This window comes from Haemorhous mexicanus, chromosome 1, assembly GCF_027477595.1.
Source record: "Haemorhous mexicanus isolate bHaeMex1 chromosome 1, bHaeMex1.pri, whole genome shotgun sequence".
Classification (NCBI taxonomy): domain Eukaryota; kingdom Metazoa; phylum Chordata; class Aves; order Passeriformes; family Fringillidae; genus Haemorhous; species Haemorhous mexicanus.
In genome coordinates, this window is record NC_082341.1 from 156,575,020 (window position 1) to 156,644,700 (window position 69,681).

The 69,681-nt window shown below is 49.6% G+C and overlaps 2 protein-coding genes across 3 annotated transcripts; one reads left to right on the top strand and one right to left on the bottom strand.

Annotated features, from left to right (window-relative positions):
• Positions 1 to 3,876: 3,876 nt before the first annotated feature.
• Positions 3,877 to 16,681, bottom strand: TOP1MT (DNA topoisomerase I mitochondrial). The gene is made up of 14 exons (XM_059858929.1): positions 15,768 to 16,681; positions 13,758 to 13,873; positions 12,398 to 12,519; positions 11,761 to 11,883; positions 11,244 to 11,431; positions 10,337 to 10,481; positions 9,449 to 9,592; positions 8,770 to 8,955; positions 8,249 to 8,317; positions 6,995 to 7,109; positions 6,391 to 6,518; positions 5,618 to 5,712; positions 4,996 to 5,145; positions 3,877 to 4,794 (listed from the first exon to the last, which is right to left on the bottom strand). The coding sequence occupies exons 1-14, from the start codon at positions 16,400 to 16,402 to the stop codon at positions 4,692 to 4,694; spliced, it is 2,319 nt and encodes a 772-aa protein (XP_059714912.1). The 5' UTR covers positions 16,403 to 16,681; the 3' UTR covers positions 3,877 to 4,691.
• Positions 16,682 to 25,652: 8,971 nt separating this feature from the next.
• RHPN1 (rhophilin Rho GTPase binding protein 1) lies at positions 25,653 to 50,175 on the top strand. 2 transcript variants are annotated; one of them, XM_059867971.1, is made up of 15 exons: positions 25,653 to 26,454; positions 33,905 to 34,023; positions 38,073 to 38,201; positions 40,357 to 40,432; positions 40,706 to 40,783; positions 41,597 to 41,721; positions 42,111 to 42,277; positions 42,780 to 42,967; positions 43,076 to 43,232; positions 45,241 to 45,360; positions 47,133 to 47,327; positions 47,567 to 47,643; positions 48,374 to 48,520; positions 49,404 to 49,562; positions 49,655 to 50,175. In XM_059867971.1, exons 1-15 carry the CDS (start codon positions 26,365 to 26,367, stop codon positions 49,850 to 49,852), a joined length of 2,025 nt encoding a protein of 674 aa, XP_059723954.1. In that variant the 5' UTR covers positions 25,653 to 26,364; the 3' UTR covers positions 49,853 to 50,175. The 2 variants fall into 2 exon arrangements, with proteins under 2 accessions (XP_059723954.1, XP_059723964.1); XM_059867981.1 differs by having other exon boundaries at positions 25,654 to 26,454; positions 33,908 to 34,023.
• Positions 50,176 to 69,681: the final 19,506 nt, after the last annotated feature.

The following is a 69,681-nucleotide window of genomic DNA, read 5'->3' on the forward strand; positions in this document are numbered from 1 at the left end:
TTTGAGTATCAGAGGTGTCCACTGGCCAAAAATAGGGATCAGAAGAGCCAGGCTGGATGTTATCCACTCATTCCTAGTGGGAGACCCAGGATGTGCAGCCATCCTGAGCACACAGCCAGTGTCAGCTCTTTCAACGGGTAAAAACCTGAGATCCTGGAGTTTCATCCTTCCTTGGAAGCCTTTCCTCTGCCCTTCGTTACCCAGTCCTTCCGTTTATCCCAGGGATCCGATTTCTCCCAGGCTGCTTTCCTTGCATCCACTTTCCTTGGCATCAGTGCTTCCAAACACGTGGCCTAGGATAATGGCTCTGCAATTTTATTTTCCATCCATCTGAGCCTGGCTGAGTGTGAAGGGACAGAAATCCAGGGAGTTCTTTCAGCACATGTTTTATTTATGCCAAACCACAGCCACACTCTCGTCTCCCACTAAAAAAGGTTGGAAAAGGAAACGTCTCCATTCACTGAGCTCAGAGACAGCGTCTGAATCACAGCAGCCACAGCCTCAAATGTCCTTCCCTTTCCTCTCAAACTGACAAAACATTCCCTTCAAAGTTTCTCTTCTCTATTTCCCTCTTTTTTTCCTCCTCATTTTTGCAACACCAGACCTCACGGGGAGAAGGGCAGGGAGGAAAAACCCTCTGGAAATCCTTCACCTTTTTCTTCCTCAAAACCCCACTGGGGTTTCCCACCTTTTATGAGTCTGGCAGGCTGTAGGTGGGTGGTTTTCCCTTCATCCCATCACTCCAGGGACTGGATGCAAGGGAGAAGCAGCAGCAGAGCAGCAACTGCTCCATCACCTCCCCTTCCCTCTCAGCACCAATTAAGATAAATCAGCCGAAATCCCACCTCTCCTCAAGTCTGAAGGCCCCATCATTAGGCAGATGAGAGAGCAGCCAAGCAGAGCTGATGAGCTCCCTTCCCCAAAGTGTCTGAGTCACCATTCCTGGAGGGATGTAAAAGACGTGGAAATGTGGCACCTGGGGACATTGTCTTGTGGTGAACACAGCAATTAACGGCTGCACTTGATGAACTTAAAGGGCTTTTCCAACCTAAACAATCCCATGATTTAGATCATCTGATGGGCCAGGGGAGGGGGGGAGCTCGGCCAACCTGAAGCTATGGAATGTGGCTCTGGAAAACAGGAGGCTGATGAGGCTTTTTCATCCCTGAGGACCAATAATCAGTTGGACACGGAGCAAGATTCTGACTCATCCCTCTGACAGAGACGTGGGAAGGTTCGTGATGTGCACAGCTCTGGCCAATGGATTTATGATCCCGAATCTCCAGGATGCTGATGCAGAAGCAATGAGCAGGGATGGATCCCACTGGAGCTTCCAGCTGCTCAAACAGCTTCTGTGGGAAGAGGAATTGCTTGTAGACCCATCCTCAGATTGGGGGCACCAGAGCTGAAGCACTGAATCCAATTTTGGGATCATCGGCACAAGGACGTGGAGCAAATCCAGAGGAGGCCACAGAGATGTTCCAAGGGCTGGAGCCCCTCTGCTCTGGAGCCAGAATGGGAGAGCTGGGAATGTCCAGCCTGGAGAAGAGGAGGCTCCAGGGAGACCTCAGAGCCCCTTCCAGTGCCTGAGGGGGCTCCAGGAGAGCTGGAGAGGGACTTTGGACAAGGGATGGAGTGACAGGACACAGGGAATGGCTTCCCACTGCCAGAGGGCAGGGATAGATGGGATATTGGGAAGGAATTCTTCCCTGTGAGGGTGGTGAGGCCCTGGCACAGGTTTCCCGGAGAAGCTATGGCTGCCCCATCCCTGGCAGTGTCCAAGGCCAGACTGGATGGGATTTGGAGCAATGTGGGATAGTGGAAGGTGTCCCTGCCCATGGCAGAGAATTGAATTCCATGATCTTAAAGGTCTCTTCCAACCCAAACCCTTTCATGATTCTTTAAATTCCAAGTCCCAGAATTTGGGGCTAAGTGATCCCACGGAACAGGACAGCTGAGGGGGGATGGAGTTGCTGCCTTGAACAGGGACAATTATGGAGCTGATGACCAAGGATAATCTGGCTCTGCACAAAGGACAAGAAGCTGCTTCCAAAATGCATCAAGGGAAACTCCAACCAGACACAGGGAAGGAAAAGCTTTGCCAGGGCAGTGATTCATTTCCAAAACAGTGAGAGATGGTGGAGGAATCTCCCTGCACAGAAACACTGAAACTAAGTTTGAGAAAACACAGAACAACCCAGCCAGAGTTGACTCTCCTTTGAGGAGACCATTGAACTTGAGCCCTCCAGATTTCTGGGAATAGTCTGGGCAGGGACAGCAGATACCAAAGCAAAACAAGAGGAATTTCTCACCACCTCTTCCCACCCCTAAATTTATCTTTTCCAACAGCTCCTCTATCAACACTGCCCAGAGCCATCAGTGTAGGACATCCCCAAGCTGCAGGAAGGGTACAAACTTCCCAACCCTCATATGGTTTATGGGGACTTTTTTTCATTTGTTCAGGGGTTTTTTGTTGGTTTTTTTGGGGTTTTTTTGGTTGTTGTTTTTTTTTTTTTTTCTTTTTATTTATTAAAGCTCCATTACGTACCTACAACAGCCCTAAGCTCCAGTACCAGACTGAGCTGGTAGATGTTGGGTGGGGTCTCCTCCCACCCACAGTGAAAAAGAAGGCTTTTACAAAAAGCAAATTGGGCAACCAGAAATCACACGGGAAGGTGTCATTTCTGGTTTTGTCACAAACCACAACTTCCCTTTTTTAAATAAAAATAGGAAGTTATCACAACAGAAAAATGCTAAATTTTGACTTTGAGTTTCACCAAATGCTGTCACGACCTTAGATCACCAAACAAACTCAGGTTTTCCTCTGCCTACAACATCACAGAAAGTTGGAGGAGACCTTTAGGATCATCAACTCCAACCACCATGCTCACCACTAAACCATACCCTCAAGTGCCATTTCCAGAGCAGTTCAAGGGATGGAGACTTCAGAAAAACATTGGAAAAACAGGGCTGAAACCACATCTGGAAGGGCCAAAGTGAGGAGGGGTCATCTGAGCACATCAGCATTGCCTGGAACCACCAAATAACTCCAAATTATTGGAGTGGGAGAGGGATCGTCCCCTCTGGGATAGGAGCATGATCCTGCTCCACATGGTTCTGAGCAGTAGGAAAAACTCCTGGGCATGGGAAAGGTCTATGGAATATTGCCAGAAACACTTGCAGGACTCCAGGAAAAACAGGGTGAGGATGGACAGGACCATTTGGGACAGCAACAGCTCAGCCTTTCTGGAATTACTCCTTTATTTTATAGAATTCCAGAATGGTTTGGATTGAAAGGGACATCTATCCAAGGTTGCTCCAAGCCACATCCAACCTGGCTTTGGACACTTCCAGGGATGAAACACCCAGAACCACACATGGAATGAGTTGCAAAAAGCCTCAAGTCACAGATACTCAGAAAAAAAAAAATCACTCCTGGTTTTAATGAGAATGCATTCCAAGACCTCAATTTCCAACCAAAACAGCAACAATTTCAACACAAGAATGAGTGGAAATAAACACATGGGAAGCACCAGGAGCTTTGGAATACAGAGCCCTGGATATCAGCCCTGAGGCGCAAGAAGGTTTTGCTGCCAATGCAAGAGTTTGTTCACACCTGGGATTCACTGGGACGTGGGAATGCTGCCAGGAATGTGCTGATACTGCCTTTTTTGGGGATGTGGAAAGCAGCCCATTAAGCAGCAAACACAACCAGTTTATGTTGTTGATCCCTACCTGCTCCATTCCCAGCTGGAGTGGGAAGGATAATGCCAAAGGCATCATCCCAACACAGGAGCAGCTCCAGGAATATTGGTCCCACTCCCCACCATACACTCCACAGAGCCTGGCCAAGCATTATCCTGTTTCCTAGGAAATTCCCCATTTCCTAAGCCACTGTCTGGACAGTTCAGTTCCTGCTCTGGATACAGGAGCTGAGCCAGAGCCAAGTGAAGAAAATCAGGAAATTAACGTGGCCTCAGGTGAGATGCGTTCTCCCAGACAAAACTTTACCCACATGGGGGTGCTTAAAATGCACTTTGTTCATGGCCAAGGTGAATTTTAACCCCCTGCAATGTGAAACTGCTTTTAAATCCAACATCTTCCCTTCTACCTTCTCCTGACACGACACAAATTCCCTCCCATGTTTTTTCATTTAATATCCCTGCAATTGCACAACTTTCTCCTCTCCTGGAGGTAAAAGAGCACAAAGTCCCTGGAAATGTAAAACCTTGAGATTTTTCCTTTGCCCCCAGGGCATCCCTAACCCAATCCTGGGTTATATATTGCAGTTCCTGTTTTCTTGCTGTCATCACCTCCTGTTTCCCCATCCATCCCACTCAGTCTGGAAAGGGCAGCACAGCTCCACCACACCAAGGAGACAGCATTAGACCTGATTTTGTTGATCAGCACAATTAAGGCTCTTTTTTAATCTCCTTCCAGGACTCCAGAGGAAGGCCAAGTACCTGGCAACTCTGAAGAGGAATTAAGAGTTCCCAAAGTCCAAAATCCCAATCAGCAATACCTGCTTCAACTGGAAATCCAGGTGCTTGCTTTTCCATCCAAAAAAAAAAAGGCACCAAACTCAGATAACCCTCAGCCACCAGCAGCAGCAAATAAAAAAAAAAAAAAAAAAAAGCTTCCCAACAGCACCAAATGAGCAGGATTTGGGATTTAACGTGGAAGGCACCGGCTCAGAATTCAAAGTCCTCGCCAGTCATGTCAATGGCCCAGGCAAACTTCTCCCTCTGGGTCTTGTTGTAGATCCTCTCGATGGGAATCCCGAACTTCTTGCACCTGTGCAGACCACAAGACACCAGTGGGGACCAGTTACCCAGCAGTGTCCTCTCCACTGCATCCCTGGAAGTCTCCAAGGCCAGGTGGGATGGGGCTTGGAGCAACCTGGAACAGTGGGAGGTGTCTCTGCCCATTGAACACCACAGATTTTAAGGTCCTTTCCAACCCAAACCATTCCATGATTTCACACCCAAGACTTACCAAGCCACAGTAATCCTGGGATCCAGGTAATTCAGCTTGGATGTGCCCAGAGCTATTTGCTTGTTCTCCTCCTTGTCCGTGGCCTGGATGTTCATCTTGGCCAACTGCTCCTCCAGCCTCTTTAACAGCTTCTTCTTCTTCTCCACGTAGCTGAGGGCAGAGAAGGAACAACACAGATTGTCCCAAAGCCCAGAAATTCTCTGGAATGGCAGAGTCAAAGGTGCCATTCAGCACTAACCTATTTCTCAAGGGTTTGGATCTGGTGGGATGCTTTCTTAATATTAAAAATTAACACTAAAAAAAAAAAAAAAAAAAAGTAATTTCCACCACCAAAGGTGGGCAAACAAAATCCAGCACCCTGGAATGGGATGCCCAGAGAAGCTGGGGCTGCTCCATCCTTGGAAGCATCCAAGGCCACGTTGGACAGAGCTTGGAGCAACCTGGGAGAGTGGGAAGTGTCCCTGAAGGGAACCATCCCCAAGATCTTAACCATCTTCCAAACTTCCATGGAACTAGAAGGACCCAATCCCAAACATGGGCATTTCTGTTCTGATAGGGTGTTGGGACACATCAGCCCTCTGGATCCCTCTGCCAGAGAGGATTCCAAGGAAAAGCCACTCACACTTCTGCTTTGGCATCTTTTGTGTCCTTAAACTCATCTTCAGCTTTTTTCACTTCTTCCTGGGCTTCCTCCACTTGTTTCTTCTTGGCGTCGATCTGTGAAGGTGAAAAAGTCAGACAACACTTCCAACCTCCCTCAAGGTTTCAGCTTCCTCCCTCTTTTCCTTCACACATCATCCCTCAATTTCTTACCCACCCTACTTCCCAATTTGTCCCTGTAGCATTTTCTGGGCTCTAGCATTTTTTACCATCTTCTAAAATATCATCCCAGCCCAGATGCCACAAACACTTGAAGCTCCTAAATCTGGTCATCTTCTGCACCTGCCTCAGACTGAGAGACTTGTGACAGCACCAGAGCCCTTAGAAAAGTCCCAGCCCTTCAGTGGGGTGTGAGCAAAAACTGAGGACAGTTAAAAGTGGCAATTTAAGGTATTTTCAAGCTGCTCCTCCTGCAAAAAGACAGGAAAACTAATTTCCCTGATCTTGATCCAGCTGGGCCAGAGCTGCCATCACAAAAGACCCCCAAGCTTGGTTTGAAGACAGAGTGATGAAAAATGCCCCAAACTCATAAAAACTCACCCAAATTCTGTGCCAGGTTGCTTCCCCCAGCATTTGAGGTCACCTCATCCCTCTCCACCCTGGGTTGCAATCCACTACTCCCAGGACATTCCCTGATGTTCTTGAACAAGGTGATTCCTCCAGACATCACCCCAGCCCAAAAATAAAATTCAGAGGCCAGATTAGGTCTGGATCTCTCAGCTGGGTCTGTCTCACCTTTTCCTGGAGGACTTGCATGGACCTGGCAAAGGTTTTTGGTATAGACCTCTGATGGTTGCAGAGGATGGCCACAGCCCTGTTGGCTCGGTTGTAGGACAGGAGCTTTCCTGCAACGTTGTCTTCAGCTGGAAAGAAATGACAACATCACTCTGACTCCATTCCAGGAGCTGAGAAAAGCAGGGAATACAGCAGAAGGAAAGGCAAACAAATTGCTGTCACATTCTCTCTCCAGGGAGAGCAATAATGGTTGTGGGGATTGGGGAAGGACAATTGAGCATCACAATCTGGTGCTGTGACTCATCCCTCACGTACCCAAGGAGGCAGAAATAGTGCAACCAACCAGCAACACAAGGAAAAGAGGGAAAAACATTCCCATCCTGGCCATCAGTTAGTCAGAGTATCCCCAAGTTCAACATTTCTCACGTACCAACACCCCCGACTCGCTGCTCCCCCCCACATGTCACTCCCGCCCCACTATGTGGAGCATCACCTGCCCAGGTGGGACATGGGCAGTTTTAGGGATCCCAAGGCAATGGATGGACATTCCTGAGCCCTTTGGTCCCAACCATGCTCTGGTGACACCACAGCCACTGGAACTCACGGTTGGTGAGGGCCTTGAGCTGCTCCTGCAGGGTGATGGAAGCGTTGTAGGTCCTGAAGACTTTGGCCGTCAAACCATCCATGAGGTCCTGGAGGTGTTTGTTCAAGAAGGTTGTCTGGAGGAGGGAAAAACAGGGAAAAGTGCAGGGAAACTCACACTAGGAATTCTACTGGTAGGGCAAGGAGGAATGGCTTCAAAATGACAAAGGATTTGATGGGATACTGGGAAGGAATTCTTCCCTTTGAGGCTGGTGAGGCTCTGAAATGGAATTCCCACAGAAGCTGTGGCTGCTCCATCCCTGGAATTGTTGGATGGAGCTTGGAGCAACCTGGGATAGTGGGAGGTCCCTGCCCACAGGAGAGATTTGGAACTTGACAGTCTTTAGGGTCCCTTCCTACCCAAACCATTCCATGATTCCACGAAGTAACAGAACAAGCAAAAGCTGGGACAAATCTCTTTTTAGACCATCTTCTGTCTAGGCAGCCAAAATCAGGCATTAACAAAAATTTAAATCCTGCAGCTTGTAGAGCTACTTGTGGGGTCAGGTCATCAGCTACCCAAAAACTGGCCTAAAATTCCACCTAAATCCACAAAAAAGTCTCTCTGGAAGTCAAAAATTTCTGCCCACCTATGTCCAAGAGGACCCACGTTGGCAGCTAGGGACGTGGTTTACTGTTGGACCTGGCAGTGCTGGGTTAATGCCTGGATTTGACTATCTTAGAGGTCTTTTCCAAACAATCATTCCTGACCTCACATCCAATATCACATCCCTGTTCTACAGAGAACATGGAGCTGCTTCATCAATCGCATATCCCATCCTGAGGAACATGAGGGAGGAGGTTTTTCCAGGAGGGAAGGCAGCACATCCCTCCAGCAACCTCTCCCACTTCGGTGGAGACCTAATGAGGTGCAAAAGCATCAAAAAGCTGAGGTCTGGTACCTCCAGTAATCCCCCAAAATGTGGGCAGACCTTCCCAGGCTAAAAAAAAAGCCCAAGTGGGTGAGTTGGAGGAGGGAAGGAGCAGGAATCCAGCTCCTCAGCAGGGACACAGGGAAGCAGAGATACTCCATTGGAAAAAAGAGGCTAGAAAACCTCACAAGGTGTTCAAATCGTGACAGCAGCGTCCCCAGAGAGTAGAGAGGTAAAATAAGGTGAAAGGATGACCACCAAAGGTGGCCAAGGGTGTCATGGCTTGGCTTCTCCTCCTTCAGGGCCACCAGAACTGTTTGAAAAGCTCTGAGGTGACAACTCACATTGAGGTGGTCAAAGAGGTCATCGCTGGGGTCCTTGTTCTTCATGAACAGCTGCAGGTTCTTGAACACCTGAAGAGGGGGAAACAACAGCCCTGGTCATGGCCAAGGAATGAATTGTTCCCAGACATCTCCCTCATCTGTCTCCTCCTCCAGAAGGACTCTGATTCACCCTCGTGTTGGCACATCCCACCGACCTTCTCACTCTTCAAGGTGTCACTGGGTGTTCCCCCCCATCTTTCCCATCTCAAACATTCCAGTTTTTCCACAAACACCACTAAAATCTTCTTTCCCATGGGTAAAGGAAAATTATTTAATATAAAAGGAGATGTTTCAAGTCCTGAAGTGCATGAGCCATCTGAGGGTATTCCAGCAAGAGGTGGGACTTCTCCCTCATGAAGTAGAACAACCTTCTCCAGGGTTGAAGTATATCTTGGTAACAGGTTTTGGATGGAAATTTGGGACTGATAAACACTGAGGGATCCCAGACAACCAAGCACTTCCTCTATTCCTGCCCCACTCACCGGCTTCTCCACAGACACTTTGTTGTAGTAACGGATGGAGTCTTTCCCAAGGAAGTCAAATTCCACCACATGCTCCTGCCCATCCAGCTGGGGGTGCAGCTGGATGTGCTCCACACGCAGGGAGCAGCAGCCGACCGTGTCCGCAGTCTCCCCTTCCTCCTTCTCATTCCCAGCTCGCAGGGCCAGCTGGAAAGAAAATAAGGAGTCATCCATCCCATGCCATTCCACCTCAATTCCCCTCTGCCAGGCTGTTCAAGTGGATCAGGACTAGAGGAGACCAGATCATCTCCATCTATAGATTCATGGAATGATTTGGAAGGGACCTTCAGGATCATCAAATTCCAACCCCCTGCCATGGGAAGAGACACCTTCAACTAGGGACAATTTTCATTTTCCACACCTCTGGAACTATTCGAATCCAGGCTGGATGGGGCTTGGAGCCACCTGGTCAAGTGGAAGGTGACCTTGCCCACAACGGGGGGGGGTGGAATGAGATGATCTTGAAGGTCCCATCCAACCAAACCATCCCAGGATTCCATAATCATCCCCCGATTCCTCGTGTGGAGCCAACCCTGAGTGGCAGAACCAGCAAACACCAAAACTACATGGTGGGGTGGATCAGGGAAGTGAATTCCCAACTTCCATGTGGATGGGGGACCTGGGGTGAGGCTGTGGATACCTTATCAATGAAGTAGAGGGCCACTGCTCTTTGCCTCTTCTTTATCTCCTTGGATTTCCAGTCTTTTCTGTACTGAGCCCGGATTGTTTGGACAACATCCTTTAGGCGCCGAGCTACCTCATATTTCTGCCAATCCTTCTCCCCCTGCAATGGGAAACCAGGATATTTTCCATTCTGCACGCCACCTTTATTCCACCCCTACCAGTCCAGCCCTGCTCTAGAAACACCTCCAGCATCTGAATCCTGCTCAAACCCCACTGTTTTCTTGGGAAAAAAACCATGAAGGGAATAAACTGGAAAAGAAACAGCTCATCCAGGGTTTCTGTGCCCTCTGCTGGCCGTGCTGGATCTGGATCCTGGCCAAGTCAGGGTGTTCTTCACCAGCCAGAGCATGGCAAAGACCAAGCAGTCAAACCATGCCCAAAGGTGGCTCCTTGGACTCCAATGTGGACTGACAGAGCACTTGCTCAGTTGTGTCCACCTGGGCAGCATTCCCACTTTCCCTGAGCCCTTGGAAATAACCTTAAATCCCCCTTCTCTTCCCACAGAGTTCAATCCCATCTCTTCCTACCCTCCACTTCCTGGTGTAAATTAACCCAAGCCTGGTCTCTGTGGATCTTCTTAGCCCCCGTGGATCCTTTCAACCCCCGTCTGGCTTCCAACAGCCTTCCCTGAACACACATGAGCAAAGTGACACCAGGATCACTCCAGGATCACTACCAGGAGCAACCCATTCCTTGGAATAAGTTTGATGCTTTGCAATCATCTGTCCTTTCCCTCATTTTGTTTATCCACTTTTAAGAGAAGGGCTAGGGAAAAAAATGTTTTGATACTCCACATCCTGGCTTTCCCAGATTTTTTTCACATGACCAAGGGCATTATTCCAACCTTCAGCTTGGAGCTGGGATTCAGCATGATGTACTTCAAGGTGTTCTGGATGTTCTCTGTCCACGAGGCCAGCCAGGTGACTGTGTTGTCAAAGCGCACCTCCTTCCACTTGTGGCCTTCTGGGGGCTCGGGAATCTTGGAATCCCTGTGGGAAGAGCAGGATTAGAGCCCTCAGACCATGAAGAATGAAGTTTCCAGTGAGCCAAAGATTGAGAAAACATGGAAACCACCTAAAATTACTCCACAACATGGAATCATTAAAGTTGGAAAACCCCTCCAAGACTAAGTCCAACCATGAACCGGCACTGCCAGGAGCACCAAACCATGTCCCCAAGTGCCACATCTACACAGCTTTCACATCCTTGCAGGGCTGGTGACTCCACCATTGCCCTGGGCAGCCCTTCCAGTGCCTGACAACCCTTTCTATGGAGATGCTTTCCCTAATACCCAACCTAAACCTCCTCTGGCACAAATTGAGAACACTTCCTCTTCTACTATAATTTCTTTTTTTTTTTTTTCTGGGAGAAGAAGCCAAGCCCTATGTAGCCCCAGCTTCCTGTCAGGCAATTTTAGAAGGTCCCCCCCTGAGCCTCCTTTTCTCCAGGCTGAGCCCCTCCAGCTCCCTCAGCTGCTCCAGACCCTTCCAAAAATCAGGAGTTTATTGTTTGGATGCTGGGAACAACAGGAAAACTTGCTGGACTAGTGGGAGATGTTTTGAATCAAGGTCTTCAAATGGGTGGCTATGACCACTCCAGCTCACAAAACTCAGAAGGAAAAACACTCTCATGATGTGGAAAACAGGGATTTTAAAAGATGGAAAGACCTCAACTCTGGGCAGAGGAAGTGCCCAGCTCCCCCCAGTCCCAAGGGAAGCCCCAGGAGCTCAGCACTTCCAAGGACAACCCACTTGCTGCAGTTGATGATGACATCTTCTGGCATGATCCTCTTCTTCAGCATCCCCATTTTGGGGTGCTCCCCACGGCCACGGAAGAGCCCTGGAGGTTCAGTTTTGAAGTTGCCAATCTTCTCCCGGTGCCCATCCAGGATGCAGTATCCATATTCCTCCTGGATCTTATCTGCCTCCTCCTTCAGCTTCTGAAACCAGGACACCACCAAAAAAATCAGAATGGTTTGGATTGGAAAGGATCTTTGACATTCCAACCAAGAAGCCTAAGTGCCATCATTCCCTTGGCAAAGTCCACAGTCCTCTGGACAGGGAAGGACTCCAAAACAGGACCCAAGGATGACTGGTACCCTGCAAAGCCATGGAATGTGCAGATCTGCTGATAAAATTCAGGAAGAGGGGGGCCATGGCCACAGAGACAGAGCTGGATTAAAGAAGTCCAAGCTCAGGGCACAGCACCAGGAAAGACAACAACAAAGAGCCAAAATTCCCAAAAGGTGTCGTAGGAATCAGTCCTCACCTGCTTCTCCTCCTTGGGAAGCGCTTTCCTGGCCTCATTTTTGTCCACAAAATATTTGTGGATCTCTCCAAAGTCACATTTGTCCAGGTCCTTGATTATCTCTTGCTCCTCTGAGGTCATTTCCTGGGAAAGAGATGAGAGGGGCTGGGAAAAGCCAGGAGGGAAAACTATTTCCACATGGAGCTGCTGCTTGTGCCTGTCCTTGGAAAAGGGAATAGAGACCCATTTTTTGAAAAAAGACAGCCAGTTCTGGGGTGGAAGAACCTAATATGGAGAAAAGTCCCCAAACACAACTGCAGGGACCGCACCAAATATATTTGGGAGGTGTAAACATTCCCTAGAAAGAGTCTGGGGTTGTTTTGGGATCAGAAGTCATTCCTTTGGTGTCCCAAACTGGTTTTGGAGCTGCTTGCAAGATCCACCACCTGTACTCATCACTAAAACTCAGACAGAGCACAGAAAGCAAATCCCAGCCCAAATCCACAAAAAAACCCCATGGAAATAAATCAGGATTTAGAACGTCACAATTATAAATAATTATAAATAAGGAACAAATACCCCCATTCCCACCATCCCACACCACAGCCTGGGGCTGATGGGTTTGGTGGATATCAAGGAGCCCTCCCAGGGAAGGTACCTTCCTCCAGTCATGGAAGAAGTTGTTCTGGAAGATCTCCTTGGTGGTGTACTCGTGATCCAACATTTTGGCATAAAACGTGGCGATCTCCTCCGTGGCCAGGCTCAGCTTCAAGGGTTTTCCTGGGAAAAGAGAGGCAGGGATTAACTTTCCACTAGATCAGGTTGCTCCAAGCCCTGCCCAACCTGGAACACTTCCAGGGATGGGGCAGCCACAGCTTCTCTGGGCAGAATCTTGGATTATTTCTTAGATTTTCTAAGGATCTTGAATAATTTCTTGGAGGCAAACCCACCATCCCCTCCTGAGCTCTTTGGCTGGAGAAACACAACAAAACCAAGGAATGTCTTGGTTCATCCTAGGAATTACTTGGAAATAACTTTTTTCTTAGGAAAAAGTCCTCTGGAGATGTCCAGGGATTGGCCGATCCCTACTAGAACCACTGTTTTTTGGGATTTTTGGACTGAAGGGAATGGAGCCCTGGAGCAGCCCCATGACAACCCCAAACATCAGGTCATCCATAGGCCTTCCTACTTGGGGTTGTTGCCTGTCCACAAACACTTTTCCATCCAGGAACGGTGACATTTTTTAGGAAAAAAAAGTCAACATCAAAGATCCCAAATTCCAAAGCCACCAGCTCTGATCCACGACACCTCAAAGATCACAGAGAAGGTCCAAACCCTGTCAAGGCTCCTCCTCACGGAGCCAAAATCCCTGAGAGCCCCATGGATGTCCCAGCAGTGCCCTGTGGTGCTGCCAGGCACCTCTTTTTTTTCCCAAAGTGGCCTTTTTCCTACTGCAAAAAAAGTATGGGAAGCCCCAGGGAACTGAGGAACACCAAGGGAATGTGATCCCTTTCCATCTCCACCATCCCTGGGCTGACCCTCAATGTCCTTACTTCCCCCTCCCTTTGGTCCATCAGAAATGAGTTCAGGGATTACTGAGAGCAGGGAATGGCAGGAAACCCAGTGTGAATGTCAGGAAAACACGGAGGCAGCAAAAGCTTGGATCTGTCCTGCCAGTGACACCCTGAGTTGCTCTAAGGTGAGGTCAGGTGACCCTGGGGACATCAGGAGCTTGGAGCAGCCCAACCAGATCCTTGAATGTGTCAGTCCCTGAGGCCATGGATCAGTAAAATCCCATTTTTCCAGCTCGTTGGAAAACATGGATAAGCTGACAAAGCTCAAACCCAAAATGCATCTTAATGAGAAAAAACAGCAATTAGGATTAGCTCCCCAAAAACTCCATAATCCCAACCAAATGTGAGATCCTCCAGCTTGAACCCATGGCTTTTCCAATGGGATATTCATCTTCCCGAAGGAGAGGACACCACCCCAAGCCCCAGGTCCCATCACAGCTGTACCATCGTAATAAAACTGCACATCCTTGGGCAGGGGCTCGTAGGGGGGCACAAAGTACGGCCCTCGGTGCTCCAGCTGCATCCATTTGACTCCATCTTCCTTCTTCTCCTCTTCCCACCTGGAACAGACGCACAGGAGTCCATGAGAATTTCCCAAATCTGGCATCTGGCACCTCCTCCCAATGGAGAATGCTCAGAGTAGTGACAGCTGATAAAAATTCCAGGGGGAAATCCCATTTTCTCTGCTGCTGCCTCAGTTTCACCGTTCTTTAAAACAAGGAAAGCTGGAATGGAATCTGTGGAGGAACTCATGGGGGGAGTGAAGAGATCCTAAAAGCCACCTCAGAAGAGATCCTAAAAGCCACCTCATTCCAACTCTTTTCCATGGGCAGGGACACCTTCCACTAATCCAGGCTGCTTCAAACCCCATCCAATCCGAGGAATACTTCCAGGGATGGCACAGCCAAGGCTTCTCTGGGAAACCTATGACTGATAAATATTTATAACTTTGATTTTAATGCAAATAAGATCGAAAGGAATCTTTCCCCCTGCTGGAGCAAATGGGATTTTAAAGCCACTACAAGTTTTGACTGTGAGGATTTGAAAAACAGCAAAAAAAATTACAGTAAAATTAAATTTTAAAATTAAAAAAAAAATTTTAAAAATGTCAAAAAATCCAACTGGAAATTCAGGAGCAGGACTCTAAAAAGAGGAGTAAAAGCACAGGTTAGGGTCAGAGGAAGAGCACTGGTGACAGCAGGGGACAGGCAGGGATCTCTGTCCCACAGCCAGGCTGGCACTGGTCCCTTAATCCCAGCATCTCCAGGAAAAGAAAAGTCAAGGATTTGTGGGAAAACACAGCAAGATTCCACACAGAGAAAGCAAAATTCCTGTTTCTGGCTCAGCAATGCCCCAAAAGTTATTTGTGATATTTTTTCCTCCCCATGGGAAGCAGAGTGGAATAAATCCACGGTATCCAAAGGTGCATTTTGCCATAAAACCAGGCAATGACATAGTCGAGGAAAATCAACAAACTCCAGGAATTTCGGCAGAGAACATTGGAGAAAGGCAGCATCAGGATCATTTTGTGATCATCTCTCTTCCCAAAATTCTGGGATCCCAAATTCCTGCGGAGCATCCCCCACACTCACCTTGCACAGCCCCCCCGAGCCCATCCAGAGGCCAAGGACAGTGACACATGGGAATTTCCTCATGGGAAATGTAGCTGTGGATAATTTTTTGGGATTGAATTCCTACGCACCCGCCTCCATGCCGGAATTCAGCCATTCCAAACAAGGCTGGAATGATTAGGAAAAAATATATAAAAACTTATTTTTCACATCACCCTGGGTCCTTCAAGGGCCACCTCAAAGCTCCAGGTATCCAGGGATATCCCTGTCGGGGATTACGGCTCCTCCCAAATCAGGGTTTGCCACAGGCTCCCAAAAAGCATCCCAAAAATCCTCCTGCTCTGTCCCAGATCTTGGGGAGATCTGGGAGAGAGTGACACCAAGTGGCTGAAGTCGCAGTTCCAAAAAATAATCCAGCAGCCATATTCCACATCCCTTCCTATAAAATACCTGCCTGGATCATCCCAAATCTGCTGGAGAAGGAAGTGGGGAAGGAATTCAGACCCTCTACAGCTCCCTGATAGAGGTGCTGCTGTCTTGGACTTAACATTATTATTATTATTATTATTATTATTATTATTATTATTATTTCCTTCCAATAATCATGAGCTTCTCTCTTCCCACGATGGGCACCAGGAAAATCATTGGAGGAGAAATAAATATTACAAATAAATTTTAAAATAAAGATAATTAGGATACAAATCCTGCTGTGCATTCCCGACCTTCCCTGATCTCTCACCCATTTCCAAGACTGGCGAGTTAAAGGCTCAAGGGAATATAGGAAAATAGACAAAAAATAGGAATTTTCATTGTTATGCCCCACAAAAAAAATTTAAAATCCCAGTCCCAGGGTTAGACCTGCCAAAGGCATGCCGGAATTTACCATTTCCATTTGTTTTCCGCCTCTTTTTCTTCTTCCTTCTGTTTTTTTGTCTTTTTATTGTTCTTTTCTTCCTCTTTCTTTTCTTCTCCTTCCTTAGATTTCCTTTTCCCAGTTTTCCCTGGGGTTTCCTCCTCTTCACTCTTCTTCTCCATCTCTTTTGTTTCCCCCTCTGGCTTCTTCTTGTTCTTTTTTTCCCTCATTTTCACTGGAATACCTCCCTTCCCTTCATCCTTGTCCTCCTTCACCTCCTGCCACATCCCTGCACTCCTAGCCTCTCCCAATCCTTCCTCCCCTTTCCCATCCACCTCCTCCTCCTTCACAATTCTTCTTCCATTTCCACTTCCCTTTCCCATCCTCTCCTCCTCCTCACCTCCTACTTCTTTCTCTCCCTCCTCATCTTTCTCCATCTCTTGCTCCTCTTCCAGCAATTTTTCCTTCATTTTCCTCTTCCCCACTTTTTCCACCCCCTCCACTTTCTCCCTGCTGTGCTTCTTTGCTTTCCCCTTCTCCCACTTTTTTTTCCCATCCTCCCATCCCTGGCTGCTGTTGCTTCTCTGTTTTTTGGCTCTTCCCTGTCCCCCTTCCCAATTCCTGCCTTTATCCCCCTCCTCCTCCTCCTCAATGCCATCCATCATATCCTCAAATTTATCCTTCCTCCCTCTTTTTCTCTTCAGTCTCGTTTCCTGCTCATTTTCCTCATGTTTCTTCCCTCCTTTTCTCTTCAATCCCTTTTCCTGATTGTTTTTCTCCTGTTTCTTCCCTCTTTTTCTTTCTGGGGCTTGGGAATCCTCTTCCTGCTGTGGGATTGGGGGATCCAGCTCCTTCTCCTCACTCTCCCTCACATCTGTGAGCCCCACATCCCTCTCCAAAGGATCTCCAGAGGGGGATGCAACCCCACCAGCAACACCTTCACTTGGGACCTGTGGGAAGCAGGAATAAAGGGAAGAGATCTTGGGAAAGGAGAGAGGTTATCCCAAATCCTAAGTGAATGGTGGAGATGCAGGATTAGGTCCAGGGGGTGACATTCCCCCCAGTTTTCCTACCCCAATTCCATTCTGGGTCTCCAAGTGCTGCTCTCCCACTGCAGGTCCTGTTGTCTGGGATTTGTCCTGGGACCTACAACGACATCACAGCCAATTCTCACCACCAGCATTCCCCTCTTCCATCCCAAATTAGGGAATTGCTCCCTCATTTCCCTCCAACCATGGCAGCACCACGGATGGAGATATCCCAAGCTGGAATTTAAGGGATGAGGAAGCTCAAAGGAACAGAACCACAAGGCCTCCAGACAAAACAGAGGAGGTCCTAAGGAAATATTCCCAGAGAAACCTCAGGAGAAAATGTTTGGCAGCACCAATAGCACAAAGGAAGGGATCAGGCCAAGCATGGACACACTGGAAAAGGAGTCAGATGGGACAATTCCTGGGACTGTGGGGGGGATTCCAGTGGGGAATGGGCAGGGAAGGAGCCTCATCAATATAACAGGACAAGGAGTGTCTGGATCCATGATCTCCACCATCCATATGGGTGAGGAATCCAGGAGTATTTCCCTGCTCAGCAGAGAGCTCAGGTGAATCTTTGGGAATTCTGTGGGATTTGCAATCCTTATAAAGCACCAACCCGCCCCTATAATTTCTCCCAAGGTTTCTTCGAGCCAGGCAGGGGGTTGTGAGTCTTCAAGGTGTTCATATTCCAGAAAAACCAAGCAAAATAAGAATGAGGAAACAGCAGCACAGCCTAAACCAAGCTTATGTCTCCTAGGCTGAGCCTAAAACTCCAAAGGGTGGATTTAGGTGAGTATTAAGAAAAAATTCCTCATTGAAAGGGTGGTCAAGCACTGGAAGAGGCTGTCCAGGTGGGATCACCATCCCTGGAAGTGTTCCAAAAACCTGTGGATGGGGTGTTTTGGGACATGGTTTAGTGGTGATCTTGGATATTTTTTCCAGCCCTAAGAATTCCATGAGTTTAATTCTGAGGTAATGGTGTCCCTTTCCCACAGGGAAACCTGGGGCTTTCCCTTCTGGGTCATTGCCACCTCCCAAACAAATCCTCTGGTCCATCCTAGCTAAGCCTGGAGCTAAGCTCAAGCCACGGATCAGATCCATTCCCTGCTTTTTTCAGCTCCTGGATCCTCCAGCAGGAACTTAGGAAGCACAGCCAGCTGCCCTGACCCTTCCCAAAAAAAGAGTTGGAAATCCAGTTTCCTCCTCCCAAGCAGGACAATGATTGCTCTTCCTGGACTTCCAAATAGAGAAGAGCCACAATTCCTGCTTTTAGCCAAACTACACCGACATTTCTGCAACAGAAAGAGTGAAATTTGGCCCCTTTCCAATAAATTAATCTAGGCAGATAATTAATTCCCAGGCTGGGGGACATCAAAGCAAGGAAAACTTTTGAGTTGGCTTGGGATGGAAACATGTTCCCCAAAAAAAAACCAAAAAAAAAAATAGGAGCCAGATGCTTTTCTCCTCACTGTTGCACAATCCCACTAAACTCCTTAGGGAAAATCATCCCTCAAAACACCCTCAGCCCCTCCAATCCCGTTGGCAGGGAGCAGATCCATGAGTAGGAAGGCAAAATTCCAGCACCTTTTGGGATCAGCTCCTTCCTCCAAAGGTTTTATTAGAGGCCTCTCACTGGGAATTTTTAAGAGGCAGAGAGGATTAACCAGCTTTAGGAATTCTGCTTCCTATCTGTGCCAGGATCTAGAGGGAAAGAACAGCCTTTTCCCAGGATTTGGGAGGGTGGTTGTTCCCATCAGGACTTCCCCAAATTTATGTAGGAATGTGCACCTGAGCGATCACACCCTGCTGACTGGGGAGGGTGGATGGGGCTGGAACTTCCCTCTCCACCCTCAAATCTCAGGATTGAGCCTCAAATTCCACTTGGGATTGGTTTTGGAAAGCTCTAAAGTCATTGAAAACACCAGGATGTGGAGAAGCTGCTCCAGGAAAGCACCAGCGATCCAGGAGGGAAAACCAGGATTGTGCAGCTCCACAGGGAAGAGAAGAAAAAGGACAAAATTCCAGTTCCCTGGAAGAAAAAAAATCCAAAAAATGACCCAACTCACCTGGAAGAACCTTCCAGCCCCACTGCTGGCCATTGAGGGAAGGTTGCTTTGGTCTCCTCCTGGAAAATATCAAGGATTTGGGAAAGGTTCCTTGGCACGGGTACCCCAAAGCAGCATCACCCCCCAAACCAGCACTTTTCCCTCCCTCAGCTCCCTTGGCCGGAATCCAGGAACACAAAATACCAGGTTTTTCCAAGTTTTGAGGTTTTATGTGGTTAGGAAATCCCTGGTTTCCTTCCAACAGCACAATAAAAGAATTTTATGGATAAATATAGGAAAACTCCCAGCCCTCCTCAACCACCTGCTCATTGGAAGCACTGCTGGGAGAGCAATCCAGGGAACAGAAGGGATGGGAGGGCTCCAAAATAAAGATGGATCAAATTCCAGGTGCTTGGAAGATGAAATCACCCTTGCAGCAGATGGCAAGAGGGAAAGAGAGGTGGGGAGCAAAGCAACGGGGTGGGAAATACAATAAGGATGAGCAGAAAGCAAGGAAAAAGAAAAAAAATACAGAAAATGGGGATAGGAGCTAAAAGAAAACGAGCTCAGAGGGGACACAAACAGATCCTTAAATTCTAACTCCTGGAGGCCACTAAAAATCCTAAAGAAAGGAAAAAAAAAATCAAAATATATGGAAAATGGGGATAGGAGCTCAAAGAAAATAAGCTCAGAATAGACACAAAGAGATCCCTAAAAATCTGACCCATGGACACCAAGAGAAATCCTGGAGAAAAGTAAAAAATTTCAAAATATAGGGAAAATGGGGACCTATAAGAAAATTTTAAAAAGCTAAAAAAGCTCAGAGGGGACATAGGGCCCAAAAATGTGACCCATGGAGGGCACCAGAAATCCTGGTGACAGGAAAAAAACATCAATGTATAAATGAGAACCCAAAAGAAACTGAGCTTGTAGAGGACACAGAGCCCTAAATTCTGTCCCTTGGAGGCCACCAGAAATCCCATCCCACTGGTTTTACACTTGTTTTCCAAGCTGGAACCATCTTCTCCTGCTCCTGACCACACAAGGCATCCCAAAACTCATCCCAGCCTCCTCCAGGGCTTGCCAAGCACTGAGGTTCTCACTCTAAATCCCAACTTCCCCAAGTTTCTCCTCCCAAGGCTTTCAAGGGAAGCCAAAACCACACAGGGATTTCTCCTGAAAGCTGCTGGGCGAACTCATTAAGGGGAAAATAAAACCCTGAGTTAATTACAGGTTGGTTAGGTCCACATAAACTTTCATTCCCTGGGAACATGCCTGCTCCTGGATTCACAATCCTTCAGAAACCTTGTTGGGAAATTCAGGAAGAGCCACGACCTTCCAAAGTCATTCCTGCCTGCAAATGCCTGATGGTTGTACTGGGAATGCCAGGACCACAGGCACCCTTAGGGGGTTTCAAGGCTGCTCCTTGAATTTGATCCATCCAGGAGAGTTTGGGGACATTTGGGATTCTGTTTGTGAGAGGGATGGAAAGAGGGAAAAAGGAAAAGCATCTCTGCTGGGTTTACACACCAAGAGGACAAATTAACACAGGAAAAGCAAAATATAGTGGGCATTTCCTGGGATTTGCGTTCTCCAGCACTAGGAAAGGATCATGGAATGGTCTGGGTTGGAAAGGATCTTAGGGATCACCTAATTTCACCCCCACCTCCCACTATCCCAGGTTGCTCCAAGCCCCATTCAACCTGGCCTTGGACACTTCTGGGGGGGAGGGGGGGGGGGGGGGGGGGGGGGCGGGGCATAAACAAGGAAAGCATTGAAAACCAAATTCCTGAGGAAGGGATTCCCAATCCCAACCTCCTGCTTAGGAAGTGAGAGTAACCCAGTGCTCCCCACTGGTGTCACCAAAATGTGACGTATTCAACCCCAAACCCAGGAAATTTATTACTTAATTTAATTCCAGATGCTCAAAAGTTCCTTCCAGGGGCTTGCACCAAACCACAAGACAGAACCCTCCCAATTCCCTTGGGAACAAACCACGGGAATACTCCCCAGTCCTTTAGGACAGCGACCACCACCACGTACCGAGCTGGGCGCAGTTCCCTCCTCGGCTTGGATCCCATTCCAGAGGCTCGGGCCAAGGCCTTTCCCATCTGCAGCCTCCTGCTTCAGGGAGCTTCTTGGCCACAAAGGGGACAGAGAAGGGACACACACATATTTTAGGATCATGGTTTGGGTTGGAAGGGATCATGCTGTTCCAAGCTGCTTCCATGGGCAGGGACACTATCCGCTATTCCAGGTTTTTCCACGCTCTGTCCAACCTAGCTGTGGACACTTCCAGGGACGAGGCAGGCATGGCTTCTTTGGGAAACACCTGCCAGGGGCTCACCACCCTCCCAGGGAAGAAGTCCTTCCTGATATCCAATCCAAACCTTCCATCCTTTAGCTTAAGTTTATTCCCCTTTTCCCATCACTCCCTGCCCTTTATTTTTCCCTATTAAAAACTCCTTTTGATAACCAAAGCAACACAAGGAAAGCAGAGCTGGACGTGGCATTCCCATGCACAACTCTGGGATAATCCAGGTGGAAAAGTCCATTCCAAGGACTGACCTGCTGATGACGTTCTCCTGCAGTGGCTTTTCCTTGGCTTTTGATTTTTCTTTCTTCTTCCCTTTTACGGTGGAAGGCTTCGCACCAGGACAGAGCAAGATCAAGGAAAAGGAAGTTCATGCCATGGGTTTGAATCCCACAGATTTTTTGGGATAATTACAAGGGTCACCCCAAAGCACAGAGTGGGGTGTGGTACCTTCTCCGTGCATTCCAGCTCCTTCTGCACTGGGAGCACCTTTGGCTTGTCCTGCCTCTTTTCCAACTCATTCTTTCGCTTCCTGGGATAAAGAAGAATTGATCCCACTGAAATCAACCCCTTGGTGGTAACCACAAACCTTGGCATGATGCCATACTTCCTAACCCTTATGCCCAGCAGCACCAAAAATCACTTCCCAAAAGAAATTCTAGAGGAATTTCTCTGCTTGAGCGTGAAATTCCCAGGAAAACCAGTGGGATAACAAAGCTGGAGCGCCCCCAAAATACCCTGCCATGCTCCATGGTACCCACCTGCTGCTGTTCTTCACCTCACTGGCTTTTGACACCCCCATGGCTCTGTCATCCACAATTTCTTGGGAGTGCTAAGGCACAGAATCCAAAAATGGTCACTGGAATGAGACAGAAACAGCAGAGGGTTGGTGCCACCCCAGTTCTGCCCTCCAAGGAAACCCCAACAGCTCAATCCCAAAGTTTGGAGCCCACAGGGTCAAGCTCAGCTTTAATGAGAACCCATATTGAAAAAACTTAAGCTCAGTCCCTGAACTTCTGCTGGGGGTGGCAAAATAAAAGGCAATAAAAGGAAAAAAAGAGGAAATTCCCTAAGACAGTTCAGGAATTCACAGCTTCCACCACCACAATTAATAATAATTAAGCACAGCAGAGAAATAGGGTAAATTGTGATATTGAGTCCCCACCACCACCTCTCCTCTTCTCATGGAGCAGCCAGACTCTCCCAAATCCCTGTTTTCCCTAGAAACTCAAGAGGATGCAAGGAATGCAGGTCATATTCCTGGTCCCCATCCATGAAAAACCTCCACATTGAGAAAAAAAAAACACCAAGATTTCTCAAAGAGGTAAGTAAAAACCAGCCTGAAATATCCTGAAAAAAAATTCTGGGAGTAGAAAACACTTGGGAAAACTCCATATTTTACCAGGCTTTGCTGTGCCAAGAGCACTTGCAGCTGCAGTTGGGATGAAGCTCAGTTGGTGCAGGAGAACGTTCCCAATCCCAGCCAGCCTGGAGAAGACCTCACTCCTCACCCACCTGCTTCCCTAAGGGAAGTCCCCCCTCTCCCAGGAAACTCCTTTAAAGTCTCCCTCAGCCTGATTGGAGGCTCCCAGCCCAAGATGCACCCTGGGAAATGAAGTTTTAGCCCAAAAGCTGAATTTTGGGACAGTCCCTCAACCAGCAACTCCTCAGCAAGGAGACTTGGGAAGCAGGGAAATACTTTGGACCACTCAGGTGGAAAATGGGGGAAAAAATATGGATTTAAAAATAATCAGGAAAAACCTGCTTGGCAAGAGAGGTTTCCTCTTCAATTACATCATCAAATTAATCCCCAAATCCAACTTTTCTCAGCTGCTTCTCATTCCTCAGAGCCCCATGATTGGATGTAGAGGAGTCTGGGCACAAAGCCCAGATCCCACTGGCTCCTACTGCCCAGAACCCTCATCCTGAAACCCATCCCACTCCTATCCAGACCTTTTCATGGGATGAGTCCATTGTTTCCCACCTGCCCCTGATGTCATCAAGAACCTCATCCCAGCTGAGCCTCCCAGTGTCCTCATCCATCCCAAATCAGGTGTGAGCAGCACACCTGGGAGTGGGATGAGGAATTGGGATAATGGGCAAAAGATTTCCCCAAATTAGGGGAGAAAAGAAGGATCCAGGGAGAGCTCAGAGCACCTTCCAGTGCCTAAAGGGGCTCCAGGAGAGCTGGAGAGGGACTTGGGACATGGGATGGAGTGACAGGACACAGGGAATGGCTTTAAACTGGAAAACTGGAATAGGGTGAGATTAGATGGGATATTGGGAAGGAATTCTTGGATGTGAGGCTGGTGAGGTGCTTAAATGGAATTCCCAGAGAAACTGTGGCTGCCCCATGCCTGGAAATGTCCAAGGCCTTGGATCAGCCTGTTCTAGTGGAAGGTCTCCCTGCCCTCTGTACTGGATGACCTTCCAATCCCATTCCAACCCAAACCAATCCCATAATTCCAGGAAAACTCAGGGATTTGGGTCAATAAAGGGCACTGCTCCACACAGAATCCCCAGCCAGGATGAGGAGGGGGGACCCCACATTCCCCTGGGAAGGTCCCGCCCGGTTCGCGGCCGGGAGAGGAAACCCCCGGAGGAAGGGCTGGATCTGGGAAAGCCTCTTTGATCCCTGTTGCGCCATCCCAGGAAAAACACATCCAAGCCACCTTTCTGGCTGGATGAGTAGAGGTTGTCCAGGGATGGGAGCCAGCCCCGGGGAAGGGAGCAGGGAAGGACAACTTCAAGCCGGGGCTTGTTTGCCCTTGTCCGCCTCTTTCCAAGGACAGCTTGGGTTGGAATTTCTCCTGTTTTCCCTGGATTCCATAAGATTTACTCAGCTTTCTCCTAAGTTTTCCATGTCCACAATGGGTTTTGCAGGGATGTGAGCTTCGAAAAACATGTCCTAGCCTGGAGCAGCTCCAGTTTGCTCCTCAATCCCACCCAAGCACAACCTGGGATAAATCCATTAAAATTTAAGCTGAGTTTTTGTGTATTTTTATGGATTTTTCCCTTCGTAGATGCTCTTTGCAATGGGGAATTGAATTGGAATTGGAATGGGAGCTCTGGCTTGGGAAAATTGGAACACAAAGCGGGCTTGGCTCATCCTTAGGGAAAACCAGAGTGGAATGGGATCCCTGCACTGTTTGGTGACAACACAGCAGCTGTTGGGGGATGTATCCATGAAATAGTCCAGATTAACCAGTAATTCTACTTTTCTTCTACAGCTGTTCCTTTTGGATTGGAAAATCCTGGAGGGAGAGAAGCCCTTCACTGGGATCACACAGCCCTTTAAGTCATGATGAGAAAAAAATAACTGGGAAAGGTGTAACGGGCTTAATAAATGCAGTTATAAAATCAATCCGCACCCTATAAAATATTTAATGTATCCTGTGCTAACATTTTCCACCCAATAAGCAGCTGGATCCACATAGAATTCCCTGTGTCCCATTGATATAAATGGGATTTATCACTCACTAATCTCATTGTGGCCCTCATAAAGACTCAGGGACCTTCCTCTGGTCAGTGACAAAGTTTCAGAGCAGGAACACGGGGCAGGATTTGCCTGCAAAAAGGAAAAAGGTGGATTTGATTTTATTTCTTCATCATTTTTTCGTTATATTTCATATTAAACTATGGTTTATACAGGACCAGCTACCAACAGGGCAAGGGCACAGCAGCCCAGATGTTGAGGAGAGGAGGGGGGAAGCCAGGGGGAGGAGGGTGCAGGGGTTGGAGGGGCAGAATGAGGGAGGGATGTGGCCATGGGGGTGGCAGAGGACTGAAGTTGAGCAGTCCAGATGTGGTTGGGATGGGCGCGGGGGCTCCTTGTGGTAGGTGAGGACATCCAGATGTGGCCGGGGTAGGAACATACAAGCACCCAGATGTGAGGCAGCGAGTGGGGACAGGCCCAGACGTGGCTGCAAATGGGGGCGGTCGCCTGGCTGGAGTCGAGGCTGGTCCAGATTGTGGTCGGGATGCGGAAGTTGCCCCTCGTTTTAGCTGGGATCCTCCAGATGTGTCCGACCTGGGATCGGAACCCACCCAGCTGCGGAGCCGTGAGGGGCGGCCCGACTCCAGCCGTGCCTGTGGGCGGGGCCTAGAACCCCGCCTCCCGTGACGTCACCCGCGTTCTAATTCCCACCGTTGCCACGGGCAACGGCCCCTCCACTCCTCCCCCCCACCGCCTCTCCCAATTCCGCGCTTCTATTAGGCAGCTCTTCTGTCCATCAAAGCTGTGCGGCTCTGTCACTGGTTGTCTGGCGGCTAAGACCCGCCCCTTCGCCCTGCTTATGCCCCGCGCTCGGCGGAGCTGCCGCGATCGCTGCGGGGCTGGCGGGGCCTGAGGGGGCACCGGGGGTGAGCGGGGGCACGGCCGGAGGGTCCCGGGGCGGGGCAGGGCTGTGGAGTTGTAGTTCGGCGAGGTTTGGCTCTGGAAGGAGGTTTTGGGGCGGTCCTCTTGGCTGGAGTACCTTTGGGAGGGGGATTTTGGGGTCGTTTACGCTGTGGGGGAGTGGGGGGGCGGTGTTTAACCCCTCGCCCCGTCTGGGGTCGCTGTACAAGGTGGGTTTGAACTCCGTGTGTTTAGGGTAGTTCTGAAAAGGGGTTTTGGGAGGGTTTAAACTTCCCCCTCTATTTAGGATAGCTCTAAAAGGGAGTTTGGGGGGGTTCGCCCCCATTTGAGGTAGCCCTGTAAAGGGATTTTAAAAGGGTTTGGCTCCCTCCCTACTCAGGGTCTCTCTGTTTAAACCTCCCCTATCCCATTTAGAGTAACTCTTACAGGGGGAATTTGTAGGGGTTTAAACACCCCCCTATTTAGGGGAGTTTGGGGGGGGTTAAACTCCCTCTTTCCCTTATCCAGAGCAGCTCTTCCAAGCGGGTTTTGGGGGAGTTTAAACATCCCCCATTTAGGGTCTGGTGGGATTTAACATCCCCCTACCTGGGGTAGCTTTACAAAAGGGGTTTGTGTCCTCTCTTTTCCCCAAGTTATTTCTGCTAGGAGGGAAGCTGTGGGCTCACATCTGGCCAGATGTTGAGTGCAGGGGCCCTTGCAACAGAATAGAGCAGGGCTTAGGAGGGGTTTAAGCCCCCAGTTAGGACAGGCCTGGGATCTGGAGCCCGGTGGGGCTAAAGGAGGGGTCACCGAGCCCCCAGACCCCCCTGTGAGCTCAAGCAGGAGCGCCCCAGCTCCAGCCCCCCATTCCCAGCCTGTGGATGTTGCATCCCTGGAGATGATGCCCCCCGAGGAGGAGAGCCCGGATGGGGACAGGGACGGTGGCCTTGTCCTCCTGCACGGCCCGAAGAGCGGCAGCACACGGAAGGTGAGGATGGCCCCATATCCCTGTCCCATCCATAGGGATGACTGTGCCCGTGGATGGGGGCACAGGGATATCCAACCCTGCCAGGGGTGGAAATGTTGTTGCTGCCCCATAAACAGCCCTAAGCAGCTCCCTCCCAGCTCCTCATCCCTAAAGCTCTGTCCCTGAATCCCATCTTTTCTGCTGGCTCCATCCCCAAGCTTCCTAGTGCCTGCTTTTCACCTCATTCTGCGAGATTTTGGGTTTTTTTCCTCCTTCTTGCCCGTGGGAAGCTGATCCAGGCAGGTGCTCCCAGGGAAGTTTGGGATGCGTGGGAGAAATGGGGCTGATTGCTCTTCTGGTGTTGTTGTTTAATTACCAACTTTTGGGATGGAATCAGTGGGAATTGCCCTCAGGCTTCCACCAGCCCCTGATTTCTTGGGGTCAGGGAGCAAGAAAACATGGAAAGCATTCATTTTTGGGTCTATTTAAGCATTTTTCCCATTAGTTTTGCCCTCTGAGATCCAGCAGGATAAACCAGCAGCGAGTTCACTCCATAATCTGAGCTCTTCTTGCAAAAAGTCCCAAACCTAAAACACCCCTAAAAAAAAAATCCCAAATGACCAAGAAAGCCAAATTCAGCCAAGCTCTGGAAGGGATTTTTTTTTTTTTTTTTCCCCCTGGATCAATCTGATCTGGAGTCACTTGAGCCTGGGCTGCAGCTCAAGAGGTTGCAACCTTAAACCAGGTCGGGGTTTAACTCGGGGCCTTGTCTAAGGAGCAGGTGATGCTCGTGGGGGAAGGTTAACAGGTGGGATTTGGGACTTTTTCCCCATTTGTTCTTTTTGGGTCTGGAGCACAAAGGAAAACATGGAAAATGCTGCCAAGCTTTGGAGGGAGAACTGGGCAGGGCATCAGCAGCCTCTGTCATAATATGATTATTTTTTAATTAAAGCAGCAGAACACCTGATGAGCTCTATTGCTTTCTTTTTGTTATTGTTATTTAAAAGAAATTATCAACACAACCTTTTCCTGCTGTTTTTATCACCCTGATAACATCCAGGAGCATGGATTCATATTTTCTGCCTTGCAGGGGGTCCTGAATGCTGCTGAAAAAGTGATTTTTAATCCTTTTTTTTTTGCCAAGTTTTCTGTCCTAGGAGTGAAGACTTAATCCACCTGTTTCCTGCTGGCACCTTGCCCTGACTCTGTGCCTCCCCCACCTCCTCAGAGCACTTTCACCCTCCTAAAATTCAATTTTTTACTGCAGTTTGTGCTGTTTAAAAACCCCCAATCCCCCAGATTTTTATTCCCACCCCTGGGTTTATTTTTCTCTTCCTCTTGCTGACTGCATGAACCACCAGCGAGGCCACTTGGGAAATTTAAAACCTTAATCCTCCCCTCATTTGTTCAAAGGCTCTGTGATGTAACCATATTCTCAATAAAAGGTTTTAGAGGTTTTAGCTGCTCCTGTCTCCCACAGAAACCCAGCTCGGAGCCAGGGTGCTCCATGAGATTAATTCCATGACAGGGAATTTCCTATCTAAATAGATTTTCAGGGAGTAAAAACCCACTTGTTGTCACTTCCTGCTTGTCTTATAACAGCTCATATTAATTTCTTAAATGTTTCTGGCTGGAAAAAAAGGAAGGAAATTCTGGATAACCCTGGGGGGAAAAAAAGGAGAATTTCCAAGCCTGTTTTTATGTGTGGAGTGCTTCCCTGGCTTTTGTTTTCCTCTCTGTCCCACGGGATAATGTGGCTAAAGCAGGGTCACTTGGCTGCTTCTCCCGTGCTGGCCTGACTCAAAAACTTGTGGATTCCAAAGAGGAATAAAAATTCCAGCTGACAGCTGTGGCTCTGTGAAAATGCTTTAAAGACCAGCGTGGTTCTGGAATTAAAACAGGTGCTGAGAGTTATCCTATTCCAGCCTGGAATCATCTGTGCCCTTGGGAACTTCCTGTTTGGAGGAAAAACTCTGTGTAAGGAAGTGCCGGTGCTGCTGAGAGGGCATGGAAATAAAACCCTGATTTATTTTTTATTTTTTTGGAGTGGGATGTAGGTGTTTAGTGGGAGAAATTGATGGGGTTGAGGTTGGAGCCACAGACCATGGGCCCAGTGCATGGGGTTGGGATCATGGATTGTGGTCCAGCTTTGGGCTCCAACAGCAGAAGGACCTGGAGCTGCTGGAGCAGGTCCAGAGGAGATCAGGGAGGGCTCCAAGGGCTGGAGCCAGGCTGGGGCAGCTGGGAATGTCCAGCTGGAGAAGGATCCAGGGAGACCGCAGAGCCCCTTCCAGTGCATAGAGGGGTTCCAAGAGAGCTGGAGAGGAACTTGGAACATGGGATGGAGAGACAGGACACAGGGAATGGCTTTAAACTGGAATAGAGTGAGATTAGATGGGATACTGGGAAGGAATTCTTCCTTGTGAAGGTGGTGTGGCACTGGAATGGAATTCCCAGAGAAACTGTGGTTGCCCCATCCCTGGAAGTGTCCAAGGGCAGGTTGGATGGGGCTTGGAGAAGCCTGGGATAGTGGAAGGTGTCCCTACCATGGCAGGGGGTGGAATTCCATGATTTTGAAGGTCTCTTCCAACCCAAACCTTTCCATGGTTCCATCATCCCTTCGATATCCCTTTTCCTGGCAGGAAAGGGTCTCAGTGTGTTTGTGCACACTCACAGTAGTGATCCAGACTGGCTGGAGTCCTGTTTTCCTTCATTCCCTGTCCTTGGGAGCGGGAAGGTGTCTCCCTGGAGGTGGAGCTGGCTGTGGAGCTGAGCTCAGCACCAGCTGATGACTCTTCTTCCCACATTATGGATGTCTGGAGTCTCTGCTCAAATTAAACTTCCTCAGTTTCTCTCTGGGCATTCCCCAGCTTCCCTAATTGGGAGGAATCCTGGGGGTGACTCCTTTGTGGCCAAAACTGGTCTTGGACATGGCCCAGCTTGGTCCAGTCTTGGGCAGCTGAGCTGTGGAGCAGCTTCTGGATCCAGTCAGGTTCTCCCAGTATCTCCAGGAGCTTTTCCTGCAATTCCTGCTGGGGCTATAACTCCCAGTTACCAACCCCTTCCTCATTTCTCTGGAGAGATCTGTGCCTGGATTTTACCAGCACATTCCTGATCTGTGCCAGTTCTTCAGGAACTGGGTCTGCATCTCCATTTCTGTCTTCCTTGAAACTTTAACAGCACTTCCAAGGATCCCCTTTTCCCTTCCCACATTTCACTTAATATCCTTCAGTTTCCTCCTTCTCTGCTGCTTCCAGCTACAAAGGAGCAGAAACAATCCCTCTGTCATGGTATCACTGGCTTCTACATCTTCCTCCAGGTGATTCAGTTTGTCCCAGGTGCCTTGTCTTTGTCACTGAGGTCACAAATCACTCTCAGGGTGTGGCTGTCACCCAGGAGTCACCCAAGGCTTCATCTCCTGGGGGTGGGAAGTTCAAAGTCCACCCTGAGTAAACATTCCCTAAGGACTCCTAATTGCCACCCTGGATGGGCCCTCTGGAACTGGGAGAGGTGGCTGGAAGTGACAAAAGCCCTTGAGTCATTCCAAACATTCCCTGCAAAGATAAGGCTGGAGAATCTTTGCCCTCCCTCAGAGGGGAGCTTGATTCCCTCTGGAAAGGGTCTTATGGAAACTTTTTTTCCCTCATGTGGAGAGCCTTGGTGAGGATTTTTTGTTCTGTTGTCACTTCCGTGAGAGGGTGGAAGGCAGAGGGATTTCCCCTGATTTTTCTGGGCCTTAAAGAGCCTTATTGCAATAAAATCATCAGAAATGGGTTGGAATCAACTCGTTGGGATCACAGAGTCCAGTTCCTGACCTTAATCCTGCTTTGTCACAGGTAGTAAATGTCAGGGCTGGCCACACCTCACTCGTTTTCATGTATTTCTGTTCCATTATTCCCTGTGTACAAACAAGAGCTGCTGTTCCATGGCTTCTCCACAGTTTATGGAGGAGATCTGTGCTTGTTCTTCCTTTAAAACCTTTAAACCAGGAAGGAAAAGTCTGATTATCTCTAGAGCGGCTTCTTAAACCACCCAAATTCCCTTTTCCAGGAGTCCCCAGGTGCCCCCCAAAGCCTGGATGAAAGAGCCTCTCTTTCTTCTGACCTTATAGGGGTGACCTTGAAAGCTTGAACGGTGAATTCAGTAAGGAAAATCCCTTTTGGAACCCAACAGTGGGATTTTGGTGGGATTTTTTTTCCCCCTTTACGTAAGTCATGTTTAAATCCCTGGAAACTCATTCTGTGGTTTTTAGTTTTCAATTGGAACTCTGACAGGAGAAGCTTTGGGATCCTTTGAACTGTTGGAAGGTGGAAGGCTCTTTGCTTGACTCCTTATCTTCCTCATTTATCTTTGGATTTAAAGATGGCCTTTTATGCTTTCCTGGAGCCAAATTTCCTTCTTGCTCCAAGATTTGGGGAATTACAACATTCCTCCTTCAGGAGCTCCTGCAGATGGGGCTTGGTTGTTCCTCATGGAATGATGTTTCTATTGATCCATGCAAGCCAGGGGTGATTTTTTGGGATCAAGGCAGAGCCTCCAACTTGAGGGAAGATGTGCAGCAAGCTCATATTCATGCACTTTTCCAGCCTCATAAATGTAGATGAAAACAAAATCTGCGGATATCATGAGAAATCCTTGAATTCCTGACTTAACCTCACAAGGCTTTGGATTTATATCAAGGGCTTCTAGTTTTCCAGCACTTTTTTGCTGCTGGCTTAGGAGCCTGGATAGGGATTGAGAACTCATCCCATTAAATCTGATGGAGAAGCCAGGAAAAGGCCCCTCAGCTCTGCAAACAGCTTTAGTGCTTCCCAGCAGGAGAAGTCAAATCAATTTGCTAAATCCTTTCATGGCTCCTGCAGGGAAGAGGTTTTAACCCTCTTGGAATATCTTGGGGAGCCATCCCAGTGTCTTCTGCATCCCACTCCTTTCTTTCCTTCATTACCTTCCTGCTTTCCCTCCAGACAACGAACTTTATTTTGGGTTTGGATAATCCTCCTACTTGTGCCTTTTCCATCATTCCACCTGCACTTCCTGGGCCTCTTCCCTGTGTCTCCAGGTGGTTTTTGCTCCTTTTCTCCACAAAAATTCCCTTAAAATCCTCTGGCTGCTTCCAAACAAATTTTTGCCAGAGGTGGAAAGGACTCCAGGGTGCTGGAACTTGCAGGAAGAGAGGGAGTTGGAGAAGAGAAACTTCTCACCTCTAGAGCTTTCTGTGATTTCTGGATTTCTGTGGCTCTGGAGGCACAGAGAGGGAATCTGGAACTGTCTCATTTGCATATATTTGGGTATATTTGCATATGTTTGTCTCTGGGTCTGTCAAGCTCTCAGAGATCTCATCTTGAAATTTGAAATTAAACCTTGAAATTTTAATGAGCACCTTCACTTTACTTCTTGGCTTGATTTCCTGATCCTTTCCCATTTTTCCTCTGATTCCTAGATTGGTTTTTCCCTAGGGAGCCAACAGGATGGGTGGATTCTCCTCAGGACAAATCCAGAAGTGACAATTCAGGATCAAACTTTGCTCTCTTTGCTCCTGAGTATTTCAGACCTAATATTTATGCAGCTACTGGGGTGTTTTCCTCAAATGCCACTGCTTTTTTAGGATAATTGGGATCTTATGCTTCCAGCTGGTTCCTTTCATAAAATTCATGGATCGCTGTAAAGCATTAATCCCACAGATTTATGGACCAGCTGGAGTCACTCTGATTCCTCAGTCTCCAAGGGACCAATTAGGAGCTCCAATCTTTCCCTTAAATGAAAATCCCACTGTTAATCCCAGACCCTTTTCCAAAGGAAGCAGCACTCGGTGGACTTCAAATATGAGGAATTAATTTTAAGGAAGCTGAAGTCCATGGAAAAGCAAAATTTTCCATTTCCTCCTTGCCAGGTCCCATCAGAGAGGTGATCAAGCATTTCATGGAATTATGGAATGGTTTATGTTGGAAGGGGCATTAAAGATCGTCTCATTCCATGGGCAAGGACACCTCTCACTATCCCAGGTTGCTCCAAGCCCCATCCAACCTTGCCTGGCTTGGAACACTTCCTGAGTCATCCACAGCTTCTCTGGGAAAACGGCGCCAGGGCAGGGGTTGGAATGAGATGATCCTTAAGGTCTCTTTTAACCCAGACCATTCCATGATTTGGGGATCTTCCCATAATTTGCAGGCTCAGACCTTTCCATGCTCTTAAACTTCCCAAGCTTGTGCCTTCCCAACCAGGGATTTTTTTATCCAGGGATCTTCCAGAGGCTCATCCCTCTGAATCTTCAATGGGAATCATTCCTACTTGGGCAGAGCTTTTATGGCCCTGGATTTGGGGATGCCCCGTTCCGTAAGGCGTCCCATAATAACCCTGTGAGCCAGAGGGAAATTCGGTGGCTGCTATTTCCTGAAGTCAGGAATTCAGTGTGTTTTTCCCCTCTGCAGAAATTCCGAGCCAGCCACGGAAAGGATGGAATCAATTTAGTGCCGTAAGCCCCTCACTCCTGCATCCCTGTGAACTCTTGACTCCCTGTGCTCCATATCCTGGAGGTGGCCTTGGGATCTCGTTTCTTCCTGAGCTTTGGGGTCGTATTGAGCCCATCTCCAGCCCCCCTGGATCTTGGCTCATGTCCAGAGCCTGGGAAGGGGATGTGGAATTCCTGTTCAGGGATGGGTTTGGAAAGAGCTCAGGGAAAGAAATCCCTGCTGGCAATGCATAGGATTAGGGAATAAAATGGTTATTCCAGGGGCAGGGGAAGGTCTGGGGGATGAGAAACTCAGTGTTACCTGGCCACATGTGCTCACATCCCAGAAATTCCCAGTGTCCTGGGCTTATCCCACAGGATGGGAAGCAGGAAAATAGGAATTCTGCCCCTCTGCCCTGCTCAGGTGCAGAAACCCCACCTGGAATTCTGCATCCAGCTCTGGGGTCCAACAGCAGGAGGATGTGGAACTGCTGGAGAAGATCCAGAGGAGGCCACAGAGATGTTCCAAGGGATGGAACACCTCTGCTCTGGAGTCAGGCTGGGAGAGCTGGGAATGTCCAGCCTGGAGAAGGGAAGGATCCAGGGAGACCTCAGAGCTCCTTTGAGTGCCTAAAAGGGCTCCAGGAGAGCTGGAGAGGGAGTTGGGATAAGGGATGGAAAGACAGGACACAGGGAATGGCTTTAAACTGGAATAGGGTCAGATTAGATGGGATGTTGGGAAGGAATTCTTTATTGTGAGGGTGGTGTGGCACTGGAATGGAATTCCCAGAGAAGCTGTGGCTGCCCCATCCCTGGAAGTGTCCAAGGCCAGGTTGGAGCAACCTGGGATAGAGAAAGGTGTCCCTGCCCATGGTAAGGGATGGAATTCCATGATCTTTAAACTCCCTTCCAGCCCAAAGCATTCCATGACTGGGCTCTGAAAGTGCGCAATTTACAGAATTGATGGGATTTTTTGAATCCCAAAACGTGGATTTGGGATGAGAACCTGCCCTTGTCTCTCAGCAGGGCTGTGACCCCTTTGCCCAGACCCAGCGCAGCAAACTCCAGCATCGCCGGGCCCGGATCAACCAACAGATCAACAAGGAAATGAGGATGAGAGCGGGAGCAGAAAACCTCTTCCGGTGAGTCCTCATCCCCTGGGCATCCCTCTGGCTCTGGAATTTGGTTGGAGACAGGAATAGAGTCTTGATATGCAAGATTCAGCTGCTGGAAGATTTGAAAATCAGGATGGGAGCAGATGGGATAATGGGAATGAATTTGTGGCTTAGGTTGGGTTTGGAATGCAGAGCTCTGGTCTGAAAAGCCAGTGAGTGGATCCAAAGGATATGGAGCTGTTGGAGTGACTCCAGATGATCCAAGGGCTGGAGCCTCTCTACTCAGGAACCAGGATGGGAACTGGGAATGGGAATGTTCAGCCTGGAGATGAGAAGGCTCCAGGGAGACCTCAGAGCCCCTTCCAGTGCCTGAAGGGGCTCCAGGAGAGCTGGAGAGGGACTTGGGACAAGGGATGGAGCAACAGGACACAGGGAATGGCTTCCCACAGCCAGAGGGCAAGGATAGATGGGATTTGGGAAGAAATTCTTCCCTGTGAGGGTGGTGAGGCCCTGGAATGGAATTCCCAGAGAAGCTGTGGCTGCCTGCCCTTGGAAGTGTCCAGGCCAGATTGGATGGGGCTTGGACAAATCTGGGATAGGGAAAAGTCCCTGCAGGGGATGGAACTGGAGGTTTTCTGAAGATCCACTGCAAACCATTCCATGAAATCCAGCTTTAGGATCATAAATAGGTCAGAAAATCCCTTCAGGACTGAGTCTGACCATTCCCCCAGCACTGCCAAGGCCACCACTTGTCTCCAAGTGCCACATCCACAGGAATTTTATCCCAAGGACAACTTTTTTTAGCATCTTTTGTGTTTATTTCATTTTCCCTTAATATTTGGAGCACATTCCAGGCTGGGCAGGTCTTTATTATAAAAAGATCCATAAATCTGCCTTAAAGTACAATATTTTGGGAATATTTTACTAACTTGTTAATTGTTTTTATCCCAAATAAAATGAAATTTAATAAAATAAAATTAACTTTCCACATTGGAACTGGAATGATTTGCCATCAATGGAGTGTTCCTGTTGCACCTGGAAGAAGGGGATAATGTTTGATCCATTAAAAAAAGGTGTTTTCCTGGGGGATGGGATCTCACTGCTTCATCCACGTTGCTGTGCCTCGTTTAATTAAGGAAAAAAAGCCACGGAATCCCAACTTCTGCCTCTCCTGTGTTATAGTAAAAAAAAAAAATAAACCACCAAACAAACAGCAGAGGGAAATGTGCTGGCTCAGCAGAAACCAGCCTGGTTTAGGTTGGAATTGGAGCTGTGGGAAGTGGGAGTGAGGAAAAACGGGATGCAAAACATATCTTAATTGTCAGGGAAATGCACTGAGGGGGCTCTTTTTCAGCTGGCTCAGCACTCTGGCTGTCCTTTGGAGCAGCCTCCCTTCCTCCCTCCCTCCCACAAATCCAGCTGAGTAATAAAGTTGATTTCTCGGCATTCCGGTGCTCCAAGCTTATGAAACTTTGGAAAAAGGAATAATCAAGCTTGAAATTAAAGGATGAGGAGGAGGGGGGGGATTATGTTGCAAGTCTAAAGGTTATTGCTTCAAAATTAAAGATTTGTGGTGCATGGATAAAATTCCTTTGGATCTTTATCCTGGTGCTGGTGGTAAAAACTGTGGATTGTCCAGCCTGGAGCTGTTTGGAGCTGAATTTGCTGGGATTTTGCCTTTAAATTTAAAAACAAACTACCTCAATGCTTGGTAAAAATATTCCTGTTCAGCCTTTCCATGTTTTTTCCTGGAAAAGTTGGCAGGAATGGGGTGTTGGAGAAAAGAAATCCATGTGGTATTTGCTCAGTGGATTTGTTTGCTGGGTAAATAAATGGGAAGAGCCAGAGGAAACCTTTTCCTTCCTGTTCAAAAACTGGGATGGAGTGGAGGAATGGGGGAGATAAAAATGTCCAGGTTTTTGGAACAAAAGAAAAATCACAAAATAAATCCCAGAAATTCCCCCTGTCCTGGGCTTATCCCACAGCATGGGCAGCAGGAAAATGGGAATTCTGCCCCTCTGCCCTGCTCAGGTGCAGAAACCCCACCTGGAATTCTGCATCCAGCTTTGGGGACCAACTGCAGGAGGATGTGGAACTGCTGGAACAATTCCAGAGGAAGCCATGGAGATATTCTAAGGGCTGGAGCCAGGCTGGGAGAGCTGGGAATGTCCAGCCTGGAGAAGGGAAGGATCCAGGGAGACCTCAGAGCCCCTTCCAGTGCCTGAAGGGGCTCCAGGAGAGCTTGAGAGGGACTTTGGACAAAGGATGGAAGGATGGGACACAGGGATTGGTTTTAAACTGGAATAGGGTGTGATTAGATGGGCTATTGAGAAGGAAATCTTGGCTGTGAGGTTGGTGAGGCCCTGGAATGGAATTCCCAGAGGATTTGTGGCTGCCCATCCCTGGAAGTGTCCAAGGCCAGGTTGGACAGGGCTTGGAGCAACCTGGAATAATGGAAGGTGTCCCTGCCCATAGTAAAGGGGTGGAATTCCATGATTTTGAAGATCTTTTTCAACCCAACCCACTCCAGGATTTTCTGCTGTGTGTGGCACTTGCAAGTACCCCAGGAAAACCTTTTTCCTGGTAACTGTGCTAAGACACCTGGAAAATAATCAGGGACCTGCTGAGACCCAAAAAAAAATTGTTGTCAGCTGGGAGCAAGGAGGGAATACTCTCCTTAATCCATATGGGATGAAAATCGGACTGACGGTGTCCTAGACGTGTTGGGATGTGTGGGGGATAAACAGGAATTAAATCTAAGTTTATAGGGATTAAATACTGGTTTATATGGAAACATAGGGTGATGGTGCCTGGGGAATTGCAGGAATGCTGAAGGATTTTTCATTGGAAGTAGCCATGGGGATCTTTGGATGTGCCGTGGTTTGGTTTGTTTGGAATAAAAAAATTCCTCGGTCTTGGAAAATCCTGGCAAAGGAGAGGCAGGAGGAGACTCTGAACCACCAGATTTTCAAAGGAAAACCCTGGAGCTCCTTCTGTTGCCCCAGGGCAGGGCAGGACCTAGGAGGATTTAATCCATAAAAATCCATGTCAAAGCAATACTTTGGAAAAGCTGGAGGGAAGCAGTTTCCTGGTCAAGCAGAGCTTGTCCATGTGTTGTTTTTCCTGGATCCCAGCATGGTTCAGCAGCCAGAGCCCCTTTCAGCTCTGGGTTATCTCTCCCTGCTTTCCTTTGGAGGAGATAAGCAGGGAATAATCAGCCTGGGAGCTTGTCCTGCTGGGAACAGCTGGAATCAATCCCTGGTGTTTACAGCTCCTGCCAAGAGCAGGGAAGGCAGGGCAAGAGCTCACAAATCCTTTCTTTTCCACAATGATTTTTGCACCCAAAAATGAGTTTTTCCTCCTCAAATCCATTTATTTGGGATGGGGGAGCACCTGGACTGGTCAAAGCCCAAGCTGAGGCTGCACTGGAGGTGAAGTGGGAATGGGCAAGGGGAAGGTGGATCTGGAGCAGGAATTCCTGGATGCTGCACTGCAATGAGTTTTCCCTGGGCTCAGCCTCTACCTGGATGTTCGGACTTCCCTAATCCTGAAAGGCCGGGAGAGTAGGGAATGTCCAGCCTGGAGAAGAGAAGACTCCACAGACACCTCAAAGCTCTCTCCAGTGCCTGAAGGGGCTCCAGGAGGGCTGGAGAGGGACTTTGGACAAGGGATGGAGGGACAGGACACAGAGAATGCCTTCCCACTGCCAGAGGGCAGGGACGGATGAGATATTGGGAAGAAATCCTTCACTGTGAGGGTGGTGAAGCCCTGGAACAGAATTTCCAGAGGAGCTGTGGCTGCCCCATCCCTGGAAGTGTCCAGTGCCAGGTTGGATGAGGCTTGGAGCAACCTGGGACAGTGGAAGGTGTCCCATGGCGGGAGGTGGAATGGGATGACCCTCAGAGGTCCCATCCCCTCCAAACCGTTCCAGCATCACCTGGAGAACCAGAGGCACAATCCTATGGAAAGGCTGGGCTCGATGCACGTGGATTGCACCACTGGGTAACTGAGTCTGGAGTGGAAAAAATAAATTCATGGATAAAAAGTGGGAAATTTGATCCATTGGTTTCTTGCAGGGCCACCAGCAACCACAAGGTGAAGGAAACGGTGGCTCTGGAGCTGAGCTACGTCAACTCCAACCTTCAGCTCCTGAAGGAAGAGCTGGAAGAGCTCAACAGCAGCATGGATGTGTATCAGAATGAGAGGTAGGTCTGGGAAGAGCAGCCTGTTCCCTTGGGATTTAATTTTTCCCTCTGTTATGGAGTTTTTCTAGGAGAAAAGCTGCTCTTGCCTTGTCCACCCTGCTCTGTCCCATGGCCGAAGGTTGGGATGACCTTCAGAGGTTCCCTTCCAACCCAAACCTTCCCATGGTCAGGGACAACGAGGTGGTGGCTGGAAGATAGGGGAGGTTTGGGGTATGGGCCAGAATCCCTGGAAAATTTTCATCCTGGGAGTGTCAGTGGTTCCCTTCTAGAGCTGCAAGGGGAGAAAAATCAGCTTTTCCGTGGGGATACTGGGATGTTTTGGGATAGATGCAGCATCCTTTGGACACTGATGTCCCAAAGGAGGAGGAATAGGGAAGAAAGAACCATCTTCCCTTGTATTGACCCCCTTTTCCTGACAATCCCACCAGAGTTCTTCCCAACAGGACATTTTGGTGATGGGAATCACAATGCATGGAAATGTTCAAGGAATGACTGGGTGTGGCAGTCAGTGCTCTGGGCTGGGTGGGATCAGTCACAGGTTGGACTCGATGATCTTGGAGGTCTTTTCCAGCCTAAACAATTCTGGGATGCTGGGATTCTTTTCCTCCTTTTCCCTTCCTGAGGCAGAAGGTGTTGGATGGCAGTGTGAGGTGTTGTGTGGGTGATGTGGCTGAGGGATGGGATGGGATGGGATGGGATGGGATGGGATGGGATGGGGTCCGGAAGGACCTGAATAAGCTCCAGATGAGCCTCATTAGGTTCAACAAAGCCAAGTGCAACATCCTGCTCCTGGGATGGGGCAATTCCAAGCACAAATCCAGGCTGGCTGGGGTGAAGGGATGGAGAGCAGCCCGGAGGACAAGGATTTGGGAGTGTTAGTGTATGAAAAGCTGGAAATGCCTCATCCACATGTGCTCACATCCCAGAAATCCCCCCCATCCCAGGCTCATCCCACAGCATGTGTAGCAGAAAAATGGGGATTCTACCCCTCTGCCCTGCTCAGGTGAGACCCCACCTGGAATTCTGCATCCAGCTCTGGGCTCCAACAGCAGAAGCAGGTCCAGAGGAGGCCACGGAGATGCTCCGAGGTGATCCTTTCCTTCTCCAGGCTGGGAGAGCCGGGAATGTCCAGCCTGGAGAAGGGAAGGATCCAGGAAGACCTCAGAGCCCCTTCCAATGTCTGAAGGGGCTCCAGGAGAGCTGGAGAGGGACTTTGGACAAGGGATGGAGGGACAGGACAGGGAATGGCTTCCCACTGCCAGAGGGCAAGGATAGATGGGATTTTGGGAAGAAAATCTTTCCTGTGAGGGTGGTGAGGCCCTGGAATGGAATTCCCAGAGAAGCTGTGGTTCCCTGATCCCTGGAAGTGTCCAAGGCCAGGTTGGATGGAGTTTGGAGCAACCTGGGCTGGCGGAAGGTGTCCTTACCCATGGCAGTGGGTGAGAATGAATCATCTTGAAAGTCCCTTCCAACCCAACCCAAACCATTCCACAATTCCACATTTCTGTGTCCATACACGTGTTTTTCCAGGCACATTCCCTTTCAAGGATGCTCAGTCTTCCCAATTTGCCACTTGCTTGCCCTGGTTTGAAAAGAAATCAGGAGTGACAACAACTCCAAACCCTGCCCAGGCCAAACAAAACCCCCTTTGTTTATTCCAGACATTGGATTCCAGTGGAATTCTTGTTAGGGAATGAGCAGTAATGGCTTTCTGCACTAATTATAGCTCCTGGAGCTGTTTGTTCCAAGGAAAATGTGGGTGCTAATTCCCTGCCTTGCTCTCCTGGTTTTCATAACTTCCTTTGCCTGTTTTCCTCCCCAATTAATGATTGATTAATGAGTTACCAGCAATTTGGGGGGATAATGAGAGAGGGTTGTTGTGTTGGTGAGGGCTTGATCCTGCCTTGCCCACCCAACATCCAGGATTCCTCTGAAAATCAGGAGCTGTAATAAGATGTTTTGGGTGTTTTTTAGCACTTCTCCTCCAATGCTGCCATTCCCAAATCTTTTTGGGAAGAGCATTTTTCCATATGGAGTCTCTTAATAGGAGCAGCACCAGCCCAGCGCAAGAAGCTGCTTCCTTTTAATCTCCAACCCACAGGATCCATCCAAGACTTTTAATCCGACCACCAAACAGGTTCTTGTCTTCTTCCAGTGAATCCATCAGTGTTCCCATGATCCCTCTGGGACTCAAGGAGACCAAGGAGCTGGATTTGCTAGTACCGCTCAAGGTGAGCTTTGGCGTTTCGTTGATCAGTGCTGAAGCACCTGAAATTCATTTTCCCATTTGGAAAAGCTACCAAAAAAATAAATGCATGGAAAGGAACTGGACTTAAAACATGGGAAAGTGGGAGATGAAGGTCTGGAGATGCTGGAGAGCAGGAAAGGGAGGAGATTATTACTTAGTGGAGGTTTTCTTGTGGGCACAAGAGGAAAATTCTTACATGAAAGAAATCTCCCTTTAAATAATAAAAATCAGGATTTTCTTCTGTTTCCCAATCCAGGATTTCATCAGTGAACACTATGGAGAGGAGGGTGTCCTGTTTGAAAAGGAAATCAAGGAATTCATGGAGCTGCGACAGGTTGGTGCCCCTTGGCTTCCCAAGTTTGTCTCGTCCAGGATCACTCCTTGGAGATGCCACATTTCCTTTGGGGGGGATCCCCTCGTCCTTTCTCCAAATTCCATATTTATCCTTGTATTTCGGGGTGCAGCATTCCCATGCTGGAGCACCTTGGACTTGGTTTATAGGTTCCAAAATAGTACAGATTTTTCAGGAATTGTTCTTTTTCCCTATCCTCAATGCCCTGCTGACCTACAAATGAGCAGCAATAAAATTTATAGTACAATCATTATTTATGGTTATTAATTCACCCCTGGCAAGGCTGAACAACTTCTTTCTCTCCAGGTAGGCTTTGGAGAAGAGGGAATTTAAAGCAGTCTGGGAAAGGAGGGGAAAAAATCCTGTTTGTTCCCTAGGACTTATAAAATCAGATTTTCCATGAGTTTTTCCAGCACAACTTCGAGGCTGCTGCTTCCACATTTGAGTGTCCCAGCACCCAGACTTTCCCCATGAATGAAACTCAGAATCATGGAATAGTTTGGGTTGGAAAGGCTCTTAAAGATCATCCAATTCCATCCCCTTCCATGGGCAGGGACACCTTTCACTGTCCCAGGCTGCTCCAAGCCCCATCCAACCCAGCCCTGGACACTTCCAGGGATGGGGACAGCCACAGCTTCTCTGGGAATTCCACTCCAGGGCCTCACCACCTTCACAGGGAAGAATTCCTTCCCAATATCTCATTTATCCCTGCCCTCTGGCAGTGGGAAGCCACTCCCTGTGTCCTGTCCCGCTGTCCCCCTTTTCCCATCCATGTCTCCTCTCCCATTCCCGCAGGCCATGCGCACCCCAAGCCGCAACGAGGCCGGATTGGAGCTCCTGATGGAATATTACAACCAGCTCTACTTCCTTGACAGCCGGTTCTTCCCTCCCACCAAAACCCTGGGCGTCTTCTTCCACTGGTGGGTGCAGCTTTCCCTATCCCACCTGGGTGGGGAGGGAGTCAGGATCCAAATTTCTGTGATGGAATCTCTGCCGGGGCTGGTGGACACCAGGATCTGGATTTGCTGTTGCCTGGAGTGGGTTAATTTGGGGAGGGAGGGGGGAACACAAATCCCATGGGATGTACTATGATGGGAATGGTGCCTGCAAGCCCACCTGAGTGCTGAAAACCCTTCAGGCTCCTCCTGCATCCATGAGAATCGTGGAATGGTTTAGGTTGGAAAGGACCTTCAAGATCATCCAGTTCCAACCCTTTCCATGAGTGAGGACACTTTGTGTGGACCATGACAGGGACACTTTGGGAGCCATGACCAGGGGATGGGCAGCTGTTGGCTCTTCACTTCTCCAGGTACGACTCCTTGACAGGGGTCCCATCCCACCAGAGGGCTCTGGCCTTCGAGAAGGGAAGTGTCCTCTTCAACCTCGGAGCGCTGCACACCCAGATCGGAGCGCGGCAGGACCGCGCCTCCCTGCCCGGCCTCAACCAGGCCATCGATGCCTTCCAGAAGGCAGCTGGTAAGTGGCTTCTCCTCTTCCTCTTCTTCCCAAGAAGCTTTTGGGAAAGGTGGGAATGATCCACAGAAGCTCAGGAAGGGGTGGGAGCAGTCGTAGGAAGAGGTGTTCCCAAGGGGTCACAAACAGAGTGCAAGGTGGCTTCACGTTGGTTGTGTGGGTTGGAAAGAGGAGTTGGGATGGTCCAACAGCCAAAAAGGATGTCCCCCAAAAGGATGGCATCCAAAAGGATGTCCCAGCTGTGGAGAGGAGAGAGGCTGATCCATCTCCCTATAGAAAAAACAGAGCCTAGAACTGGGATCACCCAGGGCTTTGGAGAAGGAATTGGACACAAGGATGGTTTAGATGGCAAGGGTGGGACCTCAGATCTTCTTACCCACCACTGATGGTGAGATATTTGAGTATTGGAGGGAAGCCTGTTCTTGGAGGGAATCCTGCCTGATCCCAAAGTTTGATTATCTTCCTCGCAAGCCTGGTAACTTCCAGGAGCTTCTCTCTCTTCCAGGTGCCTTTAACTACTTGAAGGAAAACTTCTCCAACGCTCCCAGCCTGGACATGAGCGCAGCCTCCCTGACCATGCTGGTGAGGCTGATGGTGGCCCAGGTCCAGGAGTGTGTCTTTGAGAAGATGACCTTGCTGCGTGCCCAGTACGACTTCCTGGCCCGCCTGCAGCTGGCTCAGGAGGCAGCAAGGGTGAGGATTTTGGAAAGGAGAGGATTTGGTGGGATTTTGTGGTCCCTGCTGTCACCATCTCCCGAGGGACATCCTGCATCCCATCTCTTCTCCCTTCCCTCTTCCCAGGTGGAAGATGTTTATTCCCTGGTGCACCAGACCATGAGCCAGCCCCACGTCAAGGATTACGTTCCCTTCTCCTGGACCACCATGGTCCAAGTCAAGTCGGAGCATTTCAAAGCCCTCTCCCATTATTTCGCTGCCATTGCCCTCTGTGACTGCCCCGGTGAGTGTCCGGCCTGGAGGGAGCTCCCTGCTCATCCAAGTACTAATTTCACATGATTCCTGGGTTTTGGGGAGGGATTCCCAAAAAAAAAAGAGGTTATAAATACAACACCCGAAGTTTTTGGAAAGCTCTGAGCTCTTCATCTTCTTTGTGGACTCAGCAATTCATCCCCAAGGCAGATTTTTCCATACTTCTGGTTTCCACAGGGAAAAATCCTTAAGAAGGGGAGGAAAAAGCTGCTGGAGGGATGTCACCTGCTGTCCCCTTTGGGGCTGGGTGGGGAAAAAAGGGTCACCTGCCTGCTTTGGGCCAGCCGAGGGCTTCAAAAATCAAAAATAAATCCAAAAATACTTTGGATTTAACTTCCAGCCTCATGGATGGATGTCCTGGGAGTCTCAGGGTGGGGGCAGCAAGGTACACATGGTTCCATGGAGTCACTTGGAGCAGGACTTCAAGATGTGACCCTTGATCTCCATCTTTGCCACCTCCAACACCCTGGGAGCAATTTTGGGATGGAGCAGAGGATCCGGGGGTGGGCAGCAGATGCTCCTGGTGACCTTTAGTGTCACCTGGTGGGTGGCTGGGAAGCTTTTTGAAGGCTGGCTGCCAAAACCAGTGCTGCGACCAGTGGCTGCCAGACTGTCCTCACAGCCTCCCCCGCTCCAGAGCCTGCCCAAAATCTTCCTTGTGCCATGTGGGCGTTGCAGAAGCTGGGTTGAGCAAGGAGATGGGAGAGGGGGGGATAATGTATAGCTGGAAGGGCTTAGAGATCCAAACAGGAGAGGATGATGATGGAGATGGGATTCCATGGGGTACCAAGGGGCAGGGCAAACCTTCCCCCTAAAATTTTTGGTGACCTTAGGCACCGTGGGAAGCAGAAATCTGCAGGAGATGCCTAATTTGGGAATTTTTTTGCCTGCTGTTGGGATCTCATGTTCCTGCTCCCACCTCTCCCTTGTCAGAATAACAAATCTTTTGCTTCCATAACCAGCTGGGAATAAATTCCTTACACTGCAGTTTTAATCCCTCAGGGATGCTGACATGGCAGGAGCTGGCACAGGGAGAGCCAGCCCTGGAGCCGCCAGTTCACAATCCTCTGCATCCCTATGCCCACCAGGCTTTGAAATCCTCTGTTTGGAGCAACAAAACTCCCTGGAATATTCTGGGTCCAGGGAAAGAGGCTGCTGTGCAGCCCTAAGTGAGCCAAAGAGGATTAGGAGCAATTTGGGCTAGAAAAAAGGGTTAAAAAAGCCTAGTGTGGGGTTTGGAGAGCCTGGGAGAGCTTCATCCATCTCTGTTTTTCCATGGAACGACCTCCTTGGTTGCACTGTGGGCTAGAGAAAAGGCTCCAGGGAGACCTTCAAGTGTTTCAAGGAGCTCCTGGAGAAATGGAGAGGGATTTTGGACAAGGGATGGAGTGCCAGGACACAGGGAATGGCTTCCCACTGTCAGAGGGCAGGAATAGTTGGGATATTGGGAAGGAATTCTTCCCTGTGAGGGTGGTAAGGCCCTGGACTGGAATTCCCAGAGAAGCTGTGTCTGCCCCATCCCTGGAATTATCCTGGACCAGGATAGCTGGGGCTTGCAGCCAAGTGGAAGTGTCCCTCCCTGTGGAAAGGGGTTGGAATTGGATGGTCTTGAAGGTCCCATCCAACCCAAACCATTCCATGATTCCCTGATTTTGTTGTCTCATTCGTTTCCCTGTCAGTGATCTCCCAGGGCTCTCTATTCCCAATCCTGCTTCCACACTGGAGCATAGGAAGGCAGGAAAAGGAAAAAAAAGCTGTGTTCAGGACAAATCCTGCCTTTAACTTCAGATCCTGGTGCATTCCCTGCTGGGATCATCCCTGGGCCCATCTCTGCTTCCTTGCAGACTGTGGTTGGATGACAGGAAGGTGCTGCCAGGGCCACCTGAATGTGGGTGTGGCTTCTTTGTTCCCACTGCCACGAGGGCCTGGGTGGCCCTGACCTCTCCCTAATCCCATCCCCATCCATTTCCTTCCCACAGCTCCCTCAGATGCTGAGCTGCTGGAGCAGGAGAAGGCTTTCCTGCAATTCCATGTCACCATGCCAGAGGGGCCGTCACTTCGTGTCCTGCTGCAGGATCCTGAGGAAAGGAGAAAGCTGGGTGAGCACAGATTTCTGGATCCCATCCTGATTCCCACAAATGATGAGGTTTTAGGGGAATCTCTCCATGCAAAGAGGAATTTCTCAGGAGATTTCTTCTCCTGGGAAGCAGAAAAGCATCACAGTCCCCTTGAGGGTGTGAGGACCAACTCATGGTGCTTGTCCCAACCTGTCCAGCTCTGACAGGAAAAATTCCAGGTGTTCCAAGCCAGGTAACGTCACCCAACACTACAGAGAAATCCATAGGGACACGGAGATCCTGGAAGCTCCTTGGTTTGGGCTGATTTGGCTGGAAAACAAGACACAGCAGATGCTCAGGGGGTGGCTTTTTCAGCTGCTGCGAATTCTTGGGAGACAAGAACTTCTTCCCATGCGGGATTTCAGCTCCAGGGAAAGAACAGACGCTGCTTATTCAGCTGAAGTCGTGTCTTGGCAGCCCCTCCTCAACAAGGCTGCACCAAGAGCAAACTCAGCACTTGGAATTTGGGATGTTGCCTCCCCCAGGAGCTCTTTTCCCTCCTTGCACATGTGTGGAAGGAGGCAGACCCCACCAAGAATGAGTATAAACCCCAAAATCCAAGTATTTTTGGTGACACCACTCCAACACCCTCAGATGTGGTTTGCATCAGCTTTTCCAGCTCTGCCTGATTTTCCTGGGGAAAATGGGCTCTGTTCAACATTCCTGGTAAAAAAAAGATGTGCAGATACCAAGCTCATCTTGAAATTGGTTTGCAGGAAGGGAAAACCTCGGAGAGGTTGTGGATTTCCATCCCTGGAGGTGTCCAAGAGCAGGTCACACAGGGCTTGGAGCAAACTGAGATGTTGGAAGGTGTCCCTCCCTGGGGAAGGGGGGTTTGAATGAGATGAGCTTTAAGGTCTTTTCCAACCCAAACCATTTCATGATTCTATTATTATTATTATTACTATTATTATTATTATTATTAATTCTCCATATTTTCACAATTTATAGATTTGATAAAAATTCTAAGTAGGGAGAATCTCCTCTCTGTTTCCCATCCAACCCCAAAACATTCCCTCAGTTGTTAAGTTCCTCTGGCTGTGGATTCCAGGAGTCTGGAGGAGGCCTCGTCTCCCTGGATTCTGTTGCCACCGTGTGTCCTGAACGTGAAATGCCACAGGCACACGTGTTTCCATGAGACACACGGAGAGAGCTTTTCTGGGAGTTTAGCCTTGGATACGGCTGCCTTGGTTGCAGTTTCCCACGGAGGAGATGCTTTGCATTGATATCCGTGGGTCACTGGAATTTCAGCTCCTCTTTCCCGACCACTTCCATTTCCCAAGGGTGGGAACACGCTGAAGGCAAGTGGAGAGGAGCAAAGAGCAGAGGATGGAGAGCAGGACCTGCAAGACAAGGAAAAGGCTTAGCCTAGAAAACAGGGATGTGTTGCACCATCCCAAGGAGGACGGGGCTGGGTTGTTCTCGTGTTCCCATTCCCGAGGGATCCGAGGCGATGGAGAGAAGTTAATTTGCTCAGGAGATTGAGGTTAAGCGTGAGGAGGGACGTCGGGGGTGGTTTTTCAGGAACATCTGCCAGCTCTGCCGTCAGGGGAGCGAAGTAGGTCACCCTTCAAGGTCCCTTCCCACCCCTCCATCGGGCTGGGACCGACCCCATTTAGGGCTGGGAACGTGACTGGGCTGTCCCTGAGTCACAGCGGGGTGGTGGCACCACTCCTGAAATCCGTGGGCAGCCGAGCGGGAGCGGCGCCGGAGCTGCCGCTCCATCGGGCTCAGCTCCCTCTGCTCCCTCACAGGCAAAGCTCACCTCAAAAAAGCCATCATGAAGCACGAGGAGGCCATGAGGATCCATGGATTGTGCAAGATCCTAAGGAAGATGGATATCCTGCAGGAGGTCCTGTCCTTCGCCCACAAACGCTCCCTGAGCAAATATTCCGAGATCGACCACGAGGAGGATTTCTTTGAGACGGGAGAGGCTCCGGACATCCATCGTGAGTGGGGGTTTTTTGGGATTGTGGGTGGGGAGGGGGTTTGTGGGTGGAAGGACTCCATGGGGAATTCTGCTGTGGAGGGGGATTGGCCTGGATGATCTCTGAGTTCCAATCTAAACTATTCCAGGATTTTAGGTCCTGGCTCTTACGGGGTCACGCTGTCCCTCTTTGGGACGGCAGCGGCTGCCCCAACTACCTGAGGTCACCCCCTCTCTGTGCTTTTCTCTCCCTCCCATCAGCCAAAACGCACCAGAAACCCGAAATCAAATCCCCCAACTTCTCCCAGGTGAAGGTGACCGACCTCTTCCACAGGCTGGTACGTACAGCTCCGGGAACGGGAATATCCCGAGGGAGCAGCCGTCTCCTCCTCCTCCCCTGCATGCTCTGCTTGCCTGGATTCCTTCTTCCTGCAGCCTCTTATCCCTCTCTCCAGCAGTTTTGCAAGGAGGAGCAGCAGGAGGAGGGCTGGGATCTGTGTCTGTGACACCTAAATGGGTCACAAAGCTCCTCTGTGACAGGGGAGCAGGCACAGGAATTTTGGGTGGGCTTTTCCCAAGAGACCCTTGGGAAGAAGGGTTTTGGTGGCAGGAAGTACCAGGAAAATCCTACTGGAGCTTTATCCATGCCCTCTTTAGGTTTTTGGGGTCCTGGGGAGCAGGACTGGGATTCAGGACAGTGGTGGGATCTGTGGTAGGATCATCCCCTGAGTACCCCAGGGAGAGCTTGTGCATTTCAGCCCCAGGGCAAGCAGGAATGTCCTGCTCCTGTGGGAATGGAAAAGCAGGAAAAAGAGGGGAAAATGGGAAAGAACTGGGGGAAAGTGACCCTGAACAGGTGACCCGTCCCACCACCCTGCTCCTGGTATCCTCCAGATCCAGACAGGCTCTGCCTCCATCATTTCTTCTTGGATGATGGGACTGTTTTCCCTGTAAAAGACAGGATTTCTTCCTCTTCCCCCTCCCCATCCCTGGAATTGGGTTTTTTTTACAAGGCTGCACAGTTCCAGGGAGCTAAAGGATGCTTTCCATGTTTCTGCCTCATTCCAGGGCCCCCTGTCCGTGTTCTCAGCCAAGAACAAGTGGTATCCAGCTCGGAGGGTCCACCTGATGAGAGGAGAGAACGGCTTTGGATTCACCCTGCGAGGAGACTCCCCCGTCCTCATTGCCGGGGTCATCCCTGGGGGCTGCGCTGCTGTGAGTATCCCAATTTCTTGCTATTCCCATGGGAATGCCAGAAGGGAGCTGCCTGGAGGGATTCCAGGTGTTTTTAGGTCTTAAAACAGTTCAGGAGGAGACTCATCCCTTCTGGAGCTCAGGCTACGGTTTGCAGGTGGGCGTCATGGAATGATTAATTTTTAGGAGATAGCTAAGGAGAAAACATGGAATTTTGCTCAGTTGTTAACTGCTGAAAGCCCATCCAGCTCCCTTGTCCCTCGTGTTGGGATGTCACAGTGGCTGGAGCAAGATGGCATGTCCAAAAAACAGGGGCAGCTTTGTTTTCCATCAGAGGATGCTGGAGAATCCTGGTGGGATGCCCTAAGAGTCTCCCTGCTTCCTCAGCACCAACCCATCCCTCCAAATCCCAGCATCTCTGGAGCAACACTCTCCTTAGCAGCAGGATCACATCCCTCTTTGGAACACTCAAATCTTCCCAAATACTGGGGTATGGACTGGATATGGTCCATATCTGGATCAGAGTTGTGTCTTCTCTTCAGCCTGGAGATGGGAAGGGTCCAGGGAGAGCTTGGAGCCCCTTCCAGTGCCTAAAAAGGTCCAGGAGAGCTGGAGAGGGACTTGGGACACAAGGGATGGAGTACCAGGATGAAAGGGAATGCCTCCCACTGCCAGAGGGCAGGGTTAGATGGATATTGGGAAGAAATTCTTGGATGTGAGGGTGGTGAGGCCCTGGCAGAGGTTGCCCAGAGAAGCTGCAGCTGTCCCATCCCTGGAAGTGTCCAAGAAGCAACCTGGGATAGTGGGAAGTGTCCCTGGTGGGACTGGATGATCTTGAAGGTCCTTTCCAAACCATTCCAAGATTCTCTGACAGTCCATGCACATTTTCCTTCGTTCCATGCAGGAAGCTGGTCTGAAGGAGGGGGACTACATCATCTCCGTGAATGGCAAGGACTGCAAGTGGTCCAAGCACGCCGAGGTTGTCCAGCTGCTGAAGAGCACCGGGAAGGAGGGGGTGGACATTGGAGTCATCACCCTGCAGGGCACAGAATGTCCCAAAGCCGTAAGTCACATCCCACAGGAAAACCACAGGATTCATTGGAGCTCTCTGTGTGCTGCCCTGGCTTCACTCCCCTCTCCACCTTTCCCAACCAGGTGGACAGGAAGGCAGCAGTGATGTCCTCGGGATCTGGGATGCTGAAGAGCAACAAGGAGAACAGCAGGAAGAGCCTGATGAACAGCAAGAGCTCCAGCACGCTGCTGGTGTGGAGCAAGAAGAGCAAGAGGAGCAAGAAGAGCACCTACAGCGGTGTCCCCTTCACCGCCGTGGGGGACAACGAGGCCATGTACTGACCATGCTCCATGGTGTCCCCTGAGCTCCAGGACTGGCTGCCCAGGAAGCTTCCCAAGCCTGGCTGGGCCATGAGGACTCCCAGACCCGGGAATGTGCCGCTGGTCGGATCCATGCCGAGAGGTGAGCGAGGCACCTCCACCTCCCAGCTCCTGTGTCCAACGATCCCTTCAATCTGGGGGAAACTCGGGTTTATTATTAATTTTGGGATTATTTTTTTTCGCTCTCAAGGGGGTCGGGGGGAGCTGTGCTAAAGGAGGGCCCGATTTGTGTCTTCTGCTTGGCCAAAGCCAGCCCCAGCCATTAAAGCAAAAGTGTCACCTTCTGTAGCATCTCCTGAGCTTTCTCTGCGAGGTACAAGATGGAGCTGCTCTCCCAGAGCTGTTGGAGGAGCTGAATGCTTCAGCTGAATCCTTCCAGACTCCCATTTTTTGGGAGAGGGGACAGCAAGGGCATCAATGACTTGTGGTGATCCCATCACAGGGTCCAACCTAGGCAGCATCTCCCAGGTGGGGCTATCCCAACAAAGTAGGATGGTTTGACCATTTTTAGTGCTTTTGGGGTGGTTTTTTTGGGGGAATGAACCCCCAGCTTGACTCAGAAAATCCAGCCCAGCTGCCCAGCCGGATTCTTTGGAAGAAAAGGGAAGGACTTAACGTGCAGTTGATGTCTGGCTTATTTAATCAGGAGATGTGGATTGCCCTAAATATTCTGTGAGGAGATTAATAGCTAAGAGCCTTGTGGGGGGGTTTATTTTTCCTGGGAGGAGATTAAAATTCCAGGAAGATATCTCCTCCAGATTATTAAACTCCTAAATTTGTGCTACTGTTGGATCTTGCACATGTTGCTAATTCCCTAACACTGCTGTCAGCATTCCTGGGCTGGCCTGATGGATCCAGGCGTCTTGGTAATTGTCCTGGAAACACTGGGAGACTCTGAATCCACAAAACAAATTGGCAAAATTTCCTCCATCCTGTTTTTGCCTAGTGTGTTATTTTTGACTCTGAAGGCTGAGGAGCTGTCTGATCTTCAGTGCTTGGATCATCTTGTGAGGTAGAAAATTCCCTTGGGAGAGATGGGATTGTATTTTTGTACTTTTTAAGGAATTTTTAGGGGTGGTTTAAAGGAGCAGTGGGATCTTGTGGCCACAGTATCTCCTGGGATTGTGACTTCTTCTAGTAGCTCCTTGTCCATTTTCCAAGCTCTTAACCCTGATTTTATTTAAGGAAAACTTCCAGGAAAAAAATCCAGGTTGGACGAGGTTGGAGCAACCTGGGGTGGTGGAAGTTATCCCATGATAGGGGCTGAAACAGGATGGGCTTTAAGATCCCATCCAAGCCAACCCATCCTGGGATTTTTTGAGCTCAAGGAGGGGTTCTTAGCTCTGCTGTTGGCCAAGAGGCCTCTCCATAGCCTGAGGCATCACCACACCGGATTCCGGATCCGCCTTCCAGCACGGGGCCATCTGTAGCAGCCAGGCTTCCCACGTCATCTTCCCGGCTGCTTGGTGTGGGAGCGGGAAGGAAAGGAGGGGGTGGGGTCACAGAAAAGGCCACCTTGCCCTTAAAACATCCCGGCAGCATCTTCCCACCATCCTAAAAACGTGGGATGCCACCATGGACATCTCCGAGCTGGAGAGGGATTTATTTAGGAGAAGCCGTCGCCTTCCGCCCGCATCGCCCAACCCCAGCGTTGGCAAAGGGGTTGTGTTTTGTGGGATTGGGATCATTTCCCTAATTCCAGGGTTTTATGTCTGGCTTGTTTTGGGTTTTTTTTTTTGGTTTCGTTTCTTTTTTTTAATTTGTACATGGATTCTCACCTTTTATGGATTAAAAAGCACTGATTCAAATCCAGTTTGCAGCACTTTTGTTGGGAATTACGGGTGCACCACCCATGGTGGGAAACAAGCCCTGGCTGATCCTCCTAAAGAGTCAATTTTGGGTCATTTTTACACAAATCTGGAGCTGTTGGGGTTAGGAGAAATCCTTTGGATCCGGGACGGGCTGCTCCAAGGAAAGCCAAAGTCCCAAGTATCCAAATTAAATTTGGTGAGCCGTGGTCTCCATCTCCAGGGGGATGCAATGGGAGATGGTGGCTTTGTCACATGAATTCATGGAAATTATGTGGGAAGTGGAGGGTGGGGCTCAGGTTGGACCCCTTGGGGACTTTTCCCTGCAAAAGAAAAAAGGGAATTGGTCAAGAAAGTAATTTTTGCTTTACACAGCAGGTTTTAAACTGCTTTTTTGGTTCCATAAAGTGTTTCTGATCCCTTTTTTTGGGAAGAGTTCATCTATTGGAATTTAGGCTAGAAAGCAGCAAATCCTTGGCGTGGGACCCCCTATTTTCCCTTGGGACCTGGACACCACCTCCCCACCATCCTGGGAAGATGACCAAACCCATGGATTTGGGGCTGGATTATGGGAACACACATCCCACAGGAGAAAGGTGGGTTTAAACCCCCTTAAATGAGAAAAAAACAAGGCCAGAACTTTCAAAATTCGATTTATTTATGGAATGTGGTGGGAGCTTTTTTTGTCCTGTCTACCAAGCCAGGGTTAAAACAGCATCCAGCTTTATTTTGGGGGACATAATTTTGGAATTGAAGGAGTTTCCCCTTCCATCAGCCCTCCTGTGCCAGGTTTTGGAAGCCACCCACAGTGAAGTCATTCTGCTGCAGAAGATCCTTTTCCCACCCACGTTCAGTGGATGTGGGAAACTCGTGACTCCGGAGCTGGGATCGCCTCCCCCTCTGGTGACGTGTGCTCAGATGGAATCTGTACTCCATCAGCAAGAGCCTGCTGCTCCTTCCCTCTTTCCTGAAATCCATGGAGCTGGATCTGTCCATGCTTGTCTTCTCCAGCTTGACCAGGAAGCAGAGTGGTCCTGTTGGGTAAAACATGGTCAAAACCACAAAAAAATAGGGCAAAAATAACTTAACATTTACCAAGAAATTGAGGTCTCTCTGTCCATGCAGAGAGGAGCTCCAGGGGAATCAGCAAACAAGGAATGTTTGGATATCCTGGACTGGGAGCAGTTCATGCAGCTCTTATGACCAGAAAGGAGATGGAAAGAGATTTTGGGGATTTTTTAAGTCACTGATGATTTCCAGGGCCTTTGAGTCAGAAAACAGCCTTGAAATCCCATCCTGGAGAGCCCAGCAAAACCACAGGGATTCACCCAAATTTCCTGATTTTCCTCCTCTTGGAGCTTCACACTCCATAACAAAAATCTCCCAGCCCATGGACCAGCCCTTGCATCCTGGTGGGAAGGGGATTTCATTCCCCCCTTCATTAATGACACAAGACAAGAGAAGGTCCCTGTGCTGTCCTTGTCCCTTCACATCCCACTGGCATCGTGACACAGAGCAGCTCCTCTGGAGCTGTCACTGGCTCCAGATCCATGCTCCTGCTTTTCCCTGGGGATAACAGAGGGAAAAGAGCAAAAGAGGATTGATGTGGGTTGGTGGTGGGGCACTGGAGCCAGGCCAGGTGCTCTCACTGCTAATAAATCTAATAAATTTATAATTTTTTAGAGGGATCGGGGGCTGGAGCTGCCTCCAACTACTCCTGGTCCAGGAGAAGTGGGATGGAGCAGAGCAGGATTTCCCCTACTCCAAGATTTCTCTGTGGGATCCCTGGTCCGGCGCCTGCTCCACCCCATGGGAAGGGACATCCACAGCCCCACCCCTGCTTTCCCAAGCATCTGTGTGGAATTCCAGCCTTCTTTCCAGCCTTAGCCCACTGGAGGGCAGCAGCGCCCTGTGCAATGCACCCACTGCCCACCGCCCCCCCTAATCTGCCCAGCCGGGCATCCCCCACCCACCCTGGCACCCCAGGCTGGCCTCGGGTGTCCTGGGGTGCTTTGGAGTCCAGTGCATCCCAAAAAAGAGGCCATAAATAGCGGGTTTAGTCCCTATATCCTGAAAAATCCTGCTGGGAAAAGTGCAAGGAGTGAAATCAAACATTTGTAGTGCAGCTACGCCCTGGACTCGTAGCAAACCCCATCCCATGAAGGGCTGGAATTTTTCTGGAAGCAGTGGGAGCACCACCCTGCTCCTAAAAGTTGGAGCATTCACCCCTCATCCCCCTGTGGGGCTGCAGAGAGGGAATTGCTCCCCTGGGCTGATCCTAAAAGCTTTGCCAAGGTGCTCTCTGAGATTTCCAAGGTCAACTCTTGGCCTGAGGTCCCCTCTTGGCCCAAGGTCCCCTCCTGGCCCTGTCCCCCCAGCACCTCGGAGGTACAAAATCCCTTCTGTGTCACCTCAGGTGGCAGAAAACACCAAGAAGTTCATCAGGCCACCAAGAGGGGCTTCACCAGCGGGGTGTGAAGCCATCAGAGCCACCAGGGCCGCCGGACTGGGACCTGCAGGGGTGACACCAGCAGGTGCAGGAGTGGCAATGGCACCTGCAGGGGTGACACCAGCAGGTGCAGGAGTGGCAATGGGATCTGCAGGGGTGACACCAGCAGGTGCAGGAGTGGCAATGGGATCTGCAGGGGTGACACCAGCAGGTGCAGGAGTGGTGATGGCACCTGCAGGGGTGACACCAGCAGGTGCAGGAGGGGCGATGGCACGATGGCACCTGCAGGGGTGACACCAGCAGGTGCAGGAGGGGCGATGGCACGATGGCACCTGCAGGGGTGACACCAGCAGCTGCAGGAGTGGCAATGGCACCTGCAGGGGTGACACCAGCAGGTGCAGGAGGGGCGATGGCACCTGCAGGGGTGACACCAGCAGGTGCAGGAGGGGCGATGGCACCTGCAGGGGTGACACCAGCAGGTGCAGGAGGGGCAATGGCACCTGCAGGGGTGACACCAGCAGGTGCAGGAGTGGCAATGGGACCTGGGGGAGCTGCACTAGAGGGCAGAGCTGGGACACGCTGGATCCTGTTCGCCACATCCCTTTGTCACCCTGAGCCACCACAGTTCCTACTTGTCACACACGGGTGTAGCTCCACGTCCTCTGGCCACCCTTGGGTGTCACGTGGGTGGGGTTCAGGTGTACCCGAGGGTGCTCAGCTCCAGAAATTGCTCTGTTGGGATGAGAGAGGGACAGCAGGGACCTCCCTGTCCCCAAGGCCCCTCATCCTCAGATGCTTCCTATGGAGGACAAAAGCTGGGATGAGGAAAACCCCTTATCCCCCCAGATCCATGGGGAGTGCTTGACCAGCTTCTCACACATGGGAACTTGAGGGTAACCTGGGAATAACATCCCATCCCATCCCGTCCCATCCCGTCCCATCCCGTCCCATCCCGTCCCATCCCATCCCTTCCCATTCCCTTGGATGGGAACAAGTGTTTCCCATATGGAAGCAGGTTAGACCTGGCCCAGGTGGAGCTGGCCTGGCAGCAAGACAGGGATGGAGAAGGGAATCTCCTTGGATCCCTGTTTTTTGCAGGATATTGGTGGTTTTTAAGAGTCTGTGCTCTGTAGTCCAAAAGAGGAGGGAGGATGGTCATGGAATGGGGAAATGGAGGATTGTGGTGGGAAGAAGGGAATTTAAGGGGCCTGGAAGTCAGTGGGGACCCCGTCATGGCTTGGAAAAATCCCAAATGGTGTCATCTCGCTCTGCAGGGCTGGATCACAGAATCAGGGAATGGTTTGGGTTGGGATGCATCCCATTCCAACCCCTTCCATGGACAGGGACACCTTGCCCTATTCCAGAGCTTCATCCAACCCGGCCTTGAACACTTCCAGAGATGAGGATTCCACAATTTCTCTGGGCAACCTGAGTGGCTGGGCCAGGCAGGGATTTGCCTTTGGATCCTGCTGAACTCCTGGAAACCAGGGAAAACCAAACCCGGCAGCAGCTGGAAAAGCTTCATCGTAGCACCACTTTGGGATGAAATTCCTGCCTCTCCTCTTCCCTTTTTCTCAGCTCCTGCCATGAGATTAGACTCTCCCCGCAACCCCATCCTATTTCTTTTCCCATCTCAGGAGCAATCCTCTGTTTCCCTGCAGTCACCCTTTCGCCAGGGTCTGGCCTATAATGGGAAGGACAGAACGGAGGCGTTCGGAAATGGCTCCTGAATCTTTAATAAAGCAAACATTGCCTGGGCCATAAACATGGGATGACAGCTCCAGAGGCTCCCAGGATTCCTTACTTAACTCTGCCGTAATGGCTTTAATGGCCCGGCAGGGAGCTGAGGTGAAAGTCCTATTAAAAAATGGATTCCCGAATTTAATTGAGGCTCCATCTGTGGGGGAAGATGGAGGAGAGGTCACTCCACAAGAGAGCTTGGAAAAAAACTCCATTCCTGCAGCAATTCCCAGACCAGCTGGTGGCCCTGGAATGTGAAACATTCAGTGGTGCCTCCATGGGATTTTGCCTTGCCTGAGAGGGGACATCCCAGTTTGGATGCTCCCTTTGCAGGGAATGAGGATCCACAAAGCCCAGTGGGAAGTGCTGGAAGCGCCTCCATCCATACTGGGAAGCACAGGCCCCACAGGAGGAATGAGGGACTGTCATCCCACCTGTCCGACCTGCACGTGGCCTTCCAGTGACCCTTCAGTGTCCAGCTATTCCCATTGCATTCCTGGTCCCATCCTCATCAGCATCATCAATCCATTTGCTCCAACTCCGTGAATATCCATTCATCCATCAATCCATTAATTCACCTCTATCAGTTATCTATCCACCAATCCAGCTTATTTATCCATATATCCATTCATCTACCTATCCACCAGCCCATCCATCCATCCATCCATCCATCCATCCATCCATCCATCCATCCATCCATCCATCCATCCATCCCTCTTCCTGTCGATCCATGTATCCATAGATCCACCCACCTCCATCCTTCCACTGATCCATCCATTTTTCCATCTATCCCAAGCTTTTTCCCACTCAGGGAAGATTTGCACACTGACACCTTTGCAGGGCAGCAGGGATGAGCACAACATTCCAGCTTGGAGACATCCCAGTGTCCTGGATCATCATGATCCATGGTTTAACACTCGGAGATGGGGTTATTTTTCCTAAAAAACTGTTGGAAGATGGATGGATAAAAGGACAAACAGACAAGAAGCAGATGGGTGGGCAGGAAGAATGAAAGAGGAAATATTTGGGATCGGGCTGGGAGATCAGTGGGAATCAGCCACTAATTAGTGAAGGGAAGTTGGGAAAGAAGGAATTCACTCCTTCCTCCCCCCATCCCGCTCCTGGCAAGCCCCACCCTGAGTCAGCAGCTCTGCGAGGTCACGCCACCCGCGCTATTAATTGGATTAATAAAGATGTTCGTCATGGAGGTAATTAGCTGCTAATTGGGGATGACAAGGTTGTCAGGCTTTGTCCCTCCAAGGGACAATTTCCCGTTCCAGGCCCTCCCCTTTCCCAACACGCTCCGAGTCAATGGCATTAATTAAAAATCACGGAGTCCATAACCTTGTGCTGCCAAGCCCTGGGGAAATTCCCACTTCCGGAGCCCGGGGACAGGTCAGGGTGGTGGCATTGTCACCTCCAGCCACCAGCTCAGCTGAGTATCCCAAGTTTTGGAAGGAAAACCAAACTGCAACCGCCATAACACACAGGTATCCTTTTCTTCCAGACAAGGAAAAGCTCTTTGGAAATTGTTTTGTTAAAAGAAAATTCCCTGAGGAAAGATCTCAGCCTGATGATATCTCAGGGATGAGACATTCCCATTCTCCCCAGATTTTCCCTGCCCTTTCCCTGGAGTGAATCCCTGTCAGTCACCAGCTGTGGATCGTCTCTGCCTCTCCCAGGAGTCCTTTTTTAGTGGGAATGTCCGACAAACACACTTCCAAAACAATTCCAAACCTGTTGCCTCATACAGCCAGAATGCCCCGGGACAATCCTGCACAGCTGGATGTGGCACAGCTGGATGTTGAGCTGGGCATGGATCCTGCACAGGGATGAGGAGCCTGGCACAGCTGGGTATGGCTCTGGCACATCTGGATGATGGGGGGCCTGATCTGGAGCTGTGCATGGGCTGGTGCCGAGTCTTGCGTGGGACTGAGGAGCCTGGCACAGCTGGAAAGTGAATCCAGAACATCTGGATGCTGAGCTCCACATGGGAGTCCAGAGCCTGCCACAGCTGGATACTGAATCCAGCTAGCCCTGCACATCTGGATGCAGCCCAGCCCTGCAGGAAATCAACACCTGCAGCCTCAACACCTCCGCAGCCTGGAAGTGCTGAATTTTCGGGATCAAATAACAAATCCAGGCTTAAACTGGGAGAACGGAGCTATTCCCACCGTGTGGGATGTGAGGAAAACCAGGGAGTCACCACCTGGCAAAGCTCAAAAGTTACCAGCAGGTGGGACTGGGAGAACTGGGAATTCAGTGTCTGTCTCTTCCCACAGTGGGAACTGGTTGGGGGGGAGGTGACTCAAAGCTTGGAGAAAATAGGGAGGGTTTTGTGGCATGAAAGGATTTGGGTGGGTTTTCCTTGGATTCAGGTCAGCCCTGCCATAAAATTAGGCTTTTCCCGTGCCTCATTGGCTTGGATCCCCTAAATCCTTTGGATTTGCTCCGTAGGGATGGGAAACTGAGGCACATGGGGGCAGCTTTGCTGCTGCCCCTTATCTTTTATCTTCCTTTATCACCAGGCTGAGGGATGGGAGTTGTTCCCACAGCTTTTTATGGGATACAATCCCATCATTTAATCCTTGCTGAGCCCAAGTCTGCCTCCCTGCCCTGGCTCTGTGTGCTGGAAAACACGGATATATTAAAGTGGATATTAAATTGCTGGAACAGCCATTAAAAATTGCCATCCACATGGAATGCTGCTCGGATAATGATCCTACAGAGACTTGGATTTCTTAATTACCCTTTTTAGGATGTGTTGATTTTATCCTGATTTTTTAATTTTTTTTTTTAATCTTTCCTTTAAATCAGACTGAGGCAAACATGAATATTCCTGTGGTTTTGGTATCCCAAAATAGTATTTTCCCTTCCTTATCCACAGGGAAACACTGCAGGTGTTGTGTCATCCTCATGGTTTTTTCCAGCAAAACTCAGCAGAAAACAATGGGAAAAGAAACTGGGAAAGTGGGAAACTCATCCAGCTGGATTTCTATCTCAATATCAGGACAGGTAGAATAGATGATGGCAAGAAGGGTTTTAATCCCTGAACCTGCCTGTTTTGAGAGGTTTGGGCTCTGTTTTCCATGTTTTTCTCCACAGAAAGGAAGGAAAAGGATGAAAACATGGTTGGAGAAAAGAGGTCAGGCTCAGGAAGGCTTCCAGGCTCATTCCCAAAGGATGAAAGGTGAAAAGGAAAAGAGGGAAGAACCAGCAGCATTGTTTCCCACATTCCTCTGGGAACACCTGCAGCGGGTGGGGAGGCCAGAGGAATGTCACAAGGTCTGGAATGCCCCTGTTCCCTTTTTTTTAAAGCCAAGAGCAGCTTTGGGAAAGCTCTGGAATGATAAGGGCAGGAAGCTCCAAGGAAAATCACAGCCAGAGTGATAAATCCTTGGAGTGGGGCTGATGACATAATAATGGTGCTATGATGTCATCCCAATCTTCCCATTGATTTTTCCTTCCCTTTCTCCCACTTTCCCTCTCGCCAACCGGGCTTTTTCCATCCATTACCCTGCCCAAGCCCACACGGATTCAGCTCCTGTGGCTCATTAGATCCAGAGGTATGGATTGATCCCAGCGCTGGGAGAGGGTGGAAAAGAGAGATTTCTGTGTGGATGCAGGATCCTGGGAGTCCCCTCTCCAGGGAGACCCTTCCTGAGGTGTCTCCCAGGACGCTTCTGGGAGCTGGGAATACCAGATGGGCTCTTCAACCTTATCCAGAGGGAACAGGAGGGTCATGGCTCAAAGCTGGGCTGGAATTTTGTGCAATTCCCATTCCATGACTTCAGGATGGTTTTGGGGAGGGCCTTTTAAGGTCATCCACTCCAATTCCCTTCAATAATCAGGGATACCTTCACTAGATCTGGCTGTTCAGAGCCTCATCCCACCCTTTCCATATTTTCCCTTGTAATGAAAGAATTTTCCCTTTTCCCCCTCCAATTCCAGGTCAGCACCCACATTGCACCAACCTCCAGAGCTGCTCTCCCATGCCATGAGGAATCCAAGCAGGATCTCCAGCACCTTCCCCCTCACCTTGCAAGGATTTTCCCTGTCCCGGCATTCCGGCTCCAGCAGGAAAAGTACCAGGCGAGCCAGCTCCTCCGGAGTAGACAGAATTCCGTTGGAAATGCAAGGACAAGCATTAATCCTGAGGCTTCAGTTCTGCCAAGGAACAGGGAGCAGCTTCCCAGCAGGATCCCTTCTCCAGCCCCACTGTCCCTCTCCACCACCCCCTTTCAAGCCTCAGGGATGGAGGGAAAAGCAGGAACCCCCCCCTCTTATCCGGTTTTCCAAGGAAGCAAAACCCATCTCACAACGGGGGTGTTGCCCTGAAGAATTTCACATCCAAAATCTGGGAATAAATATATGGATGTAAAGATGATTTCTGGCAGGTTTGGAAGCACTGAAACCATGTCAAGCCTTGGGGAGCTCAAATCCCACCAGGATGTCCCAATTTCCTGGGAACAGCTCCTCCTTTCCTTGCACCATCCCCATTCCCAGGCCTTTCTGAGCCTTGAGGAAAGGACAAGGATGCCAAGCTCAGCTGGGAAAGGGAAAAATGGGGAGCAAGGAGTAGCTGATGGATCGGCTGAGCCGCTGCCAGCAATTTCCTGCTGGGAAAATCCATCCATCAGCCTGGCACGAGGAGAGGAGCCACCGGCAGCTGGAGCCACCAGCTGTGGAGCACATCTGGCAGCGGGGCAGGGGGGACATCCCTGTCCAAGAAAACCCCTGCCATTATCCTGATTTCCAGGAAAATGCACCTGTTTGGGGAATGGAGCTGCAGTGAAGGATTGCAGCTGGAGCCAGGATCCCACCTCGGGATGGGAATTGGGGTGACAGTGGGACGAGATGGGATTTTTCGCCCTGGATGCCACCGGATGCAATCCAGGGATGAGGAGGGACAGGGATGTCCCACAGTGGGATCCACTGGTGGCTCAGGGAGTCCTGGATTGCCTGCAGGGTTTGGGAATGGTGTTCCCAATGAAGCACCCAGGGCTGAGTGAGCCCTTTTGAGCCTTGCCTGTCCCTATGGATCATGGACATATTGCTGGAGACATGGAAACTCCACCCTGGGCCATCTCCTCATCCTGGCAGTGGTTTTCCAGCCCCTTTTTTCCCTGAAGCTCACCAGATCCTTCTGAAGAATCCCAGAGAGCTCTAGGATTCATCTTCTCACCCCTTCTTTGTAGTTCTTTGCTTTTCCCTCACTGCCTGACGCTGCAGTGGGATCCCATTTCCACATCTCCCTGGATAACCTCCAAGGGATACATTCAGAGCTGGATGGGCTTGGAATGAGCACTTTGGAATTCCCACCCAGGCAGAATTTGAGGAAAACCCCTCCAATTCCCTGAGTGTGCTCAGTCCTCACTTCCACGCATGAGCTTTTCCTGCAGGAGTGGGGCTGGGTCTGACTCTGAGCACACAAATTCCCTGGAAAAGTGCTGTGTATGCAAATCCATGTGCAGATGGTCCCTGCAGCTGGCTGGTGCCGGATGGAGCGTTTTCAGGGATGCATGGATGCCCCACGGAGGGATGCAGGGGGTTGTGGAATGTGCTCCTTGAAGAGGGAGCAGGGATTTTGTGGAGTTTGCACTTTGGAGTGTGGAATGTTAAGGCTGCAGCGGGAATTGCTCCCTGATATTGAACAGGTAAATAAAGCTTGGAAAAAGCCTCTGGAAATGGGCTGTGGATGAGGCAGAATTTCCGGGAGTGTCCTCAACCCCCACTCCCAGCCCCACAGCGGGATCCCTGAGCAGCTCCCAGTCCTCTTAACCCTTTCCTCATCCTTTGGAATCCTGGAAACATAAAATCCCTGTATAAGACTCGGATCAGGAGGGGCAGGACCTGTGAGGTCCAGCTCAGAAAGGTGGGGATGGTCAGGGACAATCCTGGGGATCTGCACACTCCCAAAAATCCCTATTAGTCCATGGAGCTGCTTTGTTTTGGGAGCAGCTTTGGAGGGATAAAATCCAGGATTTTGGAGACTGGGGGGGGGGGGGGAGGGAGGGGCCTCTGTCCTGCAGCAAATCCCAGAAATCTGAAATCCTTCCTGCAGCTCGGGCATAAGGCAGGGATGAATTCCATATTTCCGGAGCCTCCAGCAGCAGGAGAAGATCTCCTTCCAGTCTGGGAAACAAATCCCACAATCTTACTCTCTTCCCAAATCATTCCCATTCATCTCATCCCTCATCTGACCCCTCCCCATGGAATATTTCCCTTGTGCCCTTCCCTGAGGGTCTCACTGGTGATAACCAGGAGGGATTTTTGTGGTCTGAGCAGATTTTAATGGATTTCACCTGAAAAAAGTCTGGATGATCCTCCCCAGCATCTCTGTATGAGCACCACCGCTCCTGTTCCCACAATCCCCAAAACCCACAGCTGGAAAAGTCCCAGCCACATTCCCAATTCCTGTATTTATGGAGTGAGCTCATGATCCCATGCTTTCCCCACAATCCTACCTGGATGTTAAACATTCCAAGTACACTGAAAGGGAATCATAATCAATGTTTTATCAGGATTTTCACCTCCCATTTGGGAATCCATTAGAGGAATTCTTGCTGGATTGTCCCCACACACCTGGTGGCCCTCAGTTGTAAAATTTGGGTGGATTCATGGTGGATTTCCTTCAGGAATATCCAATGAAAAGATGCAATTTTAAAAAATGGGAAATAAAGGAAAAGGCAAATGAAAATAAAAGTGAAAACCTTCCAGAAGTTGGATAAGAAAGAGCTGGGAATTGTAATTTGCTATTTAAACAAAATTCCCAGGAAAACTGGTGTTTGGATGGACTTTCAAAGCCCAAATTCAACAGATATTCCAATATTATGATCCCATAATATTATTTCTGTGTCTTTTTTTAAAACCACCTGGTTTCCTCTGGTGGTAAGAAGTGATAAAAAGTGTTCATTTGAGAAGAAGTGTTTTCATTTAGGAAAAATTTGGGAATTGAGGCCTTTTCATTTTCTCATGGAAAACACAGAGAATTTCAGGAAAAATAAAGATGAATGAGAGAAAATCCCAGCTGAGGTCAATCCACAGATATTTGTGCCCTTATTAATGGATTTTTAACCAATTCATGAGTGAAAATGAGTCTGGCCTGATCCAGCCTGGAATTTGCCCTGAATTCCTCAGGGCGGGAGGAAATTTTTGTGGATCCACTCTGGGTTTTTCCATCCTAAACCCAGGGGAAGCGATGTCCAGAGGAAAGTTATCCCTTTGTTCATGTGATCCTGCTGGCAACTCACACCTGGAATTCCAAGCAGCTCAGCAGAACGGACACAAAATCCCTGGAGTCAATGGCAGTGGATTGGGATTGGAGACACTTTGGGGGGTGATGCCTCCACTTGTTCCCAAAAATGCAAGAGATCCATCCCAGGAACATCCTCATGAGTGATGGAAAAGCAAGCCTTGAGTTCATGGAAAACCTCAGGAAAGGCGGGGATCCTTGGGATTGGAGCAATAGGCATTTTCTCCTGGGATGGAAAGGCCGGGTTTCCCGGGGATTCTCCATTTGGAGAATTCGCTGCTGTTTGCCATCTCTCCATCACCCCAATTCCTGACCTGATTCCTGCTGATCTCCAGGAGAATCAAAATATCTGGATTTGGAAGGGATCCATAAGGATCATTGAGTCTAACTCTTGGCCCTGTATAGGACAACTCCAATCATTCCACCATGAAGACATTTCCCAGACTTTTCCTAAGCTCTGGAAGCCTTGGAGCTGTGGCCATCCCAGCTGGGGCTCCTGTTCCAAGGAGGGGATGCCTACACAGATTTTTCCTCCAGGATTGCAGCATCATTCCAAAGTGCCTGGCCTGGCTCTAACCTGAAAGACGTGCTGCCATTTCCACCATTTCCCAGATTTTCCAAAGTCTCTGGAAGCAGGGCTGTGTCTACTTTTGATCATTCCACAACAGCTGGAGACTTCCCACACTGATCCCCTCAGCTGTGACATGGACACATCCCAAAAAACCTGATGGTGACAAAACTCCTCCAACTCCACCATATCCCATGGGAAGCTCCTGGTCTCAATCCTTCCCTAAATCCTCTCCCAGCTGCTCCAGCCCCTCATTTGCAGGCCAGGATTAAACAGGGATTTTCATCCCAGTATTTCTCAGCAGCTCTGCTGGGAATTCTCCTCCCCAGCCACCACTTCTCCCTTTTCCTGCCCTCCATTCCAGGGGTTTTGGCACAGCAAAGCCGAAGAAACCTGAGCAGCTCCTGAGAACACCACAAAACCTGGATCTGTTTTGTCCAGGAGATGAATCCCAAAATATTTCCTGTCTGGATGTTTCAATCCTTTTCTGAAACCACCAGACGCTGGAATGTGAAGCGTCAATGGTAAGGAACCACGGGAGGGGGACCTGGATTTTCCAGCTCCAAGCAAGGAGCACAATTTAGGGAATGGCTGATTCCATGGTTCCCCTTCTGTCTCCCTCCTGAAGGTCCCCTCTGGGAGACCACTTGGATCAGGGATTCTAACCAGAATTCCTGCTTTAGGGATGTAGGAAAGGATGTCCTGAATGTATCAATCCCAAGGTGCTTCTCAGCAGGAGCCTGATGAAAAAATGTCCCCAGGACACTTCCAGAGGGGGCATTCTCCCTGGGCCACCTATCCCAAATTCGCTCCTCTACAAATTCAGGGATGAGTCCAAACAAAATTCCTTACAATTCTCTCTTTCCCTCTTCCCTCCACTCCACCCATCCCACAGTCATACTGTGTGTGACATCCTGGTGTCCCCAGCCCTGTGTGGCCTCTGCGGGAGTGCTGTCCTTGAGACATCCCCCAGATCCTGCTGAGGAGCCAATTCCAGAGCTGCTGACTTGGCTGCGTGGAGGAATTTTGGGAGCAGCTTCCCCACCTGGAGCTGAAATCCAACACCAGGCTGACCCTTGGGAGGATGCTGAATGTCCTGTCCCTGCCAGGATGCTGCTCCCAAATCCCGTGGTGGGATCAGGCCAAGCTTTCAAACATTCCCACTTCTTTTTCAGACCCACTTGGACTCAGGAAAAGCAGGAAGACCCTTTCCTGGACAAAATTCCTTGGATTTTGATGCAGTTCAACACTGCCCTCAGTGCCTCCCCCAAAAGCATCCCTGGCTTCTTGTCCAATCCCTGGAATGAGAAGATTGATAGGGTCCTATTTTTCCTGGATTTTGGCCAAGATTAATCCACTGCTTCATGCCAAGGCTGAGAACGCTGCTTCATCCCATGGAACACATTCCTGAACACCCTGCCTCACATCCAGGAGCAGCACGCTGGGAATGCTGTGCAGGGAGGGAGGAGGCCCTGCCATGCCAAGTGGGGCACTGGAATGTTTTATCCAGGATTAAAGCTCCCACGTGCTCCTCCATGAGAGGTGTTCCTGCAGTGTGTCCAGACTCCAGAGTGGGAAGAGAAAGAGATAAGAACTCATAAGTGGAGCATTTGGCAAGACAAGAAAAAAAAGGAAAAAAATCAAAAGTGGGAATAGAAAGATTCCCCCGACAAGAGATGGGGAATTCCTGGGAATCCAGGCATGCTCCCTCTCCCAGTGCCTATCCCAGGCAGGAAAAGCTGGATCAAGCACCCAGATTTATGTCTCCATCTCCCTTCAACTTCCCAGGAGGAAAAATTCCCTGGAAAAGTGTTGCAAAATTCTCAACCCCACATTGGAGACCACTGGACCAGAGTCATTCCTTGATTTTCCTTGTTCCTCCAGCTCTCTTCCCACTTCTTTTCCCTTGGCAGTCACTGTGTTCCCAATGGGAGCTGGTGCTGTAGGGACATCCTGAGAATTCTCTGGCACACCATGGACCTGCTTTTTTCTTAATTCCTCCCTAATTTATGGAACAGGGATAATAATTGTATTTCCTTCTCCTTCATGAAGATATTTCCTGCCCATGCTGGTGGATTTTCCTCTCTAAAGAGGAAAAATCAGAAGTGGAAATGGATCAGGTCCCATCCCACCATCCCGCTCCACATCTGCAGGAAGATTTCCTCTTTTATGGAAAAATTTAAATTCCTTTGTCACAGAGACATGGGAGCCTTTGGAGGGAAACATGCAGGAAACATTTCCAGCTCTTTCCAGAGGTTTGCAAAACCTCCTCAAAGGCAGGGATTTGCCAGAGGAGCTTCATTTTGGTCATCAAGAGGATTGAATGGTGAAGTCATGGAATCAGGGAATGGTTTGGGGTGGAAGAGACCTTCGAGATCATGGAATTCCACTCCTTTCTAGGGGCAGGGACACTTCCACTATCCCAGGTTGCTCCAACTCCCCCTCCAGCCTGGACTTCAACACTTCCAGGGATGGGGCAGCCACAGCTTCTCTGGGCAGCCTGGTCCAGTGTTTCAACACCCTCTGAGTAAGGAATTTCTTCCTAATTTGAAGGTTTTCAAAAAAAATTGGGGAAACAAGGGCCACCAGAACACCTCCAAGCCACAGGACAGGATGGTTTTCCACTAATTTGTTTGGAAACAGGAGAAATCTGTTGCCTTAACTCACAGCTGGATCAGGACAAGCAGGGAAAAACCAGGAAAAATGAATCCCCAGGAGCTGCCTCGATAATTTCACCCCTTAAACAGCCATAAAAAAGGGCCCCCACCCTCCAGGCTCCTTCCCCATTTCCCCGCATGGAAATAATTCCTTTTCACTTCTAAAGGGTCAAAGTTTAGTCCCTCCAAAACTAAAAAAAAAAAATCAAAATAATTCCAGGTGGGGAAAAAAAAATCCTTGCTGTGCTTTGCTGGCAGAAAACAGTGAGGGGTGAGGGGTGAGGGAAAAAAATCAATTTGAGCTTGGGTCAGCGGCGTGTGCCAGAGAGACCTTTGGAGCAATGGAGATTAATTTACTGGGAGAGGGAAGGCAGAGTGGAAAAACAAGGAAGGGGGAGAGGAGAGAGCCCAGCCCCGCTCCAGGGGAGGCAGGGCCAGGTTTGGGATGCGCTGGCTCTTTTAGGAGGATCCCAGTGCTAATTAATCACTGCTTCATTAGGACACAGATGCAAAAGTGCCATGTCAGGTGCTGCACTAAAGGAAAAATCCTTGGAGCTGCTGCGTCCCAAAGCCACCTTCCCCAGGAAAAAGGGCCTGGATTTGATCCCTCCCGTTTGTCCCTGCTGGGACAAACTCTGTCCCAAAGTCTTTTGGGTTTTTTTTTTTATCCCCAGGTGAGGGTCCAGCAGCAGCAAGGACCTCACTTGGAGCAGATCTGGGAATCCCTGTGGATAACAGGAAGTCTGGACAGCACCAGAGCCACTGAAAGCTCCTTAATGTCAGGAGGGACGGATCCATCCCTCATCTCCACCTGTCAAAAGCATCATCCCTGGATTAGGCGTTGCTATAGTTGGAGAGGGATAATAACCCCTAATCCAACGTCTGTCCCCGCCTTGGAGCATCCCAGTGGGAGATGAGCTCCCGAAAATCTGTCCTGCTCACCTCGGCCATCCCAGCTGTGCCTTCGGTGACGTGGGCATGGCCCCGAGCTGCTTAAGGGCTTATGGAGCCCAGCTGGCTCCTTAGAGGCACCTTCCAGGGCTTGGGATGGGAAATAGGAATGTTTGGAGGGAAAGGGGGTGGGGGAGAACTGAGGTGGAGTAAGGAAAAGGCAAAATTCATTTATCCCAAAAAGTCACCCCACAATGGGATGCAGGAGGCCTGGCCTGTGCCAGCTGGGAATGAGTCATTCATAGACTGATTGATTTTATCCCTCAAAACCCCTGGAAATTATTCTGGGGTGGATTCTGACAGGATTGACCCGGCCATCCAAGGCAGTATTGACAAGGATGAGAATTGCTCTGGACAGCTTCCTGGAAGGACTGGGATGACGGGGGGAAAGAGGAGAAGGATCAAGCTTTGCTTTTCCTAAAGATGATCCAAAACTGACAGGAAAGCAAGGAACAATCCCAGGTGGGAAAGAGGAAGCAAAGGGGGACTCACAGCATCTTCCCAGCACTTGGAAAGTGCTCCAAGACAGATCCCAGGAGGGGGATGAAGGAGCAGCCTGGTCACCAGGATGGATTGGCAGGGATTTGGGAAGAGTTTGTCTTCCTCTCCAAGCCAGGAGATGTTTGGCCAGCTCTGAGAGCATTCCTGCCTTCTGCCATTCTTGGGGAATTTCCCTCATGGATGTGACAGCCTGGAAGGAAAACCAGAGCAGCTGAAAGATTCCATTTTATGGAGCCAGTTAAACCAGCAAGGGGAAGAGTCTTGGAATCGTGGAATAGTTCGGCTCGGAAAGGACTTCCTGCCCATCTCATTCCACCTCCTTCCATGGGCTGGGACACTTCCCACTATCCCAGACTGCACCAGCCATGGATGAAAAGAGAAGAAAACCTTCAGCAAGGAGAAATTTCTGTCTCCACCCCCTCGTGCCTCACAGCACAAGATAAGGATAAGCCCAGTTTAGTGCTGCAGGATGACTTTAAGCTTTGCTGCTCCAGCCCAGGCTCAAAGCTGGGTCTGACTCCTCCAGGCTCTCGGGAACAGTGGGATCTCACCCAGCTGGAGAGGGAAATATTGCCAACAAAGCTCCTGTCCAGCAGGATTAATGACTCCTGGAATGACCCCAGGCTTTCCTTGTCCTCACTCCGCCAATCCCGCAGCAGAAATGAGGAAAGACTTTTTTAGTGGTGTTTAAAAGGCTTTTAGGGGAAAAAAAAAAACACCTCCCAAAACACCCAGCAACTCCCCCAAAACATTTTAATTGAGTCTGCAAAGGATTTAAATGCTTGAGTGGTCAGGAATTGCTTAGAAATTACCTCAGGAGCCACAGGGACTTCCCAGCATGGGCTCGGCGTCATCGAGCGGTTCTGCCTCGTGACATTCCCAAGGTTTGTTCCTTGTCACTGGAGGATGCTCATCCTCCAGGAGACCAGGATCCAGCCCCAAAAGGTGCCAAGCCAAGAGCTGAGCAATCAGGGTTGCTAGGAATTCAGGCAGAATGGCTGTGCCTCAGTTTTCCCCATGTCTAAAGCGGGTTAAATTGGGAATGAGGTGGATGGGAGAGGGAGCTCAGCTTCAATATTAATGTTTAAAGGCAAAGCAAAGCCCTGTCTTAAGTCTGTTTTGTTCACACACATGCACATATACCCATACCCATGTCTATAAATTTATCTATGTCTGTTTGAATTTCCTCCTTAGATTTAAGCTCAGTATGAAAGCTGTCAAGGAAGAGCTCTGTCTGCTCCCAAGGACTTTGTTCCCTGCTTCCCTTAGGAAGAACACCAAGATCCATAAAATCCAAAGGGGAAAATCACCTTGAAGAAGGAAAAAAAAAAAAAGAAAGAAAACGACCTGACTCGATTTGACTTTCAATTTGACTTTCATAAGACACCAGTTAAATTTTTTTCCAAGATTTCCCAGAAAATGGCCTAAAATTGTTTAAATTTAGATCCAGGGAATTATTTTATATGGATGGGGAAAAGTCTGTTTGATACCATGACTGAGTAATGAGGAACTTTTCAGCTTCCCAAACACCTTAGGAGAATACTTTTGACTTTTTCCCTCTTTTTCTTGTCTTGTCAGATGCTCCACTTATGATTTAAAGAAAAATTATGAGGTGTTACCAGGCCTGGCTAAGCCCAGGGTAGAGATTTGGTTTAAAATAAAAAAGCTGGACCGGGTTTTGGAGTTTTTTTGTTGTGTGATCTGAGAAATATAGAGAAATATAAAATCAATCCCATCATGATGCCATTCCCAGTGTTCCTTGTTCACCCCTCCCAGCAATTAGGGAATCCTTGGGATCAAAAAGATCAGGACAGACAAAGAAAAGACCTCGAACTATAGAGAATCCTTTGTGGGTTTGATC

What these genes read in the sequence shown, in the direction of transcription:
- RHPN1 (XM_059867971.1), top strand. Translation starts at nt 26,365, where the DNA reads ATGATGCCCCCCGAGGAGGAGAGCCCGGATGGGGACAGGGACGGTGGC. An exon ending in GATGTGTATCAGAATGAGAG is followed by an intron (nt 38,202 to 40,356) that starts GTAGGTCTGGGA and finishes GTCTTCTTCCAG; the next exon opens with TGAATCCATCAGTGTTCCCA. An exon ending in CTGGGCGTCTTCTTCCACTG is followed by an intron (nt 41,722 to 42,110) that starts GTGGGTGCAGCT and finishes TCACTTCTCCAG; the next exon opens with GTACGACTCCTTGACAGGGG.
- TOP1MT (XM_059858929.1), bottom strand. Translation starts at nt 16,402, where the DNA reads ATGATGGATGGCATTGAGGAGGAGGAGGAGGGGGATAAAGGCAGGAAT. An exon ending in TCTTCCATGACTGGAGGAAG is followed by an intron (nt 11,884 to 12,397) that starts GTACCTTCCCTG and finishes TCTCTTTCCCAG; the next exon opens with GAAATGACCTCAGAGGAGCA. An exon ending in ATCCCAGCTCCAAGCTGAAG is followed by an intron (nt 9,593 to 10,336) that starts GTTGGAATAATG and finishes TTCCCATTGCAG; the next exon opens with GGGGAGAAGGATTGGCAGAA.